Below are 69,135 nucleotides of genomic sequence, written 5' to 3'. Positions count from 1 at the left end.
CGCTATTCAATTGATGAAAATAGTGAAACTAAAGGAATTATTCAATTTTTATCAATCCTAGGAAGTCACCTAGCTCAAAATATAGCAAATAAGCCTTTTTTAATGTAATAATAGAAACAATTCGGACCATGGAAATGTTTTACTATTTTGGGACAAATATTTTCAAACGCTTCTGAGCATTTACTGATGTCGAATTGTGCCCCACAGGCGATATTTAGGGAAAAAACAGCTATACACAGTACGATATATAGGAAAGCGCTAAACATATACGGCGTAATGAGTTTTTATCACATTATCCGATCGACTTCCGTTTCATATGCGACGTCATTTCAACGATCCGATTGCGTCGAGTTCGGGGAACTTCCTTATCTTACAACACAAGTCACTACTACGTAGACTACTTACATTTGTCAGCTGTCCCCAGCCGGTGGTCCAGTGGCTTGGATCCTTCCAGGGATCTTTGGGGTAGGGATCGATCGGTGTCCTATCTCCGTGACGGTACAGCTGCCGCAGACAAAGTGGAAGAAAATCAACTGAAACTTAGTTTTTCATACTATTAAATACCATCTTACCACATGAGCGAAAATAAGTTTTGCATCTTGGAACTCCTGCTGGGAACGAATGCAAAGAGTATGTAGCAATATCACAAAAAACGCCGATAGAATCATGCTGCTGCCACACCGAACTAGCAACCTACAAGCTGCAACTCTGCTGCTGATGCTAATTGCAGTTATACGTTTGACAGTGGATCAGGTGCAACTGAATGAGTTGGGTAGAGCTACAGTTTGAAGAAAATTAAAATATGTTAAGACCGAACGTACAGATTAAAAATACAGATGGAAGCCTCCTATCCAATTTTAGATATAGCATTACTCTGATCTCACGCAGAGAACGAAGCATTCAATGATCTCCTCTGTAACACCATTCATGGTTAGCCGTTTATGTACAAACAACCAAGCATAACGTGGTGACAATCATATAAACCAAAGTAGGGTGCATACATTTTTGGCCTGAAGGACACCAAAACAATTATTATGTAGGCTTGGATTTATTTATGTGATTTCTGTGACAAGCGCAACTAAACTTACATAAATTGAATTGCAATAATATTCGATACCTGTATAGCGTTTCGCAATGGCGACTAGTCACCGAGAGGTCGCATTGTTTTGCCAATACTTTAATGTGACTAAAACAGCATAAAATAGTTGTTATAAAAAGCTGTGATATGCTTCTTGCATGGACTCAATGGTTGTGCTGTGCGAGGTGCTGTGATAAGTGATATCACACACAGCGCACGATATGTTTATGAAATAATTTTATGCAAAAATATATTACTTACCTGCATCAACCTGCAACCGATAACGCGAAATGCATATCGAACATACTGAACTTTACAAATGACAACTGGATAACTGACACTGACACACTGATGAAAGCTCAATAAATTACCATATTTTTTGAATGCAACGTAACTGCAAAATTCCATAACACATTTAATGAAAGCCACCATATTAAGAAATCGTAACACGCATCGGCGCGCAGATGACGCGGCAATCGGCAGTGAGTCCCAGTTAAACCCATTCCGGAACCGGTTCGGATTTCTGAATGGAGTCAGAATTATAGTTACTATATTCATAGCTACGCGGAGACACTGAGCGGAACCAATGGAACATGCCAAATGCCGGAGCCAATCGAGCATGACGTCATATAACATGTTCTTTTTGGATGTATAAGGAATAGGTATTGTGATTATGGTTATAATTATTTTACTTTACTTGTGTTAACGAATGCAGAGAAACGAAAAGAATAAAAAAAAATCTGTAACACCGAGAGATATTCGCGCAAGTATGAAGTCATATCACCATATCTTCGAATTGCTTTTTCTATTCGTACATGTAAAGTTCTTACTCACGACAACAATGAAATTGTTAAGCTAGAGCTTTAACATTTGCATGGGATGCTAGTGTTTTCTTTTTGAAATAAGAGTTGCCAGCTTTTTTGTTCGCCTAACTCTGAATATAGTAACTCCAGTCAGAATGGATTCCAACTCAAATGCAACAACCGATTCCGACTCAATCAGTTTCGGAATCGGTTGTTGCATTTGAGTTGGAATCCATACCGACTGCATTCAGGATTCCGACTCAAATTCTGAATGGTTTGACCGGGGTGTTTTAATTTTTCTAGAACTGTTTTTCAATACATCATATCTAGCATAAACGTCAAACGGTAAATATCGCGTGTAAAGATTTATTTATAACTTTTAAATCTTTTTAATAATTGAAGCACATAGAAGGCTATTAATGCTACACACACAGAAAAAAATATTGGTAAAAGTAAGAATGTTCCGCTCTTAGCAAAAAACAACCAGCGTCTACTATCAGGATGAAAGTAAAACTTTTAAATTAATCAAGAATAATAATCAAAACAGAAGTTTTCCTTTTAAGCTAATGAAGAATAGTAATGAAAATAAAAGTTTTATTTTCAAACTACGAGTATGCGTTGGTTGTTTTTTGCTAAGAGTGAAGAACTATTATTTTTACCAACATTTTTTTCTGTCGATAATATAGAGATAATTGGGTCATTAAATGAGAAAAAAATCGTTTTTTATTACTTACATCGATAAAGCTGATTTTCGTGATTGCAACAATGTTTTTTTCCAGCTCAGGAAACGTGAAAATAATATTAAAATTTAAAATAAAGAAATATGTTGACAGTCTGGATTTGACACTATAGGAAGGATTTGACATATCGAATTTCACGACAAATGATGCCGTCAGAAAAAATTAAGGCGTTTTCTCGGTTTTCCCGCAGGGTTATTTTTATTTGACATAAACACCATCCATTGCGTATAGTTTTTTTTCATTTTGGGTGTTGTCCTGATAGGCCAGATGTAAACAACCGCAGTTTTCCTATGTATGGTTGCCAAGTTTACATTTAAAAAAAACAAAAAAATCGTTTTTACGTATTACAACGAAATTTTTTTTGAAATAATGTTATATTATGTATATTGGACATAAATTTATCGAATGAAACGGAAAACTATATATAGCTTAATGACCCAATTGATAATAATTATTTTATTACATTTTGCCGATCGTTTTTGCTATAACCCTCCTTTACATATTATGTGATCTTGGCAACACCGTTTGTAGATGGCACATTTTACTACAACGTTTTGACAGGCGGGCTTACAGATGTGATTTCCTGCAATCGAGAGTGCAGATATCAGATTTGGCATTTGAAAAAGATGCTTGGTTGGTAAAACATCGCATATACAAAACTTGAGCAAAACTGTGGTATGCTATATGTGACATTTTGACTTAGATTAAATTAACATGTAAAGAGTTATTATCTTTTTCTATCATTTCTCCATGATAAAGAGTCAATCCTTAGCTTGTATTTGCCGTAATAAACTCAGTTTATTTAAATTTGTTAGATAAAACGTTTTGAATAAAAGGTATACATTTTAGTATAGATACAGTCGTGATTCGCTGGTTGGGCCACAGCCTCTGCCCAAGCCACTACATAAACTAGAAACTTTTTTCTAGGCTATCCGCCGTAACTTGCCGTTTACTGTAAACGTAGTGTGAGAACTAACGAATTTGATTCGCTGATTGAACCGACTGACAAATGTAAAAAAACTCTTCAAAGAAGACGTTGATAGTGTAAACAACACTAACGTGTATTGAGAGATTGATTGTCAAAGTAAATTTGACCTTCGCTAGTTGAACATTGTCCAACCAACTAAAAACCAAACGTTATAATATAATAACATAACAATTATCACTATTTATACCTGGTATCAGCTTGATTATCGTATTTTGTATTTGTATTTTATCATTATTGTTGCAATCGTCAAAAATATGAAAAAACAGCCCGTTTTATTTTTTGCTGTACTGTAAGAAAGCAATATCGTAGAATTTAAATTTTCAGTCAATTTGTTGCATTTCGAAGCCTTCATTCGCATGCGTAAATGTTTTTGATTTATTGCGCACTTTCAACCAACCTGGACTCTCAAAACTGCGAGCTGTCAAAACACATGTATTTCAAGTGATAGAGATGGTACTTTCATAGACAGGCCAGTCGAACTAACCAGCCTATGGCAATAGGTTAAAAGGAGAATGGTAAGTGCGCAGTGCGGTTAGAATCCAGTTTTTAGAACAACAAGCAATAGGCTGTCTAACGCAAAACTTTGAATGGCCATGCGCCGCCTGTCTCTCATGGCATGAACCAAGAAAATGGTTTTGATTTTGACATGCACCATACAACTCGCGCACAAAATCAATAGATACGCAGTAAAAACGTAATATTTCCTAACGTAATCTGAAGGCACAGGGAAGAAAGTTGATTTTCTTTAAATTCCAGTCTTATTTTTTGTAAATAAATAACTTTTATCGCATATCTTTAAATTACGATTAAAATTTTTCATTCGGTACAAAAACACTTTTCTAAGCCTTTAACGATTGAATTTGGTTCGCAAATGATTCTTTTAAAGAGAAATTAGCGATTTTTATGACGAAAATTTTATTTTGCTTGTATTTTGACAGTTCCATTAACAAACATGATCATTTTGACTGCAGCGCAGCCCTATGTGTCGTTTTGTCGTTAGACAACGAATACATTTTATAATGGTGATTTCGCTTGAACCTGAAACTCAGTCAGGTCAACCGCTGTCAGTTCATACATTTTGACAGCAGTTGGGGTTAGGAACTGACTCAGTTTCGGCTAAAAAAAACCACATAAGTTCGCTCTTTTCACAAAAAATAACTCACCTTTGCGCCATCTGGACGTCGTCACTTTCGTGGATCTTTCAACACGCCTGTTTCGCTTCCCTCGCGCAGTCAAAGCTCTTAAAGCGAATCAGAGATGTCTGGTGGCTGGTGAGAGAACTATATGTGTTTCTGTCATCACCGCACTGCCTGCGTGAAAACTCGGTAGCGATTTGGAACCTTGGTGTATAGAATTAATTTTCGGTTTTTTCTTGCACAAATTGTGTGGTTTCTGGTTTGAATTGGTTCTGCTGGACACTGGCCGTTTTATGGATTACGATTAAGGTAACTTTTTAACACAGCGGTTTGTGGGTGTGTAAGCATTCAAGTTTCTCCACAAAGTAGATCCGAGTTCGAATGGAAAAAGTTCCACATCAAAACTCTTCCACTGCCAGAAGTATCGTTCATCGGTGTGTGCGAGTGATCCGTGTGTAAGTAGATTCACTGGCAAAGATTGGAATATTTCCATCGGAGCTGTTTTCGAGTCGTGATACTACTGGTGCAATAGCAATGGCTAATTCTGGCAACGAACCGAATGAGACTTTCTGGGACCAAGATCATGGCAATCAGCAGCAACAACAATTTGCTACAGCAGATTGCTCAGTTCCCGCACCATCCAGCAGCTATTATCATCCTACTGCCGATTCTGGTTTGAATTACAATCATCTCCCAGCCGGGGACAACTTTACCGTTCTTGCCGATGGATTTGGTAATTTTATCAAGGTGTACCATCAACCCAGTGAAGATGTTAACCTAAATAATCCCACTGGAAAGTATGAATATGAGCTGTTTTCAAGCAATAACAATTTTATGCGACCGGCACCTGGTTTGGGATATTTTTTCCATCAGCAGCAACCACAACAACAGCAAGGGCCTGCACCGGTAACTACTACAAGTTCTGCTGTAGGTCAGCCTGAAAATGCAGTTAGCAACACTAGTATGCTCATAAATCAACTGGTGGGAAATTGGGCTCCAACCATTTCTGGAACGTATTCGCCATTTGGAGGTGGCGGTCCATCGCTTCTTGCCGAAGGTTTGCCAAGATCCTCTCCGGAAACGTTTGTTCAAGCTCAACAACCTCCGTTTCCTCCGCAACATCAACCGCAGACTTCTTCAATACCACAACAAGTACAACCATCTCCGGTACATCAACCGGCTCAGATGCATCAGCAACTGTCTCCGAAAGCGTTAAATGATATAGTGAATCCCACACAACAGCAGCCAGTTTCGGCTGTTGCAGCCGCTGCTACCACTACTATCAATTATAACCAACTGAATGATGATAATAGTGCCAAGTTGAATCAAAATGTTAACAAGAAACAGCGTATCGTTGCCGAGGTTAAACCAATGCGGATGTCTTATTCTGATGTGTTGAGTAAGAACGTGGTTCCGTCAACAACGCCAATGGTATCAACATCCGCAAATGGTACCACTGGCAGTGGTACGAATGCGAAGCAGGTGGCATCTTTTCCGGGAAATAATGGTCATTCTTCGGCCGGTGGCAAATCGAACAAAGCGGAAAAAAGTGTAGGTAAGAAACCGCAGTCTTTTACTAATTCGGAGGAAAAATTCAACCGCAAGATGGATCGAAACAATGCGACGGGGCAGAAAAAGGTTGGCGTACAATCTGGCGGATCAGTAGGTCTTCAACAATCAACGGAGACGCCTGGCTGTTCGAAATCAACACTGGTAACTAATGGTTCCGATAAGCTGGGTAGAAAGATAGATAAGCCAAACAACAAGAATCTGAAGGGAGGAAACATCTCTGCTGGAAAGAAGAATCGCTTACGCAATTTCAACGATTCGTACACAATTCAGGACGTGCAAAGTGTCCCGAATAAGGAAACGCATACGTCGGGGGAAGCCGAAGAACTAGATGAAGACAACGAAGATCAGGAGGAGGAGGATGATGATGATTCTGAGGAGTACGACGAAGAGTCACACCAGCAGCAGCAACAACAATCTTTCATGTACAATGTCAAGAAAAATAACAACCCAAACGATACTCACATTGAAAAGATTGCCGGCTCTCGTGGTGCGCATAAACGAAGTGGGCGAACTTCGGGGACAGGTCGTATGAAACCGGAGAAGTCTCATCAACAATCACCAAATGGCAAACGTGGACAGCGACCTAGAAAAAATCAGAAATCTGTTATTATTCAGAAGATTGTCAACGCTTGGCTCGAGTACTCGGTGATTGTTCTGCTGTGGTTGTGGTCTTTAGTGAGCGATGTGGTTTATCTTAGTCTGAGACTCGTTTGGGACTATCTGGTAGCAGGATATCAATACTGCGAACAGCACGTCACTAGTTTAAAACAGGAATTGCAGCAGAATCGACCAGGGTCTTGGCTGAAAAGTGTATGGAAATCGTTTGATAATCGCTTCGCGAAGGATTCAGGCTGGGCCTTTTGGCGCGGGAAACCGAAATCGGCTCCGACCGAAGATCAAACGACTCCTGGTGGGAAAAATTACTACAAAGACGGACGGTTGCCATCGACGGCGGACGAGGCCATGTCTTCGCTATTGAATTGTAAGGGTAAGGATGCGTACAGCATTCTCGGTGTAAGTCCCGAGTGTTCACAGGAACAGATTCGAAAGCACTACAAAAAAATTGCCGTCTTGGTTCATCCGGACAAAAATAAGCAGCCGGGTGCGGAGGAGGCTTTCAAGGTGCTGCAGAGATCGTTCGAGTTGATTGGTGAACCGGAAAACCGTAAAGGGTACGATCAAAGTCTTGCCGAAGCGTTGAACGCGGAAAAGGCCTGGTCGGAGATAAATGATCTGTTGACTCAACTACACACGAAAATCTCAGAAGCTGCTAATACTATCAGGTGGGTTGATTAGTTTTGTTTCTAATCGATTGTGGTGTCAATTTACCGTGTTAACCGTTTTAGATGTAGCAGTTGTTGCCTCAGACACCCACGCAAACCAACAGGACGCGCTCATTACGCTGCCAGGGAGTGTAATTCGTGCAAAATTCGACATTCCGCCAGAGAGGTAAGATTTAAAACCTATCGAAGCTGCGAATGTTGTAACCAACCACACATTAATTCTCTTAGGGCGACATCTGGGCCGAAACAAGTTTTTTCGGTATGCGCTGGAAGTACTTGGCCATGATGGAGGGTAACGTGTACGACATTACCGAGTGGGCCAACTGCCAGAAGGGAGCATTGTCCCATTTGCAACCTAACTCGCACATCGTTCAGTACCGGATAGTGCTCGGAGGAAACTCGCAGCAACAGCAGCAGCAACAACAACAGCATGGTCAGCAACAATCCGGTGCGCAAGGACAGCCGAGTGAGAAGGATGCCGCTGGTCGTTCACGAAAGGATGCTCCTTCAAGGTAAGTCAGTCAGCTATGCTTAAATTGGTGCGTGTACGTGTGAAATTTGATTTTTTTATAATTACAGCGAACCGAACCTGGACGATTTTCTGAACAATATTTACGGAGGTCAGAACCAACAGGGACAACAGCAGGCGCAAAGCAGCTCCCGTCGAAGGCACCGTAGGAATTAGGCTGCGAACCACACGTTTTCCTATTGAGTAGTAGTTTGTAGAAGACTAATAGTAGAGATTATTACTATGTATTTTTAGCTAAAGTTTTTGTCGCTAACCGCGATCTACTCTGAGGTCCGCTTTAACTTTAACCTTCAAACGAAAGCAAGTCGGTACAAAATTTAGCGAATTGAGCAATATTGTACGGTTGAATCATTGTGAATGAAGTTGACGTTGAAGCGAGCCCGATAGGGTAAGAAACACAAACACATTAGTAACTCCTATCGTAGCTGTAGTAGTGGACCTTGAGACATAGATCAGCAAATCTCGATAAGTAATTGCTGAATACAGCTGAAGCTATATAATAAATGCTAAATATAGCGATAAATGAATCTTTTTTTTTATCCATAATATGGTTTCATACAAGATTACGTATAAAAATGGTAAAGAGGGAAAAGTCTGTCTTTGCCGTGAGACATGTTGGTAGATTTGAGCGATTCGTAGTAATACTGCGTAAGCTCGACTCTTGCCAGCAGAAGACAAAAAATTAGTCCGTAAGATTGAGCCTGTTTCTAACTACCCATGCACCTTACGCAGATTATCTTGAATCTGCTTTATTTTTGTCAAATCTGCGATTCTTCGCTTTCTTATTGGCGATTCTACGTTGAAACCGCTCGCAGATAGCGCTGGAAGGAAAGTGTTGCTGATTTTATTCTGTTCTGTCATAGTGCATATATTTTCTGTAAACATTGGTAAAAAATGACTTTTAAACACCAAATTACCGATCAATTTGTTGATAATTGTTTATGAAAATGGAGGAAAATCATCATTTTATCAGATGATGAGTAAACATCTTGCGAAAAGAGTGAAAAACATAGTGGTTTCTAATATTATTCGCAGAGCTATATGCGCGCTGTTTCGAAATGTAATTTGTTGAGCACCGTAGCCGCCGCAACAGCATTTCCCGTTCGTCCTAAGTTAAGCTAAACCTTCATGAGATGGTGTAAATTCATGAAACTCTCCAGATCACGCGAGGAAAGAGTATATCCGGCTAATAGGAAAGTGTCAGCTTTGTATCATGCACAGCCGATCCTTCTCTCCGATAGTCTTCACTGAATCTCCTACGTAGTTCAAAATATAAAGGAGTTTAACATTGGTGCTGATTGGGTTTCGGTTTCGAGTTGGAACTTTATTTATGGAACGATTTTTTATAACCACAATAATACCCCGATTACATTTCGAAGAAATGTATGAGTCAAATAGTTGCAAATGGCTGTACTTTCAGAATAATTGCAAATAAAACTAAATTTCTTACTCGTTTCATTCATATTTTGGCAGTGGTTAGCTTTTTCCGAGAAGATAATGAAGATTTTGTTGTAAGCTACGACTCACTTACGGGTGAAAAAAAGCAAATTGTATCACTTTGCCAGTTCATGAGCTGAATCATAGGTGTCGCATGACTAATTTTGGTTTTGCCGCAAATCGCCAATAGCAAGTACTAGTTTTATAATTATCAGTATCATATTATATAACTGTCAAAATCTAGAACTTAAACACTCCTTAATAATTAAAGTTTTGATTCGCTGTGCAACTAACGAAGTTGATTCGTTATAGTTGGACCGTCTGTCAAAGACTCTCCAAAGGAGGCTATGAAAAAAATTATATGATAATAGTATAACCACAACAGGAAGGGTCCAAAAGTTTTCGGATGTAAAAGAGTGTAAAACGTGCATCAAGTATGCAGTTTCATATCCAAATCCACCCATAGCGAGCCACTGCATTCCCGTCTATCTTTACCAATTTGCTTCGATGGATCCCTAATCCGTCTTCAACATATGCAAATATTTTGCTCGTCATGGAAAGTCACATAGGATGACCGCAGCGACAACGCCATACTAATTTTGTCAATATAAAAATGGTTCGATTCGCTGGCGACTGCGATTTTAGTTGGTCACGTCAGCGCCCCAACCTAAGATAGCGAAATAGATAGAGAAAACGGTACTATTAGCGACAATCCCAATTTAGTGTTCTGTATCTTAGTAGTAGATACCGATGTTCTAATCACTACTACTATTTTGGGAAATAGTTAAAACAGCCACCAGATTCAAAGCACATTTAATATAGTTTTTACTCAGTGTATAATTGGTAAATTTCTAAAAATATGTTTGGCATCCCTGGTGGTTAGTTGCAGTCAACAAAAGAGAAATGCAACAATAAAGTGATAAAAATAAAAACGAAGAGTAAAACAAAAGTGTCGAAAGTCTGAAAGTAAAAATCGTCATCGCACAGTATTCGGGATATTTTTTTTAAATTTTTAGTAACAAAAATGGCTGAGGAGGCAATATTTGAGTATCTGCATTCAGAAATTGTGAATTATACGCTGACCAAGGAAAGCAACAAGGTAACGCAAGCTGTCCATTCTTGTGCATCCAGTAATAATTTTCTCTGCATCTGTTCAGGAGAATGACCTCTCGGCCTTGGAGTACATCGGCTACTCAACCGGTTATCGGATCATCGAACGGCTAACCCGCGAGTGGCCCCGATTCAAGGATGAGCTGGACACGATGAAATTTATTTGCACGGACTTCTGGAGCTCTATCTATCGGAAGCAGATCGACAACCTGCGAACCAATCACCAGGGGGTGTACGTACTGCAGGACAATGCCTTTCGTTTTTTGACTCGACTCTCGGCCAACTCGCAGTACCTGGACCATGCTCCGAAGGTAAGTGGGGTTCGGGTTGTGGATTTGGTTGGTATGTAATAGACTTGTTTTTGTTGCTAGTTTGTGGCATTTACCTGTGGACTAGTGCGGGGCAGCTTGGCCAATCTCGGCATCAATAGTACCGTCACGGCCGAGGTACAGAACATGCCGTCATGTAAGTTTCATATTCAAGTTAATCGTGCTTAGATTAAGGTTAGATTAAAAAGAAATTAGATTTATCAATCCATTTTGACGTTTCATTGTTGAGAAAGAACTGTCACAACACAAAATCAGGGTAATCGAAACAAGCGTGTTTACGAGGTGTACTTACACAAACTTGCTTGAAGTAATTTTTATCAAAATGTGTTCTCCTTGGAAGAAATACGTTCTGTGGTTTGCTCAGGAACATGTAGATTTCCGACAAGCGGTGAGTATTGTTTATTCACACGAAGAAATTAAAAATAAACATCATTGTACGAGCAGGAAATAGCATCTCTAGTGCGGTTATGGAACTTAAAGATGCGAACCGCAGCGGATCATGTACCCGAAAATCCGTTCTGGATCGTTGAACTTCCCGACGACGAAGCTGCCCGGAAGTTAGCTTCACGTTCTATGTCCCTACGATGCATTTTCGAGCTGTGGTCCCATTCGAAACTCCTCAGTGCCTTTCACGATCAATTAAAAGCGTTCATTAAGAACAACAGTCCGACACTGAATCCTTTATTTCAGAAAGATCGTAGTTTTAGGGTAACCGTCGAGACATATAACAAGCATTTTTCACAAGCCGAAAAGGTGGCGAAAATGGAAACGATGCATTATTTACCAGCGGAAGGACCGGTTAATCTCAAAACACCGGACATACGATATTTGTACATTGAGTTCTGGGGACTTGATCCCATGAATATCCCCAAACAGCCACTGGATGTTATGTTCGGTAAATGGTTGGTGGATGGAAACCGGGATATGATCAATGAGATTTCGTTGAAGAACCGTAAGTTTATTGGGAACACATCGATGGATCCGCAGCTATCACTGCTGATGGCCAATCAGGGACTGGCGAAGCAAGGTGATTTAATATTCGATCCGTTCGTTGGTTCCGGATCATTGCTGGTGGCTGCCGCTAAGTTTGGAGCGTATGTTCTTGGCTCTGATATTGACTACATGACGGTTCATGGAAAATCCAAGCCGACCAGGGCCAATCAGAAGGTTCGAGCAAGTGACGAAAGTATCTACGCCAATTTGAAGCAGTACGGTTGTGAGGGTTTGTATGTTGATGCTTTGGTGTCGGATTTTTCCAGAAGTGTTTGGAGCGGTAGTTTACAGTTTGACAGTATCATTACGGATCGTAAGTAGCTTTTGGGGTTGTAGTGTTGAACTTCGGAGGTTTGAAATATGTCTTCTTCTAGCACCCTACGGCATACGAGAATCTACCGAACGAATAGAATTCAAGACACAGCGAAGAGCAACCTGCCTGAATGAAGGAGTGGTTCACTATCCGTCCACATCGCCGTATCAGTTCGATCAGTTGTATCGGGATTTGCTGAACTTTTCCGCGCAATATCTTAACATGGGAGGTCGGTTAGTGTGCTGGTTCCCGATATTGAGGTAAGCTAAGGTACTTCGAATGAGGATTTTGTAGTCACGATATTTTTTTAGGAAAGACTTTACTCCGGATATGTTGCCGCGTCACAAATGCTTTGAACTGATAGCCAACTCGGAACAACCACTGTCCGTTTATAGCGCTCGTCGGTTACTGACCTATGAAAAAGTATCGGACCGACAGGAAGATATGCTCTCCTACGAAATGTCGCAGATTATGGTAGAAAACTTCCGTCAACGGTACATGAGTCTAGTTTCGCAGTGTAGTGGTACTCGTAAGGAACGTCGACTGGCACTGCGGAAAGTAGGATGTGAGGAAGCCATCAAACGGGGGAAGAAGCTGGACGTTGATGGAAAGTGGAAGTTTACGCAGCCAGAAAATGGAGAAAATCCTGATCAATAAAAGACGATTTTACGTGAAAAGTAAACTTTGTCGTTCGTTTTTATTTGTTATGGTTGTGTGAAATGGGACCATTTTCGGTTGGGAGAAGTTAATGCATAATGTAAACCTCTTCTTACATTCGAGCAACGGTAATTTTTTGCCGTGGAACTCTGAAATGTAAAGGGATGATGGGGATTTCAAGCATTTACTAAGATGTTTTTTGAGCGGCACCTTATATGAATTACTCGTCTACGATCGCTTGGATGAATTAAATCTAGCTTTTGACTCCACTCGTACTCCTTCCAGTCTTCCTTTCGTTTTTTACGATCGAAATACGATATTATACAGCTGACTGGAATCCAGAACAGGGCTGTCAGCATCACGACTGCCACTAGAACGGGTAAAAACATGTATTAATACAAAAGAAAAGTTTAATCCGGAACGCCCAACACTTACTGACTATGTTATCCCGCAGAAACCGCAACACTTTGTTGATGTTAATTTCCTCTATTATATCCCAGAATCGTTCAACCACGTCCTGAATTGTCTTCTCGCACATCCCCTTATTGCAGAATCCTTGAATGCATGGTGTTCCATCGGGTAACACATCTGGTGGTTCCACCGGAAAGCACGTTTCGTTAATACTTTGCCGACAGCACCGCTTGCAGGCGTCCGCCATCGTATCGCACATACAGCTCTGCAGTCCCTGCGTTTCACAGTACGGAACGCACTTTCCATTCCTACACTGTCCTCGCTCCTGACACATAGTCCCATCGCCCATCGGAGGACTCTTGGGACAATCCGCATGATTTCCGGTACATCTAGCCTCTTGCTCACATGTCGCATACTGAGCTTCCCGACACTTCACCCCAGCCATCATGTACTGACAGTTCTGGCAGCACGGTGAATTCTTATCGCTGCAAACCGCTCCCTGATTCCGCCGCAGTTTACAATTTTTGTCGCAGCACGCATCGTTATCTTCCGTTCCTAGCAAACCCGCATCGCACTGCTCATCACCTTCGACTCGCAGATTGCCACAGAAAGATTCTTCCGGCTCGGAGAAACATCGTCCCGATTTGGCCTGCAGAACTTTGCGGATCGATCGCAACGAGCATGGTGAGAATTTTTTATTATTCACGTCGTATCCGCTGACGGAGTAGGTGTACATCAGGAAGCTACCGCCCTGTGAAGCGCTCGGCGAACATTCCGGAATGTCCGGATCGTGCTCGGAACCCCAGTTGTGGCCGAATTCGTGGGCAGTTACTAGATCCGCTTCGCGGGTGATTACACGTTGGCCGTAGTGGTTGCGCGAACTGCTCAGGCCAGAATTCAGATACAGGGTGTAACCGTTTTTGAAGTATTCTGAGGAAAGGAAATTCGAAGAAACAGAAAAATTGAGAGATTAATGATAATGAAGCTGATTTTTCCTACGACGAAAAGAGCACCTGGTGTGCAAATACCACCGACGGAGTTACGTCGAGGAGACCCGACATAAGCTAGCCCGAGAATACCACCCTCGAATTTAAGATCGGTAAAAAGGTGGGCTAGACAAAAGTCTTTGTGACTGTATTCGCGAGAGAATACCTTCCCAGGCAGCATGTTAAGACAGGATAGATGATCGTTAATTAGGGTAAATGTATAAACTACTAAGATGTTTCTATTCTCAATGAACCAGTTGCCGTTTTTGACCTTGAGAATTGAAATACCTTCGACTAGTTCTCAGTACAAACGCCAAATATTATTTACCTCTAGCAAGTTACGCACATCCCATTTCTCACGAACCATGTTATAGTGCGCTTCCCCTCCCCTCACTCTGGTGGGTTCCGAATGGACAACAATTTTCTTGATAACAAATCCCATTCCTTTGAATCCCTCCTGATCGGAACGGTCTTGCCAGATGGTGTCATTATAAATCTTATGAACTCTATCAATTAGACTTATCTGGAACAATTGAAAAGGTTAACAATCTCAGCACAGATAAAACAACCTTTAAAAATTACCAAATAATTTATGGTAGTTTTAGTGTTGCTTCCTCCCATTTCCTGGAAGAACCTATAATCCGCCACCAGCAGCAGTGGGCACCGTGTCTTCGTTGGTGTATACTCGTACTGATCGGCTTGTCGCTTCCGTCTACTCTTCCTTCCCTCGGTCGGTTCCGTAACCGTCCAAACCGACGGTACCAGCGTATCAAACCCCAACTCTTGCTCTTTTTCCCCATCGGCACTACCATCCTCATTGTCCTCTTCCAGTTCCAGTCCCTCCTTAACGTATCCGCACGTCTTAGGAACCCCACCCATTTCACCACCTACCGCTTCCACGTCGTCCCAACTGAACTTTATATCGGACGACTTGTACGCAATCATGTGCCTATCGCTCAACCGGTCCAGATGCCTCCACGACGGCTCAATGTGGTACGTCTCGTCGGGCAGCACCACCGAAGCTGTCAACAGTCCATTCTCCAGGTGTGCGTTTACCTGAGAATTTGACTCCCCGAACACTCGACCCTTGAAAAAATTGTCCCGATCCAGGTGAATCACCGATTCCGTCCCACTGCCATCGACCGAGTAGGCATGGAAGTTGCTGTGCAGTACTTCTCGGTGTGGGTGCAGTATCAGCCGGAAGTTACGACCCAACACCCGAAACTCCACCTCCTTGATGGTGTTGAACGGATGACTGCTATGTTTCGTTCCTCGTTTTGTGATACGGTGTGTCAGATCGTCCGCGTGCAGCGTTTCGTAGTGTTTGAGATTTTTGTGCAACTGGGCTGAAATGGTTGAAGAAATCGATACGATTGCCTATACACAGGGGTAAAAATTTTCACTTACCATTTGCTGTCTGTATCCAGCATAAAACGGACAGAATTATGCTAAGTGTGATAATATTGACGGCCGGGATTCGATTCCAGCTATTTTCGTTCATTTTTGAGGGTAAATTCCCAGTAAAAATTGTAATTTTTCCTTGAACAGAAGAATTTTTTCACTTAGCCACCATCTTTGTTTTGCTTGCTTTGTCTTGAGTGCGAATATTCGTGGTAATGTCAAAACGGGCAGAAAAACGATGCCGCTGTAATCAAGTTTATTTGATCAGCTGTTCGACTCAGAGATGCCAGATTTGCAGACAAGTCTGCAAATTCGCAGACTTTTAATTTAAGCTGCAGATTTTTTGGATGACGCAGATATTTGCAGATTTTCTAGTTTGGTTGCAGATATTTGCAGATTTTTATGTTTTGTTGCAGATATTTGCAGATTTTTGAATATAAATGCTTTTGGTTACACTAGCTATTCTGACATTTTTTGTACTTCCCAGACTTTTAAAATTATTATTGCAGACATTTGAAAAAAGTACCTGGCATCTCTGGTTCGACTGTCAGAAACAGCTGACCAACGCTTGCCGGTGTTTTTGTGTCCGCTGTAAATCATGTGTTTGCGGGTTTATTTTGTTGTGATGTTGCGTGAGTGGTTGTCAAATACTAATCAATATGTTGGAAAATTTTAAGCTGATTCGGTCATTTTGCAGCAAAAACCGCTCATTTTCGTTTGTGACAACGCCAATATTTTACGTGAATGCTGGTAAGTTTTCGCGAAATACTTGAATTGTTGGAATACATGAAGCAAATGAAAATTAAGGTAACGAGTAGGTTCCTGGAACCAAATACGATATGCTATACCGAATACTTCTTAAGTTTCTAACGATTGACAGTCACATATTAGCCGTTGTTTATAGGTACTTGTAGGTACTTGTTTATTTGTTTATTAAATTTTATTCGATCTTCCGCAGATACCGTACAGATTAATGTGGTTTTTGTTTGAGGCGAAACTGAGTCAGTTCCTAACCCCAACTGCTGTCAAAATGTATGAACTGACAGCAGTTGGGGTTAGAACCTGACTCAGTTTCGGTTCAAGCGAAATCGCCATAAGTGTAAACAACTTCTTGTTATAGTGAATATATTGTGTGCATGTAACCATGTTGCGTAGCTACGCCGAATGATTTTTAGAATCGAAGCAAACTGTCTTCAATTTCAATTTTTTCTACGTCACTTTTTAGCAAACTTTAGTCGAATCAAGGCGTTTGTTATTTCCAAACCTGAAAGTTGACAGGTTGTTGACTCAGAAGATTTTGTGTTGGATGTAAGTCAACGAAGAGAATTTTGAAGAATCACAGGAGCATTTTCAAACCGAATAACAGCAATTCAATAATGAAAGAATTGAAAAGTCCTCTGAAAACGCTTGGCGACTGCAACTATACCGTCTGGAAGTGTCGGATGAAATTGTGTCGTATGCACGTCTGCTGTGTGAACTACAAGGAACGGTGAACGGAACGGAACGGTTGGAAAATTCTGGCGAAATACTAAGGAGTCTTCCAAAAACTATCGACGCTCTTAATGACGCAGTTAATGAAAGAGAAAACTTTTCTCTTTTATTTACTACCAACATTTGGGATTGACGAGCAACGATTTGTCCGGAATTTACACGCATAATACGCATACCCGATTCTGGGTGGAAGCGATTAATACGGCTTGTTATTTCCAGAACCGTTCACCATCAGCTGCAAAAAACGAACACCTTTAGAAATATGGCATGTTAGAAAATCAGTTGTTGAATGTAGTGGTTGTAGAAGCTCAACATTTAAGCAGTCAAGATGACATTTGTCGGCTACTCATCGGAGCATAAAGCCTATCGTATGCTAAATATCCGTACCGGAGAATTCAAAATTAGTCGCGATGTTCGATTGTAGCATTGGCTCACACAAAGCACAACTTCATTCGTCACGTAAAAATAACAACTGCACTACACAAAGCCAGCAAATGCCGCCGACGAAAGGACCGTATAGACGCTAGAAGAATTTTCGAAACCAAGAATTGTTCCGGTAGAAGTGCATGCTGACGACGCCTTTTTCGGTTGGGAAAGTGGAAACAATGACGAGGTTTGTAGACTTCGGAGAAGCTTATACGGGCTGAAACAAGCAGTACGTATTTGGAACAAACGAACAGACGAAGTTATTAAATTGATATGGTTCCGACTCGTGCCTCTACATAACAGAAACAAAAGATACATTCATCTTCCTTTTAATTTACATCAACGATATAATTGCCATTTGCACAACTGAGGGAGAATTTTCAGACTTTGCTGTGGCTTTCAACGGAAATCACTGTTTTGGGAGATCTTTAGTTTTTTTCGGAATTCTAATTCGGCTAGACACCGAACAGTATCGCGGGAACCAAAAAACTTATTTGAATCGGCTACTAGGGGAATTCGGAACGACAGGCCAAAACCTCGAAAGTGCCTGTGGACCCCGGTTATTTCCAACAAAGGAAGGAGGGGAGTAAGAGACTTGAATATGTTGACCAGTATCAGTCTCATTGGTGCTTTATTGTACATAGCGGTGAGTACTCGGCCAGATATTTCTATTTCGATTTTAGAGTGGCGCGTTCAAGCGCTGACTAAAGCCGATTATAACGAGGCCAATTGTCTGAAATATATAATCGATCGGGAACTCTGGATCGATGGTGAGTATTTCGTTTACGCGGATCGGGACAACGATGTGTCCGACCGAAAATCAAATTCTGGATACCTCTTCAAGTTTCACGGAGGTGTTATCGGATGGGGCTGTTCCGTTTAATTCCACTATAATAATTAAAACAGCGGTTTTTTACCATCAAACAACATATTATGAAATTTCGGGCTGATGAAGGAATCCTGCTGCAGCAAACAGCCATATCTAGTCTTATAAAGATGGTTTTAACGTCACGGCGAAAGTCAATCCGAATCTAATGCTCATAATTGTAATAATCTAGCACCTCTAATAAACCCCATCGCAATTCTTTACAGCCCCTCACATCGGTCACCTGTACTCGGCAGTTATCGCGGATGCGATTCACCGATTCAACGGTCTCCTGAACGAGCCTACATCACCTTCCACTACGATATTCAGCACCGGGACGGATGAGCACGGTACAAAGATTCAGCAGGCGGCTGCTAGCCACTCAGTCCCGGTGGCCACATACTGTCAGCAGATCTCCGATCAATACCGTGGTTTGTTTAAAAACTTCAACACAGCTCACACGCGGTTCATTCGCACAACAGATCAGGACCACGCGGTAGCAGTGCAGAGCTTCTGGAAGGCTTTGGATGCGACTGGGAATATTTATTCGACCCAGTACGCCGGCTGGTACTGCATACCGGATGAAACTTTTCTAACCGAGACTCAGCTAAAAGAGAATGACCAAGGAGTGAAAGTATCAGCAGATTCCGGACATCCTGTCGAATGGACAGAAGAAAGGAATTTTATGTTCCGATTGAGTCACTACCAGGATGATGTTCTTCATTGGATTAAAGGTTGCGAAGATCGAGTGGTTCCGACGAAGTTTCAAAAAATTTTACTAGATTTTCTGCAAGAACCGTTGCCGGATATTTCCATATCTCGGCCAAAGGCCAGAGTTTCATGGGGTATTGAAGTTCCTTCGGATCCTTCTCAGTCCGTGTACGTGTGGTTAGATGCACTGGTGAACTACCTCACCGTAGCAGGTTACCCAAATAAAGAATTCCGTCAAAACTGGCCACCGACAGTGCAAGTACTGGGGAAAGATATTCTAAAATTCCACGGTATCTATTGGCCTGCTTTTTTGATCGCAGCGGGACTGGAACCACCTGGACAGCTACTGGTGCATTCCCACTGGACTGTAGATAACCAGAAGATGTCCAAAAGTAAGTTCAACGTCATTGATCCAAATGAAAGGGCCATTCGGTATACTAACGAAGGTATTCGGTACTTTTTACTGCGGGAAGGAGTGGCGCACAGCGACGGAAGTAAGTTCAACTCATTCCTTAAATAATAAGATGGGTTGTATTACGTGTCTTGATTTGTTTTAGATTACAGTGATACGAAAATCGTCAGAATCTTGAATGCGGAATTGGCGGATACGCTCGGCAATCTTCTGTCTCGCTGTTGTGGAAAGGTTCTTAATCCGGGAGCTGTTGTTCCTGCCGTGGATCACGCATCACTCGAAGCATTACTCGCTTTAGAAGTTACGCAAAAAATGTTGGATCTTTTAAATGAATTACCAGGTAGGTTCGAAAGTCTCATACTGTTTATTGTTTTTAACTAAATCTCTAACTGTTTGTAGATAAAGTCCGTCTCCATTATCAGCAGTACAATTTTCATCTGGTGGTAGATTGTGTGGTACATCTGCTTCACGCTACAAACAACTTTTTCGAAACCACGGCTCCATGGAAGTGTAAAGGTCCCGACGGGAAACCACAGCTAGAAACCATCTTGGCCCTAACGATGGAGGTTTTGCGACATACTGGAATCATTCTGCAGCCAATCGTTCCGCTACTCAGCGGTCAACTGCTTGATAAACTGAATGTAGCCGACAGGTGTAGATTGTGGCGTGATTTGGAAGTAAAATTCAACCAGGAGGAGCGCCCTTTGGCGAACCTGAATGCGGTGCTGTTTAGAAGAATAGTGCTACCTAAACCAGAAACCGTTCCAGAACCCAGAACGAAAAAGGTGAAGAGGAAAAATTAGTGCAGTTGAATTATAAAGGCTGGTTTGCGCACAAAATGTTCAACATTTTCTTCTAGAGAAAAATCCCCTTATCAAATATTCAGTAGGAAACTGGAATGGATTGGTAATATTTTAGGTTTTCAATAATATAGCATTGAAAGATTGATTATTAATGCGGATCTCCCCCTAGAAGAACTGACAGAGGTGGTCGAAATGCCTCTTTCAAATACGTACTCGAACGCGACTAGCTGATGGAAAGTGGTACGAACCCAACCCCCACGTCGTGTGGGATATCAAAAAATGCGTGAATGCCTGAGATCCTTCGGGAGCGGTTCGCCCAACCGTTCAGGAGCTGCTGACAGTCCGTTTCAGCTGTTCAACAGTTTTGTATACCGACGGATTGAAATATGACAACGCAATAGGCTCGGGAATGTTTGGAGAACATCTCCAATAATCGATTGGACTTCCACCAAGATGCAGCTTGTTCTCGGTTGAAGCGTTTGCAATAAAACAGCGGTAACTGCATACTGCACATCTAACGATCTACAGATCATGATCGACTCGGCCAGCTGTTTATCGGCAATTGAAGCTGGCACATTCAGGAGATTGAAACCGTGATCCGACATCTTCCAATCAATCTGCTGAATAACAGGTCACGCTGGTTCTTGTCGCCCACACCTTAACCAGCAAGTAGAAATATCAGCAGTTGGTTTCGTTTAGCAAAAAATGAATTTTTAAAATATATTCGAAGTATCTGTGATTGGTTGCGTGATTAGACCAAAGTTTGTTGTTTTTGGTGTTCGAGTTTTGGAAGATCCGCGAAGTGCCGGGCCCGCAAACGCAGTTTTAGTTTGAAGGCTGGAACTGGGTCGTCCGAACTCTCGCCAAATGTCTCAAATGAGAATGCTCAGCAGCATGAATCTTGCCTGGGATGAGCTGCTTGGTTTTGAGTAGCTCCACCACCTTCCATCTAGTTAGTTATATATCCTGGCATGTATGTTTCGGTTTATAGCTGTTCGCACGCGAGGCTAAACGACACTCCACAAAAATGTTCAGTATGAGTTTTGTTCTTCCCATCTCAACGCTGTTGTTGTTGCCGCGTTGGAATAGCTAGAATACATATCAATAGTGAATATTTTTGTAGCTTGTTCTGTCCCCTCGTGGGCATACAAGAAAGCTTTTTTGCATTAAAATATATTGGATATATTTGGGAAATCTTCGAAATGAAACGAGCGTATTTGATTCATTTTTAAGTACACTGATACCTACAAGTATATCTTTATTGTTTATGAGAGTTATTATAAGTCTTGTGTACATTGGTTCTCATATCTCACATTGATATTCAATATGGTATACAGTTGAATAACTTTCTTCTGGCGATTTGTGCCTTTTGCCGATTTATAATCTTTTTTGTGTATATTTGGGCAATAGATCCCTATATTGTTTCAGCAAAAAATAAAGAAATCTAAAGCACTAATAAAGTATCAAATCTGAGCCGCCATGCGATGAATGCTTCTAGTATAAATGCTATCGGTGTAAAAACTAACTAAATTCTAATAAACGAAATGAGAATCGGGAAATGCAATTCCTCAAAAATGCCCTGCGCTTTCTCTTCAGTTGTACACATTCTTCTCGTCCACGATACTAGTCTGCATGTCGGACATTTCCCGGTCATTCTTTCGATCGTGATGACAGCCCACAAAGGCCGCATTGAACAGTATCTGACAACCCCGTTCAACCCAAGCCATCGGACGATTCCGTGATCGTTTACTGCTGTTCCAAACCACGCAGACGTAGTACACTGGTACGCCGGATAGAGTGATTCCGAGACCGATCAGCAGGTTCAGCGGTTCGGTGAATGACGGTAACAGGACCAGTACCAGACAGCACGTTAGGAAGATGATCGGAAGCGCTAGGTTTACGCGAATCGGACGTGGCATGTTGGGTCTGTTGGAGAAACGTTCGAGTTTAGAGAGGGTAAAAAAGGGTTCGGTAATAATATGAGAAACTCACTTGGTCACTCGTAACCACAGTAGGCCGGCTACACAGGCAGCCACGGAGAGCCACAGAATCTGGCTGAAGTAGTTGATGAGAGCAACCACATCGGCACAGAACAGTGTTAGGATTGAAGTGGCGCACTGAAAAAGAGATAATTATAAACTTAATTTGAAAACTTTGGGAATAGGGTAAAAATCAAACTCACGGTGAAAATTAACGCCGGTATCGGGGTCTGACGTCTCACGTGTACCAGCGAGAACCAGGCGGGAAGGTGTCCCTCTTGCGCACCCGTCGAAAACAATCGAGCCGAGGTGAACAGAATACCGTTGACACCACCGAAGCAGCTAAGCGCAACGAAGATCGGTACCAACCAGGCTACGGCACCGAACATTCGGTAGCCAAAGTTTACCGCCACTGCGATCGATGCGAGCATGTCGTGCCGTGGAACGACGGCGAAGTAGGCCATGTTGACGAATACGTAGATGCCGGTAACCATGGGCATTGCGATCCAGATGGCGCGCGGGAGGTTCCTGAAAATTATCATACATTCTCGTTCAACGTTAGTCTGACATGTGTTGCAATAAAACCGACCGACTTCAAAGTATAAGAATGAAAAGACGCATTTCCAAGCAACACTCATCTACCTACAGATACCTACTTGTACGGGTTCTCTAGCTCCTCGGTGACAAAGTTCAGATAGTTCCACCCGCCAAAGGCGAACAGGCCCGAATAGAACGCGTACGCCAGGCTGGACAGGGCATAATCCCCCTCCCAGGCGTTATCAAAATTTTCCGATTTCTCCGTGCTCATGAACCAAATTCCGGCCAGGATGATGGAAATCAGGGCTGTCAGTTTAGCCAGCGTGAACACATCCTGTATCTTCATGGCCCACTTGGTCGAGATGCAGTTGATGCTGGTCAGGAAGCACAGACAAACGGCGGCTAGCAGTCGAACTGCGTTGTCCGGCGGCTCGCAGTCGGGAAAGAACGGCTTCACCGCGTACTGTGCGAAGGTCAACGCTACGATGGCCTGGAAGGAAAAGAAGAAAACAAAACGAAATTGGTTTCCATGGTGAATTGGTACATGTCTGCTGGTGGCTGATAACAATATGTATCAGATTTATGTGATTGTTTAGCTCGATCAATCTGATATGTGTTTATAAATAGCAGAGGGCTCGTTACGAGTGAGTGGACAAGTTAATAAATTGCAGTTAATTAAATCTGCTTCGATTGGATTGGCTGAAGGCGGAGGCGTGGTGCGCAATTACGTGCGAATGTTTTGCGTTTATTGGCGTGGGTGAATTTGCCATGTGGTCTGTTTACTTAGTACATCGTTACCCTGCTACGCATTGAATATACATAGGAATCCTCGGTACAAGTTCAGAACTATTAACCGGTAGAACCTTCAACTGTGGAATATGTTGATTGGTTACATTCTGAGAGTGGTGGCGTCGGTAAACATTCGAGCGTAGTGATGATGGAGGACACAAAACTGACACCGGCTGCCTTCAAGTTGGAATTTGATATTTGCATTTACAATTTGTTTCGTTCCTGATTGCTTGCAAACTATTATAAGTGCAGATTGAATTCGATTTCAATAACAAATTAATTCATAAATGGTGGTCTGCGGTTGATGTTTGTTACATAAGATGTTCTCAAATGGTGGTGGGTTCTGGGCTTGAAAACTGTCTGGAGATCTGTCGTTTTTTTTAAATCTACTGAAAGCATAATATTGACAGTTGTTTTTCCCAGGTCAGTGAGGATGGATTAGGAGAGTCAATGGTGCTAGCTGTGTCATTAGACAGGATTACAAGCTACTAGTGGGTTTTATTTTTCGGACAACAGCACATACGGTTTAATGAAAAAAGAGGAAGTGGAGTTAAATAATATTGAGGATATGGATCTTCGCTTCACACTCGTCCATTTCTGGAGATCGTGAGCAAAATCAATGCCACCGATAGACCTGCTGTTGCTGCAATATACACCGCGACTAGTGAAGTAACACTAGCAAGTTCGACCACATCAACAGCTTCCAGCAACAGTAACCCACAATTCACATGTCCTTTTCTTATCTTTCGTTTTAAAGTTATAATGTCGTTAGCAAAGTTGTTGCATGACATCCAGCGCTTCATTTGATAACTTCATATTATTTTGAAATTCAGTCGTTAGGGAGGCGCTGTTATCAACTTTTTAATGGAACAAGATAGAAAGATGGTGTCTACGACAAAGTTGTATGTTAGGTAATTATAAGTAAATCTTCTGAAGATACTAACTTTGTAGGTCCTACAAGTTGTAAAATATGGCATATTTTTGAAAACATAATCTGTAAAATTTTTAACCAAGACATGCAATATCTCGAAACATACAGGACCTTCAGAAAATAAATTTAAAATGATAGGACTTACAACTTTCTTGAAGACAGCACATTTCTATATAGCTTTATCAAAAAGTTGATAACAGCGCCGCCCTATCCGCTGAATTCCGAACTAGTATGCTTCAACGAAATAAAGCGCTAGGTGCCATACAGTAACTTTTCCAAAGACACCATAACTCTTTAACGAATGACAATTATTTAACTGACGTTTTTTTAAATTTTCTGACCACAATGTACCGTTTTTCTCTTGATCCCTTATTGTTCGGTCAATTTTTAATGTAGAGACATGACACTTTCACTGTAATTTTCGAAAAATTACGTATACATCAGTATATATTCGTGCGAGAAATAGATATTAGATAATAAATCGCCATAAACAGCAAGTATGTGAGCGGTACTCACCTTTACGAACGACTGTTTGGGTCGAAACGTTAACGTACAACGCAATCCAACTAAAATCGAACGAGAAAACTCGAATTTCCATAAGACATAGGTAATGTGGGGTTATTATATGATATACTAAATACGCGTCAATTTCTTGTGCACGCATTCGTGACAAGAAATCAAAAATTTGATTACAACACAGGTATAATAATGAGCGGAGCTTGCCGACAGGAAAATGGCTTCGGAATTTAACGCTACGTCATTCTGAAATGGGTCATTGGAAAATCGGTAGAGCTAACACCTGCTACATCCCTAGAGTAAGTTGTTTTGATGGAGTGATTGTACCATACTTCTTTTCATAATACCACTGCCGGCCCGTGGGATTTAGATGGTTAACACACACATATTTTTTGATCAATATTAATTTCTTTGATTAGATTGCCACCGCTATTATGGAAATCAATTGCTTGAAGGAGAGATTTCGAAACATTTTTAGATTGACTAGTTAGTTGTGGAATTTGGGTTTGGACTTCGTCTCATCAAAATCTGACACTAACTTAGTGACACTATTTGTGTTCCTGAGAAAACCACATTTGGTTTGGCTTAGTCCTGTCACTAAGTTAGTATCGGATTCTGATGAGACGAAGTCCAAACGCAAATTCCATAACTAATTAAGTTATAGGATTTGTGCTCTTCACGCGCAAAGATGGTTTTAAACAATTTTCTCCCTTATGGCGAAAAATAGTTTTTACAAAAAGCGTTCTCTACTAGGGAGAAATATAGCACAGTTGAACTAGTTAATAAAGAAAAATTATATCATTACTTACACTTGTCAATTTATCAGGTGTTTCGATTCACGTTGTGTAATTACCTAGCTACCATTCAGGCACGTAGCCGAAGGGTGCCTGAGGGACCAAAGCACCCCCGAAATGTTTGAAAAAAAAATCAAAGAAAAAAACTAGTTTTTCGGCGACTCTTAACAAATTTGTATCTCGTTTTGTTTGACTAAATTAATGAGAAAATGTTGAGGAATATTACTATTTCGAACCACCAAAGAACCTGCTGAAGGCGAAAATGGAGGTTAGGCTTACGGAAGTTGCATTTATCGAGTACTACCTTGTTAGGCATTTAGTGCTGATAGCGTTCTACAAATTAGTCCAGGCGAAGCCAGTCATTTTGCATAACAACGTGTAAGACGTGGTTGTATGTGACAACACTATAATTAACCGTTGTGTGTCCAACGCGGTACCCGGGTACCTTTTTAAGTTTCAATCAATGAAATTCCTATGTTTTGCCTATAGCTGAAAATTGAAATTTTGTGACATCTTAGAACTTCACTAAGTCAAGCTTTTGTGTTAATAATATTATTGATATAGTAAGGGGGGGAGTGAGGAGGGGCTCCTGATTTTTTTTACTACGTAACAGGCCGACGTGGGTACCCGGGTACCCACAAAACTGAAATGTCAATAACTAAGTCAATTTCCAACCGATTTCGACACTTTTGGGTGTTTTGGATTCAGGAACTCATCCACTTTAAGACTTGGTAAAAATGAATCGGGTTACTTCATACGGTTCCCGGGAATCCGGATTTCCGGAAGCAGGTTCCACTGATGGGATACTATTTGTGAACTTCAATGGAATACTAGCAATATGGGTATCAAAATTCTTGGAATCTCATCAGTAGGCTGTATCTCGTACTTTTGGAACCATTTGGTGATTTGACCCCGGAACGGACATTCCGGAGCAGGTTCCCGTGGGGCCGTGAGTGGCCATTCCATTCCATTTTTTAAATTGCCATAGGGTCCCGTAACAATAAATAACACACTTCCGAGACAATTTGAAGAGTTTTGATACTCATATTGCTAGGACATTATTAAAATTTACAAATCATTCCCTAGTACTGGAACATTGCTCCGGAAAATCCGGATTACCAAGAACCAGATGCATTAATCCAGTTCAATTTTGCAAAATCAAAAAGTGGACGAGTTCCTGAATTCAAAACATCTAAAAGTGTCCAAATCGGTTAAAGGAAGCCATAGTTATAAGCATTTCAATTTGTGGGTACCCGGGTACCCACGTTGGCCTGTTAAAGGTGTTTTTTTTTGTTGGACACATAACTGTTAAGATCCTCATATATACGGACGATGAGAAAATCAATGTTTGGCTATAAGATTGGATGCCGCTTACTTGCACCGTGGTCCTTGAAAGGTTTATGTTACATTTAGAAGAAATGGAATGCATTACACAGAACACATCCTGGAACTACTTCCCGGTATTTCAAATGGTGTTTTTGTGGTGAGAATCCAGGTGGACAGACCCCGCTGCGTCAAGTGCCTCAACATCAAAATCATATTTCATTTTATTCGTACACATGCAATATAACCTAACAATATAAGCTTTTGCTGCCGTGAGGGACGAAGCATGGTACCTCTATTCGAGACTTACTAATAAAACATTATTCATGTCGTGTAACAACGAAATTCCGATAAGGATATTCATAACAATGTATTAGAAGGGAGTCAATTACGGTTCCAAACAGTATTTTTATACTTTTCCTTGTTGTTCATCATACCGAAAAGGAAACAAAATCGTTGCAGAACCACATTGTGGAAAATGAAGCCAATTCAAGCTTTCTAATAGCATGACATTTGTGCAGTGGTGCTATATAATAGCATTAGTACCGCAAAAACGGGCTGTCAATGTCTGCACAGGAATAGCACAATACACTCAGGTTTTTTTGACGCGGTTTTTTGCGCGGTAATTTTTTGCGCGGATTTTGAAATTTGCGCGGTTTTCATTTACGCGGTCTGTATCCCCCACGTAAAAAAAAACCTGAGTGTATTTCGCCTTTTCTGGCATAATACTGGCATTATATTCGAATATATGGCGGTTCTTTAAGACTGCCCTATATGTAGATCCGAAGCAGATATTAGGCTAGATTATAATGCTTATTGGTTACTTTGGTGTTGTAACCCGTCAGGGTAACAATTTAGCACTGGGTGGAAATATACCTATTTGTGCGTACTCTCTCCGTAGAGTGTATTGTTATTGCAACATAACTCACCGCTGCTCATTATGCTCGTTCATGTTTTTGATGTAAATTTCGTTTAAATAATAGTCCATGAACGTTGTTATTAGTCCAGATAGGTGTAGTAATTTTTGTTGTGTATTTGTAAATAAATAGCATAGGGTTTAGTTAGGTTACCGCTCTCCTTTCGCTGCAAAAGTGGTCTGACTATGCTGTGCTATAGCGATGACAGCTATGCGGCGGTGCGTTTTTTTGGTGCTTGTTTGTTGTGGTCGAGTGCGGAAGGCGGCCATCGTAAAAGAGGAGAATGTGACGAACCACGGTGAATAACAGACGTCCACAATAAGTTTTAGTGAGACAGTTTTCCGCCACTAGAAAAACGATTCAGTGCGCGCGTGTGACGGCAAGCTAAGACCGTCGAAAAGTGCCGGCTCGTGGTTCGAGCACCAGTGAAAATTACGGTGTCGGTTCGCCAACAGGGGTAAGCTAACAGATAAGGAGCGTACTCGCTTCCCCGGCTAAACGAAAAGGAACCGTGACATCGACCGTTCTCGCTATAGAGGATAAGTCAAACGAGCCAAGCTCTCCTCTATAGCTAATTGACAAGGAGAACGAAGCAGGGTGGACAAAGGTTCCCCCTGGGAAGTGCACTGCGGTGACTTCCGGGATCGTTTACGGCGAGTAGACGATCCGGTGATTCGTCGCCAACGTCGCTAGGGAGGTTCCAACAAAGGAGCAAAGCTCACCTCCCTGGCTAATTGTTAAGGACCGCTGCCGGAGCAGCCAACGACATAGGAGAACACGGCCGTTGTTGTCCCGGCCGGTCGGACGAAACCGTCGCCTTCCTGCCAACAGCAGCAGTTTGCCGAGCAGCGTGCAGCGCACAGTGCAGCAAAGGAGAATTGGAGGAATAAAAGTTGGTAAATTTAGTTTATTTGTTTACTTTTTTTGTTGTGTTACGAAGATCCGAAATTCAGGTAGGAGCACATAGGCCGCCCTGAAAAGAAGGGTTCGCCGGGCAAACAAGAACCCGAGTAGTGGGCAAACCCCTACTTACAGTGTGAATGCTATTTAAAAGCCGCTTTTGGTGAAATATTCGGTTGCACTACTCTAGTGCCATTAACATGCTTTAATAGTGCACTATACGCTTAGTAGGCGTGCTAAACAAAAAACATGTCAATACTTTTATTGATACTCAATTTCAATTTTATACGGGGAATGCGTGTCGTACTAAAACACTGTGCAAGAAAGACGTGTAAAAGTAAGCAAGGCAAAAAGTGGTACGAGAGCGGTTTTACTAAGATGCGAACCAAATAAATTCCATCGGAGGTGAATTGTCGCCAAATCACATATTAGTCAATCAATCATAATGAACTTAACCCTTTCATGACCAACTTTTTTCTAGTGCATATAGGGTTTCAAAACTATTTTTTCTTGAGAACGGTGAGATCAAGAAACACGAAAAACCTTTTTCATAAAGATAGGTGCTTCCCTTGCACTGCTAGAAGCTTTTTTACCTTCCAATGCTCAATACAATGCTCCTAGAATATTTGCAATATTCCAATTGCTTGTAAAACGTAGCCATAGATAGTCTAAATTGACAAGTTTTATCAGTTTTCAAAAATAATGCATGGTGCAACGAAGATATATGAAATATTCATTTTCCGTCGTCAACGTAAACTGTCCCTGGCAGCACAGCTCCATCGGAATCCAATCAAGCTAATTGCAATAACTTCAGTTCTAGAGCTGATCCTTGTAATTGTTAATGCCCAAATAAAAGGCAATAGTCACATTTATTAGCCTTAATAGTTTTTGTGAGCAAATCTCGCATCAATCAAAAGTAATAACTGTTTAAACATGTTGTTGTCCACAAACAACATGGGCAGGAATGGGTTAATACTACAACCAGCTGCAGCATTTTAGTCGCTTTTAATGGTTGCCAATTGATGTCTATGTAAGTTTGAAAACAACATGAGGATACAGCGAACAGACATGAACAGGCAAACATGGAGCGCGACTAAAAGGTTGTAACTGGTTGAAACTGTATGTCAATAAGCTGGTGGAAAAGGAGAGAAAAGAGAAAAAAACAAAAACAAAATGTTCAATTGAAATAGACTCATATACTTCTATGTTTTGTATACACTCAACTCAATCCTGTCATTTTTGAAAGACCCTTGTGTCTTCGCTAGACTATCCGTAGATCTTTGATGCGTTCTGCAACAGCTTTAATTGAAACTGTTTCCCAAATCGTAGTAAAACAAACCTGTAATCAAACAGATATTTCAGCTTTGTGCAAATAGCCGAACATCTTTATGGTAATTGTGAAGAAATAGGGCGAAATTATTTTTATTCAAAAAACAAATCAATTAGTGTTAACATATTGCATTAAGGTAATGAATTGATTTAGAAAATATAACCGAAACCATCATAGAAAGTTGATCTTTAACCTATTTTACTCTTCGGCAAAGGGAAAATAAGTGCGATGTATTCTCTTCCATGATATATTTTTAATTCGAAAGTACATTGATTTAAAAAGTAGCGGTTTCATAAAAAATTAGGAGCGGTAGAATAATTTGTATATTTAAAGAGTTAAATAAATAGTCTGTTTCACTTGTCTGACAATGTTGCCGAATATATTATGTGAAATCTTTAATGTAAAAAAGCAAAGCAAAGCCTTGATAGAGAACAATAGTAGGGCTAGTGTTGTGATCGAATTGATCACTAAAAATCAATCCTGGATGGGGCCTTAAAGGCTTAGTTCCATTTTTCATTTTCAAGTGGCAAGACGCCAGATCAAGAAAATAGCAGTTAAACCGTTTCTCCGCATCTGCAAATCGCCTACCAGATCAGAAAATTTCGTCCGGGATAACGCATATTTTGACCTCTTGAATATTGTTGTAACTAGAATAAATTGTAACGTGAAATTAAATAATAAAAATCGATAATTTGTCGATGTACTATAGCAGCGGTTCTCAACCTTTTTCATACCGTGGGCCCCTTAGAAATCATCCTAGGTTGCTGCGGACCCCACGGAACAATATCGATTTTGTATGCTATCAATATGTTATTTTCAGTTTATTAGGAAGCAAGACTTGATATTTCAATCTGCACTCGCAAAATATATTTTTCTTCGCGGACCCCCAGCAACGACCTCACGGCCCCCTAGGGGTCCGCGGACCCCAGGTTGAGAATCACTGAAGTACTTTTCTTGTAACAGAGAACATATTTTTAGGATTATCAGTTTCTATTGTCTTAGATATGGAAGAGTTTTCATTAAGTACATTCAAAATTTCATTCAATTTGTAGTGACAATCTTAAGTCATCAGAATTAATGTTCTTATGGAATAACTTGTTAAGCCTTTCCTGAAACAAAATTCTGGCAACGGGCCTGTCCATGATAGCTATCCAACTTAAGTTCAAATTCTCTCGATATAGCCATCAATTTACATTTAAATGATCTAAATCAACAGCAATACTAGCGAAATGCAAATAAACTGTATTCAATGCTCAGCTCTCCATCGCTCAACAGGTGTTTCCAGCTAAACAACAAAAACAAATGACCCAACGTACCGGTATTCCGTATCTCCAAACCAGAAGCAATTCATCTTTTCAGCACAGACTAACAGACATAACAGGGGACGAGCATAGCGTAGTTGGTAAATCGATTGCCTTGTACGCAACTCACCTGGGTCCCACCCCGCACATAGGGTTAGAGATTTATCCAAAAAGAGATTTCTCTAACTCGAGAAGAGGCGAATCACCTTAAGGTTAAAATATCTATAATCAAATTAAAAAAGACATAACACTCGAAAACGGGTCATTTTAAATATTTATTTTTAATTGGGACTGTGGTCGCATATGCGATTAGGGCGCCACTGATATATGCGCAGGTATTCAAGGGATAGACTATTAGTGAAAAATTGTTCTCGGACCTAGTGTTCTAGGGAAAATTGGTGGATCGATATTTTTGGAGGAATTTCCTCATAGTGTTATGTCTATTAGTCTGTGTTTCAACACCGTTCAGACCAGTGGACTTCGGAAAACACGTTAGACAAAGTACTACGTTTCGGTCCACGTCTGATTAGATCGAAACTAAACTTGTATCCGAAGTAACCTGATATCACGGCGCCTGTATGAAGTTGCACCGCAAAACCAGTTCTTTTATTTACACTCACTTAATTCGAACGACGATTGAAAGAAGTAGACAAATTCTCATCATCTAGCGCCTTTAGTAACCGAACTCCTACGTACCGAGGAGCTGCTACAAGTAAATCTATTTCTATATTCGCATTCCGGAAGCTGAGTGGGTGGGATGCTCATCACACGTGTGCCGGACAAATAAATTGACAAACATCGATGGGCGATTGATTTGGTTTGCTGCAGCATCCATTCACATAAGTTAACTTTTCGTTTCGTTAATTTCGTTCCGGGACTGGCAGTTCTCTTGTGTGCGAAGCTCTACAATTGTATTTGATTGTGGAGGCGGAATACGGTTTGTCCTTGGCGGATTTGAATACAATAACAATAGACCTATACCGTAAAAAAATTAGCTTGTTTTCAAAAGATCTCCAATACGGGATATTTTCACAATCATATTGCAAATTTATTGCTAATAGACAGACGGAAGGTGATCGATTTCTGCGATAAAACCTTCATTCCAGCCAGCTTAACCAACCCTATTTCCGTTTTATTCGCATTTCCATTGTAAGCGAAAAAAACTTTGTTTTTCCTTCTTTCATTCACCGCTGTCGCACTGTTTACTCATCGGATGAAGATTGATTGACGAGTGCTCCTCAGTGCCATCCAGTTGGCTGGAAGTCGACGCTGACTTGTTGCTATGGTTGCAGTGGGCGATGGCGTGTAGTTAAACGACTCTATTCAACCTGGCGCTGAAACAAGTGCCGAACAATTTTCCCAGGTTCCGTTTTGCTATGGGACGGTGGTATGGGACAAGCGCTAGCCTAGCCCAGATTTCATCAATGCTGTCAACAAGAAGATTTACAAACAAGATTCAAGTTATTTGCTTCTTTGCATTTTTTTTAGTATTGCGTACAAAAGAGCGTGTCGGAATATGACGGAGAAAAATCAAACTATTTGTCATGGCCTATTAGTCGCTAACTAGGTACCTACAACTCCATTGAAAACGCGACAGGAAAAAGCATTTGCGTACGTTCGTTCTATGCTCGTTACGGGAGCCAGTCCTACGTCGTAGCAGGCCAACTAACGCACATTCAACGTTTAAACGCTGTCAATCATCGTCCAGTCAGTTTGGTATTTTTGGGGGCCAAACACTTGCGGAAGGTGCGAAAATAGATGACTTCGTTCGTGAAAAGTTGCAGGGTGTGTCGTGAGGGTGGTATGTATTTGCACCGGTCAAACGGAGGATGATGTGAATGTTTTAATAAAGAAACTGTGATATCTTCTCTTGTGGGTTCCACGAGCATGTTAATGAATGCTTTCCCGGAGGTGAGGGGAAATGTATCGTATTACTGGATCTGCCTTTTTCCTTGCTAATGAATACACGTGCCCACGCCTGTATGGAGCAGCACGTTTGGTCTACTTTTTTATGCTGAAACGATTCGAATTTTCACCTCTCAACGATATTGCATGAGGGAGATGGTGGTTTGTTGATGTTGGGATTTGTTTGCCTTGTAGAACGGAGGTGCATTCGTCTATTCCATAACCATGGGATTCCAGACATGCGTGCAAGCCTTCGGATGTGGTCAGTTTCGAGAATTTGATCCTTTGGGAAATTCGATATCACGTTTGATTTTTTTACGATAAGGTACGGGATCCAATTTTTGGTGCTTGGTTAACGTCACTTTTTGGAGTACATACTTTCATGCGATAGTTTTCACAGAAAAAATACGTTGTGGAGCTACGTTACGTCGTACGCTTGACGGGGAATGTCTCGCAATCAATCTTACATCAAAACCGGCTTTATGGAATGAGTCGGTACTTTAAAGTTGTGACCAAAATATGCTACAGTACCCTGTATCGGTACATTGTAGTCAATTAGAATGTGATCAATGATTGAGAAGTGTGTTTACGGTTTGCTCGCCTGCTGCGGTTGCGCTATTTATTTTACATGTTTATATGAAGTCAAGTAACTAGCAGACTGAAACCTAGACGATGCGAATTGAGTAAGGAAAAGTATCAACACATGGATGAATCTGGTTACTGCAATTAGCACTTGATTTTAAACTCGGCCAAAGATTTTAAACTCGGTTTGCGAGGATACAAACATCGAAAAAATGTTAGCACCATAATTTAGTATTTATAATCAATTCACTGATCCTTCAGCGTGGATATTTATTTTTTACTTATTTACAAATGTACAAGTTGAGAATATAGTGCAGAATGTTGCAAAATAAAAATAAATATTCGATGTTTCTCATAATTGAAAGATGTTAGATTAGTTTTATTAAACTCTATAAAACTTCAACATAACCAAAATTGTTACTTGGGAGTTTTAGTTTCATTCAATCGGTTGTATGAATAAGCAGAGGAACTGTCTAGTTCTAGTAGCAATCAGCAACAATGCGACGATTTACAGCGAAACGAGTGTTTTCGAAGGACATTTCACCGAATGAGGCGTCTTGCTTTTTTTTTAAAAGAAAATAAAGACGTAGTCCTACGTCAAAACAATAACAATGTATAGCAAATATCCAGATTTCCTAGATATTTCAAACATTTAAATAAAATTGTTAGTGAAATAAATGTATGGTAATCCCGGTACAGCGCTCAATGCGGGTCATCTGCTCCTTTTGACACGAGTTCTCGTTCTCGTTCCATGCTATCGGGATAGTGAAACATATCATGGATAATTAATCTGGTGACAAAAAGTCAACAGTCATCATCCGACTAGGGGATACGGATCCAGCCACTGTAACTCGCCGAATAGTTGGAGTTGAAGCGTGAACACAAAGTTTTATGAAACTCATTGCGATGTGATGGCGGTAGTGTAACCGCACCACCCGATAGGACAATTAATTATGTTTTCTGTTTGATACGATCGGAAGGATTTTGATGGATGCTTGTATGTACGTGGGCACGCAGGATGCTGGGGTATGTGGGTTATTGAATTTTCTGGTACTGATTATTATTGTGAGCGGATATCTCAGTTTTTCCTTTCTAAGAGCGGAACTGTTTAACATATTTTTTTCATGTTAGCGGAATAATCCAAACCCATGACTAAAAGGTTGCCTCATATGCTGTAAACTTGTAATTGCAAGCAGATAGCGGATAGCAAAAATTACAGACCATGCTATGATGTGCAGATATCATATTTCCCGGTTAATGACAGGGCGAACGAACGTGTTAGCACATACGCAATGTAATCAACCACGTGTCAATTTGCAAGCTGTAATTAATTTTAGTTTTGTAACTTAAATTAGCTAGAGATTACTATGTAGGGAAAGTTATGAAAATTAGAGCCATAGTACTCAAGTAAGAGCAAGGATGTGAAATATACAGAATATAAAGTAGAAGTGGCAGGGTCATTAGAAACAGGCTTGAAGGCTACAGACTAATCTTTTGTCTTCTGCTGGCAGGAGTCGAGCTTAGGCAGCATAATTATGAATCACTCAAGCCTACCACCATGTCTCCCGGAAAAGACGTAGGATAACCACTGAAAACTTGGCGACGATTAACATTATTAATGAAAATGTTCCTGTTATCTCTGTATACCTTTCAAATGCTGGAGATTTTTATTAGACTATTGCCTTCAGAAAGTAAGAGTGGTGGTTGCGTTTTAGCGCTGCGATAATTTCTTATTCGAGTTTGGTATTTCTGAACAGAACCAGCCTAGATGGGATGTTCTAGTAAGAAAAGACGCCTCGTAATATTCGTTTACGTAAAAATGGCAATAAGTAATCTCATCACCAAACCCGATATGCGCCCGTTGCTCGAGAGATTTAAATTTGAAGGTAGAATTTTCTTGGCTGGAGATGAAACTTCCACACTCAATTCATCTTGCCTATTGCCGAACAGACATGTAGTTAACAAATTTAGAAAATGATATCTCAATAAAGTGACATTCAGTGAAATATTTTCCGAGTCTCAGCTATCAACCTTTATTAAGATCTCAACTGTTCCGATCTCGTCAAAAAGCAGGTAGACACAATTAAGTGTAAATGTGGCACTTATGAGACAAAAAGATAGGTAATTCTATGGCGGCATTATGGTTCTGCCAAAAAAATCAAAACCTCAATTTCGATTAAAAAAAAACTACAAGGGACAGCCCTATGGGGTTGTACGAATTGTAGACGTAGGACTGCAATATGTGAAATATTGAATTTCTTATTACATTTGGATTAATAATTAATCAAACATTTCTTTCTACAGCTCACTTCATGAATCAAACCATCTTGCTCATCAGGTCACTTTATTTACAATGAGCGATCGAATCCGATTAAAGAAAGCAGACAGAAAACTGCGATGGAAAACCGAACTAATATCTGGAACTGCTTTAAAATTTTAAAAAGTTTTCTATTGTATGCTGTAAACAACCAGACCGATGCCTAAAAATCATGTTTTAGACAATACAGTCACAGTTCTTGTATAGGACAAGCTTTATAGTTTTATTTTGCCGTTATTGTAATTTTCCTAAAGTACACATAAATGTACCGAATGCAGTGGTCTTAATCATATATCGAAGCAAAACATATACAAGAATCGAAAATAGTTTTATGGATGGACTTAGATGCATTTTTTGCAGCGATTTTTTGAGTAACAATGCATCCATTCATAAATAGGCTTTGTAGTACCTATGTATTGGTAGAATCAAAGTGGGATAGGTTGAGTGGAAATGAATCTCGTGGAATCAATAAATTGATGAAACGTAAATAATAAGCCTTCGTTGCACTTTCTTCTATCCATTCGCGTGAATTTGTTGCTATGAAAGTTTTCGTCTCCTTAGCCTGTCATGGAGACGACAATGCAAAGAAAACCCGAAGGTTTTCGCTTCGCGCAACGAAAGCTCAGATTTCTATCATACACGCAACACTTGGATATACCTACACAAGCGAACGGTTTACCGTGCTTGAATCAAAAAGCTGTGCCAGTACATCGTGTCCGTACACGAATGGAAGATACGCACCAAGCAAAATGAGTCAACGCTGGTGATGATGGGTGGTGCGAAAGAGACAACTAGTACCATGACGCTAGCCTCTGCTACACTGGCGGTGGGAGAATGCAGCGCTGTGCTCTGCTCTGCCTGCTGTCCAAGAGGCAACTGAGCTTGCCCTACCAAATATGCTCTTTAAATAGTCGATGATGACGTCATTCATAGAAGCGTTGCGCGTTAGGTACATAAATCTGTCGTGCCAGACTAGGGAAGCGCAGCCTTCTGTGTGCAAATGCGTGGTATTTTAACTATGTTGAACATTATTTAAAATTTTAATGCCATGAGATCAAAAATCTTTGGTTTTATCTATTGGAATCTATTCTTAGAAGTATTTCTGAGCGATATGCGAAAAAAATTTGAAAATTTACCGTAAGATGGCTGAATTATAAGCGTTTAAAATTGGACCACTTTTCGTTACATACCATTTTTGTTGAATTTGCAACGTGCACCCCCATATCGAAAACAAAGACGTAGTCCTACGTCAAAAACATTTCGACTGGTTCCCATTATTCACTGTGTGCCAACGTAATTATTTTGCGACCTAAGTCACATCGGTTTCCTGTCGAATCTTTATCTATGCAAGAACGAACACCGACGTTCCAGCTAAATTTGGTAGATGCATGAACTTCCTCGAAAGGAGCGATTTGTAATTTGCTTTGTTGGTGAGACACTAGTCAACAAAACGCCATGGTATACTGGAAATTAAGGGGCAATGGTGGGCATAGTAGTGGTTCAAACAAACCTCATTAAACGAGCAATCAATTTATAGCAAAATGACAATGGCGAGAGTAAATGCGAGCAATTCGCTCTATTATTTACTGTTGAAAATAGTGTTTCTCGCTGTCGCTCCACCTCAAAATAAAGGAAAATGCCATATTAAACAAAAGATAGGGGATTCCAAAGCAATTAAAAACAATAAATATGAACAAAACAGGTATAAAACATACAAGGGTTGACAAATAAAATCATCGTCTTGAACATTCAATTGTACAATTAATCAAGTTTTTGGTTTTGTGTAGGTGCCAATACCTTATTAATTGTGTTTCCACATCAGCCGACAGCTTTTTCTCTTAACCCAAATAATAATCATATTATTAAATTTAATGGTTTGAATTTAACATGGTCAGATCAAGCTAAATACTTGGGTTGAAGGCTAGAAATATGATTTGCATTTGTCTTAATAGCATTCGTATAATTGAATGCGCAGCTAGTAGTATACTGACATAATTAACAATAACTTGACCTTCTTAGGCACATTACGTTGTTTGATGATGAGGAGTTTCTTGTTCAAGAAGTAGGAATAACGGAGTAGGGAAGATTTACCGTAAATTTATCATTCGAACTCCCTTGTCCAGATCAGCAAAGAATTCGTCGTAGATTTAAGGCTGTTTTTAAACAATGCGCTTGGCTATGTATAGCTGCGAAAATATTACAACATCTATTATTTATACTGTTATATGTAAATAGATACCAATGCTCATTGATAGATGGACGAACATTACTAGTTTAGAAGTCTATCGCTAAAGTACAGTTCATAATTGTCCATTTTGATTTTGTTTGTTCATACTATCATCAGATTGAGTTGGTCCATATTCTGCAAATTATGTGAAATTTCTTTGTATAGTTTGGTAAATTTGGTGAGAATTCTTTTCAAAAATTAACATAACCGGGAAATTTAGTCAAGCAAGCGTAACAAAATTCAGCTTGCTTGTCGTAAGAATTTGAAATTGCCACAACGTAAACTTAGCAGTGAATGTCACGGTTTCAAGAGTGCCGCCAGAGATAAAATTCTAAATTGGGCAGAATTTTTTGGTCTGGCAAGCAATCTGCAGTTGCGGCAAACGAAGCCAGATTTATTTCACAGCCGCATTTATGGGCAGGGCAGGGAACTTACAACAAAGTGTGCTATCAAAAACGACGACTACCTCTTTTAGACCAAACTGTGGTTCTTCGGTGTTTTGGACTCATTCGACATCGTGCCGGCATGCAATAATAGTTCTAGAGTTGTATAGAGTCATCAAGATAAATTTTGTGCCCAAAGACTGTAGTAATAAGTAAGTCAAAAGATACTAGGCAATTATGAAGCAGCATCTAAAAATGAGATGTCGCTAAAACTGAAATGGAAATGCAATGAAAAATAAAAATAGTAGAAGTATTTGTCGCTGTGACTCTTTAATTGATCTTTCGTTTAACATTAATCCTGTTTAACCAAAATTGGAATCGGTAGCTCAAGAATGTTCTACTTGTGATCGGTATAATAATCCAAGAATCCTCGAAGCAAATAAAGATTGGGCCGCTCATTTCTTTTGGAGTTTTTATGGAGCCAGCAATGCAGACAGCTAGTATGTTTTCGATTTGTATCAAAGACTCGATAAGCAAAAATGACAGCATAATGTACCCTGATTGAATCCCATCGAACCATTCGAATAACGTATGATTCAAGCATAACAATAAATAATCTTAAGCTTCAAATTAGAAAGGATGCGTCGCAAACTCCTATCTTTCAGTCTCTCCCCAATAAGTAAATCCTTTAATGCCATCAGCTCCATCGTATATTTACCACCAGCTGTAAATTTATAGCTAGCGGCGGCCTGTACATAATACTCCATCACCGCGTTTGGCCTAATTCGAAAAGTTTCAAAGCTGTCGGGAAAACATCGCTTTGCGCGCATTATAAAGCAATCCATGGGTAGATTTTGACGCTCCATCAGTGACAGAACATTCTGTTTTGGTGTAAACTCTGGTACGCAAGCAACAAGTTGTCCTTTCGCTTTTGACGTTATGCCGTTTCGATGCTTTCAAATCAGGCAGGCAGGCAGTCTCTGATGGAAGGGGAAAGGGGATAAAGAAGCAAATGGTGTGCAAAGTTTTCTGCAGATTGTAGAATCCTTTTGGGATGGTACAACCCCCGCTAATAAGGGTAATGGGTACTAGTTTGGACCCGAGGTAACAAAAAGCGTTTGTATAGGCGGATATTCGCAGAAAACAAGCAAATTTGTAATATTCGTGAATTTAGAAAACAGTTGTGGTGAATATTTCATTCAAAAAGTAAATTGTAGCTTACAATAGGGAACCGTACCGTAGCTCATATCAATACAACCTAACTGACAATGGTTTTACTGCGCACATCCCACGGGCATGGACGTCACCGTCGGTTAAATGTAGTTGGTATGGCAAGAGGGGGTTAGAACGGGTGGATGCGGGTAGCATAAGTTATCCGTTCTGCAATGAAACAAGCACGGAATTGTCCACTCTGAAAAAAACTTCAAGACCGATTGGTAAAAAAAATATATTGGTGGATTTCGCTCGCCTTATAAAATTTAGTTATAACTATCCTCGTGAATAGTCGAGTAAATAAAAGAGGATTACCCGTACAGATCACGTCAAAAGTTGAGAAGTGCTACAAGATATCACGTAATGTTTGCGTTATATTCTGTTTTTCTCAGGTTCTCTCGTTTCGCGAAAGTGACAAAGTCTTAAACGCACAAATTGAACCTCATTATAATGCAGGTCAAACGAATCATTTAAGCTCGATTCAGACGGTATATCAGCTTCTGTTAACGGAAAACACCTTCAACGTCACGTCACCGTTCCGTCTCATTGACACGTTCCGCGTGTCAAAACGTGCCGTGCCGTTGATGTTGTGTGCGAACGTCTCCATTCAATTGCATGTAACTAATTTTGACGTTCCGTTGACGTGCTGTACCAGTGACGGAAGCTTGACGTATCGTATAAATCGTACTTTACGTGATATTCCAGGTCAAATGGATGTGAAGATTTTCCTATGTGTCGAAAAATGGGCAAAGACATTTACAACTTCAATCTCACGCCCAGATAGTATAGAATAGTGGAATTGGAATGATAGGACCTTTCGATTGCGATATTGTATGCGGAGGCGAACCGGCATCGAAGTGTGATTCTGGAGCGTAGCATGAATAAACATATTTTCCCTGCTTTTGTTGAGTGACGAAAAGGTCCTTCGCCGGCAGAGTGAGAGAAGCGGGTAGACTGCGATGCTAAGTGTGGTATAATAAGAAATGAACGTAATTTCCTGTCCAGATTTGTATACGAACCTGGGTGGTGGGCCGGATGATGAGCAGTGCCATCCAGAGCCGCAGAAAGCCAACAAGTGGTCCGAAGGCAACAAGTAGATATGCGTAGTCGCCCCCGGATCGGGTGATGCAGGTACCGAGCTCGGCATAGCACAGGGCTCCCACCGTCGACAGGATTCCGCTCAGTGTCCAGATAACCAGCGATGCTCCGACGGATCTGGTAGGGAAAATGAAAGAAAGAAGCGTGAGGGTAGTAGTTGGTAATAAGATTGAAAAAACTTTTCTCGATGCTCCGTGATGCTACGGACGGAAGATATTAGTTTCGAATGCAATTGTGGGTATGTACATGTGTGTATGTGGAACATGTGAACTCGATCAAACTGGTCTAACCAGTTTGAAATGAAGCCGGCTGATGCGTAAGTGCATTTTATGGACAGTAACGTAGGACGAAAGGAAGAAAGGGATAAACAACAGGGATGGTTTGATTTATGCAATGTATGTACGTCTTCCATTCTTGTGAGAGCACTTTAGAATATTGTACGATTCTACGTTAATTTTTTTTTGGAACTGGTACAACGAAACGAAGAGCAAATGCAAAATTTCGAATTTATTGCCCGACTCTCGTACAGTCGTAATTTTTTCTTAGTTTCTTGATTCAATACGTTGTGAAATGCAATTGTAAATCTTTAATTTAGTCTCATTATTAATATTCATTCATACGTTGTGGGGGTTCTTATTGTTTTGAAGCCTCAACCATATTTTTCTTCTGAATTATTTCCAGCTTACCAACTGACAAGTTGTTTGCAAAGTGTGTATTTCTCAACCCGTTCGATAGCTTTTTTGTTACCAGGATGTATGATATCTTCACTCACATAACATGATATGGCACTTTCGCAATCCGCTGTTTGCAATTCTATGTCCCATTTGTAATCTATAAGAGATTTGATGAGGCGATCTTATAGCCGTTTCAGTTACATGAATTTCAGAAATGTTATTGTCCTTAAATAAAATCATATTTTTTCAATAGTTCTGCTCTTAGAAGCAAAAAATATAGATATATTAACTCACAATATTAAGCCCGTAAAAATTCTATTGCTCTATTGGAAGATTTGTAAAAACATCAGCTCTCAACCCTCATGCCAAATACCTGCGGATCTATCCCATTAGCGTATCATTTAATTTTTGCTTCCATTTATTGCACATAGGCCTTGTGGACATGGGGAGCTTAAAGTAGCAACCAGTAGCAACATTTTAGTCGCTCTCTATGATAGCAAATTGATGTCCATGCGGGTATACACTAGGTAACCGGTGTTATACGAGTGAAAAAAAAAATGAAGTGGGAGGGAAGGAAAACAAGCGATAAAAAATCGGTTGAAGCCATTCCGCGTTAGTTCGATACAGACCAGACGGTTTATAAATAGTGGAGCTAGTGTTCTGGGGACATTAACGGATCGCTATTTTTGGAGGCATTTCCTCATAGTGTTTTGTCTGTTAATTTCTGGTTTTGATATACCGTACCTCTTCTTAAAAGTAACTCCTCTCTTTTTCTCATATTCCCAGAAACCCTTTACCCCGGTATGTTTCAGTTGTTTGTTTCTTCATTCATTCGGTACTGGTATGGATGTTTTAAAACGTCGTTTTCGTGCTCATAATTATTAGCGTCTAAACCGTAAACTTCAGGAGTAAAGTTTGTTCGGAGAAGTTCTTGCCTTCATGATTGCGCATATACAGGAATATATTCCAAATGGGAAAATTTTGGACAATACCATTTTTTTGTGCATAAGGGCACAATACCTTACGTAAAGTATGGTTTTTGTTTTATTGTTTCGGATTCTCCTCGTCAGTAACTAGCACCAACTGGGTGTCTAGTTAGACGACGTTTGGTATTGCCCAAAATTTTCCCATTTGGTATAATTCCAGGCGTTTGGGTCTTCAAACCATAAGACAGTTTCGGTTCATATCCCTCGTCGGCAAACAGAACTTCTGTGCTTACTATCAAGACATCACTCGGTTTAAGCCAGTTGTTTAGTGTTCACGCAAGACGTGTGACTTTTTGGATTTTAGTGTCTAACTAGTGCTAATTTGGGTACTAGTTTAGATGCACCGTCTAACTAGACAGCCAGTTGGTGCTAGTTACTAACGAGATTAAATCGAAACACAAAAAAATCAAACTTAATTTAAGTTAGGTTTTGCGCAAATCGGTTTAATCAAATTTTTCCACTCATGGGAAATAATGTTGCATAATTCCAGAAGAATTTGTTACATTTTCTTTTGATCGCTTCGTGATATCTGTTATTCTCTAAGCTCCCATTCTGGTTCGAGTATACGGAGAATTTCGAACACACCTCACACATTCGTTAGTTGTACGGGTTTGCTGCGTTATTAGCAACCGTAAGTTGTACCCCATTGAATTTTTTTAAAAGAAGAGAAAAATGCGCGCTTTCGTCGCTACGTCTCTTGGGTAAACCCCGTATGCCACTGTGTTTCAACTTATAAATGATAATATTGAGAATGCCCAGAACTTTGGCAGTTCAGGTAACAAATTGAAGAGATTTTGAGTTGATAGATTACTTAAGTAGCACAAATCAGAATATACTCAATGCAGACAATCCTCCAACATTTGCGCTATCTGGAAGGAATAAGGTGTTCGATCTAAGTCTGCTTTGACAGTATTACTCTAACGAGCTCAAACATTCCCACCTAAACTGAGTGCATCATTTGAAAGAAAAAAAAAATAGATAAAACTTACTTGGTGTACAGGAAAACACCGGCAGGTGAAACGAAGATCCCCGATCCAATGATCGTCCCGACGATGATCGTTATCCCATTGATCAGAGTAATCTTCCGTTTCAGAACAATCTTGTTCCCACCGCCAGTTTCGGTAGCCGCATCTCCGTCCGCATCCTTCTCAGCGAGTTGATTTTCCGCCTCACTAACCATAGCCCCTACACCGATGATTGCAGCGTGATTTTTCTCCAATAAATTTTCACACCAGACTTCTGTTATTACTTTCACGTGAGATTAGTCTAATAACTTCAGCGGCACGTCTTGACCGGGTCACACTTCCGCTCGCACGTTATTCTGTCTCTTCTTTTTCACACACCACCTTACCACCTCGTTCTACGACCAGTTAACTCCCTCTGATGACCAAATTGGAATGCAAAAACGACCAGCTATAAATACAAAAAATCACAATAACAATCACCTCTAATTTTCAATGTACACAAAATGCGGGTTCGAAACAGTGCGAACTGGTGAGAGTGCTACTTCCAAAACGCGACCGATCGTGACGACGTTACACTTATCACTGCGAGAGCTGCATCCGATGCTACGTACGCGATCCTGTTGGGCTGCGTGTAGGTGGGTGAAAATCAACCGATTTCCACGGTTTCGACATACTTACTGGGGGGCACACTTCTACAACTACTAACACAGCTGGACATACGTGTACAGCAAGAGTGAATATTCATCTAGTACTGGAACTCACCGCCCGCGGTCGCACATTTATGCCGAGCCAAAAGTATGACGAAAGATGTTTGCTTGGCTGCCTCAGCTTGGAATTACGTTGCATAGTTGCAAAAATGGCCCATGTATCCAATGTCCGGTTTTTGCTTGACTCCGAAACTAGACCCCAACTGCTGTCAGTTCATAAATTTTGACAGCAGTCGGGGTTAGAAGCTGAATCAGATTTATGGCGTTTTGCCTCCAGCAAAAATCACATGAATAAAGTCAACGCTGCCTGCTATTCAAGCCGTGTTTCATTTCCTACTACAAGTGTGATTCGCTGGTTGACAAAAGTTACGGCATTTTCGTTTTTGACAGTGCACTACACCGGTGTAGTCGGTGCTACACTCATTCAAACTTGGGTGTAATCAGTCTACCTCTTTCTTTGCACTACACCGGTGTAACATCAAGAAAAAAAACGAAAACGCTATTAGAGATGTGAACAGATGCATTTAAACTATTGACATGATTATTATCCGCTTTCATCAGTTTTTGACATCTTTCAGTTGTTCCAACTAGCTAGTGAATCACGACTGTAAACAGCTGGTGTTGTTTACATTAATCATCCTTTAATCTTATTATGTACACAAATTTTGAGGCGCAAATTAATTGTAAACATTGTAAAAAGAAAATTCCATATTAAATTTACAAAAGGGCGAATAAGATTTGTAAACAAACTTTCATTTTGATGGTTTCTCTTAATTTACTATAATTTCAACGCAGAAAACAATTGAAATTACTTCTACGAAGGGTAAAAATTTACATTAACGCATATTTTTCATGAAATTCCACTCTGTAGCAGACTAATGAGCGAAACAAATTTGTTTACAAAAAACAGTTTCGCCCTTTTGACGAATTAATATTGAATTATCGTTGAAAGAAGTTTTAATTAAGTAACCACAAATTGAAGCTCGGAAATTATTAATAATGAAATCAGATTGGTTATCTTATGATGTTATCATAAAAACATGAATCGTAATCACATCAGTCCATCTAGCGATTAGCAAATGCACCACGCTCACTCACACTATAGTTTGCAAAAAATCGTAGCCACGAATAACGTAAACACTTTTCTCTTTCAACGAAAGTTAACAAAAAACAATAGATGACCACTTCTTCTGCCAAAAGTTGTTCAATGAAACGAACAATCTTACGCACTTTCTCTCACTTAAAACGATAACGCATTGACCACTTCCCGGCGTTCTTGCGAAGAATGAGACATGCACACATACACTACTGACGCCGATCGAAAACGTGCGCTTATCGATCCCCAGAACTGCAGAACGAGTCACGCTTCTGAACCGACGATACCGACTGAAGAAGACTGCTGCCGCAGCAGAGTTGCTATCTTCTTCAAAGGCACACACCGACCGGCTAGGGCCACGCTGCTACGCAGAGGAGTGTGAGTGTGATGAACCAAAAAACGATAATACACTCGATTCTCTTCATGCGCCGTATAATATCCAATTAAACGGAAGTTATCGCGAGAAACCGCGACAGAAAAATATAACTAAAATTTCAATAAAAAATTCAAGAGAGTCATGCCTACTATGTTACGTTAATTAGTGACAAAGCTCTGAACTACGTTGAACGGCGTTTGTTAAATTTCATTGTTTGATACGGTTATTTTTGCACTTTTTTGTAAGACACGCGTAATCCGCACATTAGAAGAATCTAGTGTACGCACATTTAGCATTTCTTTCACTATCTTTTTAGTTCATAACTGTTGATATTAGGCACTTACGGAGAGGTAAATGTTTTAACACTAACACCAACCACGTATGAGAAAGTACGATATAAGAGAAAAATAGTCGTGCAGGTAATGTTTTGGAGATGATCAAAAATAATAAAAGTTAAAATGAGTAATATTTTGAAATTTTTTCTCGTTTTGTTATATGCATCGATAACGAATTTCCTCACGAGGGCACGCATTGTTTGTGTAATCTTTATTTTTCTCATTGTTGAATTAGAAAAAAATAAATTCAACTTACAAACTGACAAGCAGTTACAAAGTGCGTTCCGGATAACATGTTTGTTCGCCTTTTTCTTAACCGGGAAATATAATATCTTTAGCAACAATGCAACATTTGGTACTAAACCGCTATCTAATTACAATCGCAGTGCAGACTATGTACAGTACTCTACTAGGAGATCGAATGTAGTAGTCTGGGGAGAAGGAAAAACGGCACGTATGAAAATTGATAGCAACACTAAATTATATATACAAAAAAATCATCATTTAAGGTATGATTTTCAATCATCTGGAAACAGCACCAAGCCTCACTTAACGAATTTCAATTTATAAATTCTTTGTAAAACATGCGTTAATTAAGTCGTATCAGGTGTAAAAAATAGAAAATCGATTTGTTTAGCCCAATCGTGACACATTTCTAGATGTAAACCACCCAGAATTACTTATCTCCATGCAATTTTTAAAAATCCTCGCAGTCGCTCAGTTCTATGCTTGCCGCTCGGGCAGCGCTGAATGGAGCTCTGAAACGATTAGGGGAGACCGGGGCTAGTTGGCGGTGTTTTCAATTTTTATCGCTTTGATGTAGGTAGATCTTGCAAAATAGAACAGAATTTCAATACCCCGGCATTTTGACTTTGACGCGTACTCCCTATTCAAAAGCAAATTTTCGAAATTCTTCATGCAATTGGCCGGAATAAATGTCTCCTACATTGGCGAGATACACAAGAAAAAGATTTTCTTACTTTGAAGTGAATTGCAGAAATAAAATTTTTTGATGACTTTTTTGCTTTCTTAATAGTACCGCCAACTTGCCCCGCGGCACAGTGGCACGACTTAGAACAAAAGGTGGACTAAAGTCCAAACTTTGCCGTATCGGTTCAAATAGGACGATTTTATGTAATTTTGGTACGCTGAATTCGTTTTTAATATTAAAACATTTCAAAAATAAGCGTTTACTAATCACTAGGATGTCGAATCCTAGTCAGAAGAAAGTATCCTAGATGTCGAAATCGTTCTTAAAATTTGTATATATTAATTTTCGTGTGCTAAATCGTTTTTGATATTAACACATGCAAAAAAAATCATACGTTAGGGTGGCTCAAAAAAATATTTTGTTGCGAAGGTTCAAAAATTTGTTTAAAGAAGTTTTTGTGCGCTGAATTTCTATTTTAATTATAAAAATAGCAATTAACTTTACTACTTATTAGAGTGGCTCAAAAGTAAATATTTTGTCTTTATAATAATTTTTTTCAATAGTTATTTTGGAATTTATTTTCCATATTGAAACGAATTAATGGACATCTCATTATGGGGCTTCAGAAATGACTATTTTGTTTTTACGGATCAAATAAGATGTGTTCGACTAATTTTGGAACATTTAATTCATTAGTGGGTTACTTGATATGAAAGCTACATTTTCTATCATTTTCAAAACAAACATTTTGAGCGTCTTAGTGGAATGTTTTATTGCATTCACTAATCAACAAGATGGTCAACGATTTTTTTCGTAGGTGTGTTTTAAGTTACTTAGCTTATTTCATATCTTAAATGAAAATAAATTCAAAACCCTTTTTTCGAGTATATGGTTCATTTAAAAATGGTGTTATTTTATTTGGATAATATCGCATACCCTTAAGCTGTATCAGTGCTATACACGGATCAAAATACTCTCACCAAACGACTAGAGCTCAACTGTATTCACTCTATTTGACAGTTATTGCGCAAGTTAACAAGAAATAGTTCCAGAAACATTTAATAACCTATTTCAGATGGTTGAAAATTTTTACTGATTTTCAAACATTTTTATTGCCTCTACCATTTTAAAAACATACTTCCCACTCGGCTCCTTATTCTTGATCACTAGTAAAACCCTTGTTCATCATGCTCTCAATACTATTTGACAGTTGTGCATGTATTCGTGTCATTATTCTAGCTTATTCAAATTCAATATCAGTAATAACCATGCGTCTCCATTCACAGTTTTTTAAAATTTTGACTGATTATCGTAAGTTTTCGCAATACTAGCATATACTTATTTTAAAGAGAAAATTAAAAGCTTTCGAATGAGTATAGTGTGATCGCGGGCATTCACGGGCGTCGTTGTTGTTATCGCATTAGAAGTTCGAATTCAATAAAAATTTATGACAAACAGTTATCTAAACACTAACTAAACCTTGACTTATTTTTGGCGATTTTATGATGTAATTTTATCACACGGATAATTTTGGTGAAGTAATGCAATGCATAAAATCAACCATTTCTTTAAAAAACGAAATTAACCGGATGTAGTTCCTATGGTCAACTTATACAAAAAACACCTGAAATACGCCCTTAAAAAAGCTGCCAAAAATTCATTTTACGTTCAAATCACTTAAAATCTCGCAAAAATGTCTCTGATGGCTCAGCTGATAGGAGAAAAATACTAGCGAGAATATCGCATAACATTTATATATGGACTTAAGTCCTGGCTCGTCCCACTGTGGCGTTAGCAGCGTCGCCAACTTACCCCAACCGCATATTTTATTAAAAACTATTTCAAAAATAACTTTTGTTTGTGGATAGATGTTTTATCTATACGGATACTGTAAGCACTTTTCACTCTCTATCGAAAAATATAATCATTCGGGAAATAGATTGAAAATCACCCTAAATAACGCTAAGTATTTAAATCGTACCTGGTCAACGTGGACGGTGCAGCCTATCACCGCAGTTTAGTTCACCTGAAGCACCAAACACCCTCAACCGACCGTTTTCAACCCGGTCCATCATCCACTCTCGTTCGTTCGACAAACACGACTAAACCAACCGCTGATTTTGGAGATGAGAATTCAAATGATACTCCAACAAAAAAAATGAATTCGCCACAGTTAAGACTCGAGATGGACAGGTGTCCACATTTTATTTTCTTTTTGCGGTATGTGCGTGTGGCTGTCACTTTGTTCGAGCGAACATGAATATATGAAGGAGAAAACAAAAGCACGTGGTGCCTTGCTGCCTTCTAATTGGTTGAGGGGTTCTATACAAAGTTGTGTCGAAAAAGTGAGCTAAGTTCGTGTTTTTTTTAAAGTGTTTAACCTTCAAAAAGGCACGCTGGTCTTCCAGGCCCGGCGGTTATCGATTTCGTAGTTACAAACCGTTATGCATGCAGTAAGAGCTTAAGCATGGAAATTTCATTAACTGGAGCTAAAATTCATTGAAAAAGTAAGATATTACGGAAATGTCACATATGGTGTGCTTCATAGATTCGATTCGTATAAACTTTTTACATGCACAAAAAGACAAGGGGGCCTAGCAGGCCCGCTAGGTATTTCGACATCAACTGTGCATAATAGTGATGCAAATAATATTCCTGGCACGTATGTTTGTATCCAAAAATCAATTTTAATGGATTTATTTCAGTTTTTACAAATATTACCTAAGCTTTGACGAACTTATCTTTGATTAAGTTAAAACACACATTTACCATTTATTTGTGTCATGTAATTTTTCTCACGTAAACGCTTTTTAATGCACCCAGAACTGTGCACGCATACTAGACCTTGTTTGAACTTTTTTGGAACACTGCAAATTAAGTGTTAATTAGCTCTTCAAACCATATGTCACTTATGACCTTTTTTTGTAGCTCAAGTTCACTCACAAAAGTTTTGAAGTTTCTATGGTGAAATAAATGGAAAATCGAAAACAAATCAAAATTCAATAAAAATTCTCACAGTTACTCTGCATACCTCAAAAGTTCAGGTAGTGTAGCTTTTTTAATAACGACCAACTTTTTTAAAAGTTGCATAATGATTGGAGGTTCCCGAACAAAGTCATTTAACTTCGAAGATCAAAAGAATTTTTGCAAATGTCCTATTCTAAGTATGTGCGAGATAGAGAGGCAGCATATAACATTGTATTAGAATATCTTTTTACCACAAAGTCGGATCAATTTGCAGTCTTCTGCAATGTTATATTTTCATCCTAAGCTATACATCTGAGGATTTTAGGATACATAAGATGATGCTGGCATTTTTAACTGAATTTATTTTTTTCATTGACGATATTTCATATATTTTTACATGCAAACTTGATAAGTGTTGTGACTCCAGAAGCATCTAAACAAGCTTGTATTTGGAATGGGACTTCTGGAGCCAAATACCATTCGATTGAGTAGTGTTCCAAAAAAAAAAGTCAATTTTTGTGCCGGTATACTATCCAGGGTAACAGTGCCCTTATTCATCTTAGCATCTCTATTTATCCCTACCATTTGAACACATTAGCTAGAGCAGAGTCTGTTATCGCTATTCAACACATTCGCTTAAATAGTAGGATGATTAAGGGTGCGTTGTACTCGACTTTTCACTTCGCACAAACGAGAGTATTTTACATATTCCAGTGACAGTTATCCGGATTCTCAACGAAATAGTGATACCATGACTAATGAGATGAATAAGGGCTCGTCTACCTCATATATAGTAAGAAAAGACAACACTTCACAGCAATTATACTGAGCGCGGGTTAGAAGCCATTTTGTTTATTCGTTAACTTGAACTCGTTCCGAAGGGTTGTGTTTCTACAGATTTTCTATATATTTCTGCCCACATTCGGGTGAATGGCTTCCGGGTGAACGCCATTCGTTCAAACAAAATAGATCCACTTCACAAATATCGATATAGTTTTGCATCTAGTTTAAAATGTACTGATATGGTGCTCTTGATGTCAATGCTAGTGTTTTAACGTCCACGAGATTACTCAAATATTTGGTGCTTATTTATTCGGACATGGAAACTTTTCTGTATAAAGTAATGGTTATGTAATTTGTAAATATTGAAAATTTCGAAAATCTTTTGCAAAATATACCACATTCATCGTAAAATATTAGTTTCACCATATTCACCACAATCTCGTGAAGCGATTGAGTAGCCCATTCGACACCTATTCTTTATCACTTCCATGCTGCCCCTCGTACGATCGTGAAGCGCATGCGCGCCGCACAGACAAACGCTTGAAGCTGCAACAAGCTTCATGACCGACGAAAGCTCATCCCGAAACCGTACCATAAATAATGCATTAAAAACTAAGACGCAACACATAGGAGATCAAAGCAATAACAAAACATTCCACAGAGCACGTATTTTGTTGCCAAATTCGCCATCGTCTAAGTATAATCAGTGTAAATAAGGACTCATTTAACCGGTAATAAATGTAAACTACTTTCCAGTGTAACATATTTCGGAAAGCAATGCCCTCCGCGGAACCACCGGGAAAGGATGGGGACCAACAGCAGCAACAGCAATCCTCATCTCGCCAAGACAATCAACAGCAGGATCGAAATGGTCACGTCGAAGCAACGAATGGAACCCAGGCCTTGCTGGTGTCAAATCAGACGGCAGCAGGTGATCCAGACCGTCAGCTAATACCCGCCGATCGTATCCTCCATGTGGACGACTGTCCGGGAGCCCCGCTGGACCTGCCGACCGTGCGTGAGTTTACGCAGAACGACAAGATCAACAAGTTTCTGCTGAACTCCTTTCTGCAGCGAATCAATGAAACTGATCTGGGAGAGATCCGTCGGAACGACGCTAGCGGAGACGGTGAGCTGGAGCAGGATTTTGAGGTGTGAGAAGGGCGGACGATGCTCCATCGAAGGGGGTGGGTTTTTGGGTTGTGTTTGTATGTTAAGAACATTTTTTTGGCCTCACAAGCAGCTTTTTTGGTGCTGGTATTGAGTGAGACGAATTAATAAAATCACGGAAGGTCTGAACGTTGATGATTGAATATTTTTGTTTATATTTGGAGGTACGTTTCCAAACTTCCAGTATTTCTTTACGGGTAATGTCCTAAAAGCAGAACTTCTAATAGTGAGAAATATTTAAATGATAAAAATACCTTCAGACACTAGATGTTTTATGTCTTAAATAATGGAATTGGTTATAAAAAGCCTAGCGCTTGAATTTATTTTCCACTCTTTATGGCATTGTGAATATGATTTAATAAGAAGACGCGTGCTAACATCGGTTTATAACTTATATAATAGCTCAGTTGATCACATTGACAGATCTATAAAATTACCGATTAAAAAATGCATACACCTCATTCAACACAGCAATTTACTTGACACAGTCGTCACCATGGCTGCAGACTGATATTGCTTTGCTCGTTTTCGTGTAGGTATTCGTTTGTGTGTTGTATACATTTGTGCTTTCAATTTACATTCCATCTCAGTTTTAATCAGAGAAGCATTGCAAGCAGACAGAAGCAACGCGAAGCGAAGAGATTTATTTATTTATCGTCTGCCTTTATCAGTGCGCCACCGTTGTCCTCGTTCTGCGAAGACGTCTCAATCGTAAGTAAACGCTGTTCAGTAGTGTTTTGGTACCTAACAAAGTAGGTTGTGATATTTGAACGTTTGCGCCTATCCCGTCGCCTACTCAGATTAACATGGAAATGAAAATGATCCCCCCGAAGAAGCGCCTCTCGGTGGAGGCATTCGCACCTTCGATAGACGATAGTAATGGCCGCACGGGCTCAGGTGAAAGTGATGCGGTGACACTTAAGCCAGGTTCGAAAATACGACCCATCGTAACCGAGGAAGATGTTCGAAAGCTCGCGGAACGACTGTACGGCATCATCATACTGGAGATGTGCGAGCTGGATTCGTATGACGATAAGAACTATTTGATCCAGGCGGACAGGTAGGTCAAACATCGACAGCAAAGATGGGTGGGGTGTTTAATTCTAACCGTTCGAATGTGTGTTGGTTTGATCAAGGTCGTCAGGTTGGCGAGTATTGATTTGAGTTTCTGATTTGCAGATAAAAACATTGCAAAAAAGGCCGGCGCTAGACTGAATGGTGGTATGTTTATTGTACCTGGATGATAAAATGTGACATCGATATAAAACCACGTGATACTGTTTGCGGATAGGTAGTTGTGAGCCGCCTGCAACGCAAAATGACACCGTAGTAAACTATGTTGTGTACGCGCTTCACGAATTTCGCAATTTGTTGATGGTGTTCGTTAACAGCTTAGAAAGGTTTTTTATCGGGATTAATTCGAGGAAGATTATTTCGAAAGAAAATTGGTGTCTATTTGAAACATTTCGTTGGAATGACAGCCAGCTTAAATCTTAGTAGCATTTTTTATTCATGCTCATTTTCCATCGGCCTCTGTTCGTACTGAGTGCCTATCACCGACGCCAGAGGGCCAATATACCATTTGAACCCTACATATCGGCTCATCAATACATGGACCAGGACCAAGGCCTACTTAGCTAATCATAATTCCACCAAAACCATTGCGTTCTCAAATAGTCGCAGATTTTATTGATCTGAAACTTTTGCTGTATCCAAATTATCTAAGTTCGGTGTAATCTTGTCATTCTCACTAAATGTTGGGTTAAGTTTAGAGTGATTTCCCCATTGCCATTAGGGACTCAACCCTACAGCCAAACCTGCTTGATTAATCCATCAACCTCTTTCTTTCAGACTCATAAAAAACCCCATCCTCAAGACGGTCAGCCCGAACGGATACGTTCTGAAGATTGCCAATTCACTGGACTCTCAGAATGAGCTGTTCTTCGAGGGACAAACGGAGGTCATGCATCGGCTGGTCAGTCATCAGATCCGCTGCCCATTGCCGATCCGAAACATCTTCGGCAAGTTTCATTCCCTGGAAAAGTTAGGCCAAAGCAAACACGTAGTACGGCTGCTCGAGTACATACCGGGGAAGGTTTTCCACGGAGTGCCCCATCCGGAGCGTTTGTTCTACCAGGCGGGAATGTTTATCGCTCGAGTTGATGCGGCTCTGAAGGTAGGTTCCGTCGATGGCTTATGCATTTCGATTTCTCATCGACAAAATCTGTTTTTAGGGCATCAAACATGAAGGCGTTTTGCAGCGCGAATCGGTCTGGAAGCTGGATAACTTCCTCAAGTTGGAGGAGTTTCTATATGTTATTAAGGATGAGCATCGTAAGGATATAGTTGAGCAAGTTTTGGTGGCCTTCCAGAAGCGAATCGTGGCCAACAGCGAAGAATTAGAGCGCGGTGTAATATATGGAGACTTCAACGAACATAACATCATCGTTAACCGCATGGATGATAACCCGAAGGAGTACGACATAGCTGGGATCATTGATTTCGGTGATATCTGCTACTCATACTATGTGTTTGAGCTGGCCATCGCAATGACCTACATGATGCTGGAGTCAAATGATTTGGACACCGGAGGTCTAATCATGGCTGGGTACGGCATGTTGAGATTGATTCCACCGCACGAAAAAGCCATACTGAAGGTGGCGATTGCTGCTAGATTGTGCCAAAGTTTGGTGTTAGGGCTTTACACATCGACCGTGGACGAGAACAATCAGTACATTCTATCAACGCAGACCCGGGGATGGGGTTTGCTCGAAGCGTTGTGGGCTGAGAAGGAAAAAGATCTTTTGGAACGCTGGGAGAAGGTGGCGGTTCAGTTTCTGACTCGAAGTCCGAAATGATGTCAGTAGGAGCGAAGATTGGTGTGAGATGCCTTGATAAACGAAGCAATCGTTTGATACTGTAACCTGATTTCAGTAGAATACCGAGAGCAATTTTATTGTTGCCTTATTGCACATGAAAGTTTAGGTAGCTAAGAACAAATCACGTTGATATTCTTGTTGTGTTTTTATAACTTCATTGCGACCAGCTGAAGCTTTTATTACTGTACGTATGTAGCATTAGTAAATAAATATGTTATTTCAGAAATTGTTTTCAAGAGTCCACTTTTATGCATTATTGGAAAATAATGGAAGTAAATTAAGTGCGTACAAGAAGCTGCATATGGAAATACTTGATACTTGAAGTCGTTGATAGTACTTGCAACACATAGAGTTCAGCTACATTTTAGCATAGTATTCTAGCTTCTTTCAGTTTGCTCATTCAAGACAATGAGACTAGTAATAGTACTTCTACAACCCTCTATTGCTAGTTTATATTCGTTTGCGAGCGTGTCGGTTTTACGGAAGGTGTTACTGCATACCTAAGCGTCGGCCACGTGGATGAAATATTGATAGCGATGCTGCACAGTTAAATGAGTAACAGGGTTCCTTATTTTCGGGTATATTTGAATAAGTGTGTGTTTATCAAGCGTTTCTTTGCGATATGAGAAAACGGTTTGAATCTTTGGTTATGGTACCGCTGTAAGCAAACTACATTTATCCATTCGAAATAACGCACGTAAACAGTTGATGAATTTAGCAAATTTAGCCACTGAGAACTGACATCCAAGTCAAGTTTTCAATGAGTGTAAGAAATAAAATTGTTACTTTGAAATGCTACCGGCGAGTAACAATTTGTCACTAAGCGGCGCTACGATCGCCAAGCAACCGCTATACGGACCTTACATGCAAACTTGGATAAAATAGTGATTCACGCCGAGGGTCTGGCCCAAAGGGAAGAAGAGTGTGTCAGGATAAGAATAAGAAGAGTGACAGATTTGACAAACGCAAAACAGATTCAAGATAATTTTCATAAGGTGTATGCATGTGTGTACAATAATATTATTGGTGGCAAACGCCTTGAGAACCTCATAAAGGCTGAAAGCACTAGTTTCTATATTCAAAATAATGTTTTAATTAATTTCGATTTTAATAACCTCTTTTTTATGGGAAGTAAAGCAGTATTTACGCAATGTAGATGTTGCCAATTGTAAGAACAAAACTCTCGCTTTACGTATGCCTATACCTTATCTGGTATCATCTTGGGTTTTTTCGTCATTTGCAGTTTTACAAGGCCAAAATTTGACAAGACCATAATTTGATGTTGGAATGGTCTATAGAATACTTGACAATCTGTAATTGTATTAGTGTGTTCAACGATTTGTTTTCCTCCACCTGTCATAATTTCTGATAGGTGAAGGAAAACAAATCGAAAATAACTTTTCGGTCAGATTATTTACATTGTAGATTCATATCAGCCGGTATTGTACGTCTCCGAAATAAGTTTCAACGTGATAAAACACTATCATAAATACTTTTGGCCAGCGATTTCAATCGTTTAAATTGACTGACAGTTTTACATATGACAGCTGGAGGAAAACAAACCCCCAAGTGGTGTGAGTGAAATCATTTGCATAGAACTCTATCCCTGAGAATCATCATAGGAAAGGCAATCCCTCGATTCACGCATGCAAACCTGTGTGCGATGCTGATTTTCAACGTATTTTCACTCAAATATTTACACGGGTTTTTCGGAAAAGTTTGTTCTAGCTTATATGTCTGTTCTCTGTGACATAGTTTATTTAAGCGCCGTTGTGAACTGTTTCGGTTCACTATGTGAATGAGGCGAATTAGAAGATATTCGACGTCAACATTTCATAAGGCATTATATACAATATGCTCATGTTGAGAAAATGGCGTCTGAAAAATTACCTCGTTCTTTATATTCCCATTTATAAACAGGAGCTTGATTTAAAGATCAAACAACTCAATGCCGTGTTAAATTAACTATTTTTTCCGAACAATATACCAGATTTATTAAAAAATTGTATTTTGAACGATTTTTGCCGATAAATGTTTTGGTCCCTTTTGAAACATCGCACTGGTTTTGTGCCCTCTCCCATAATCCCTTTTCGGCGAGATGTTAGCTTATAGTGCGTGCGGGTGAGCCCTTTTGTTTACAGCAAATGATTATGCGACGTTTATTTTGATTACTTTCTTGGTGTTGCGATGTTTTTGTTCCCTTTTCAAGTATAGTCTTTTTCATTAAGAAAAGGGCCAATAAACAAATTTTTCCGTTTTGTTATTTGGTGTATATGAACCGTTAATTTTTGAGGGGAAGTGAAAGGGAACATAAGCAAAACAAGTTATTTTGCTTATGTGCCTTTTCGATAATCCATTATTTCGCCAACAGCCAGGCTTCAGAATCGGCTTATTTAAGGTATGTATAAAGCTTTGTTAGTGTCCATTTGAAGTAAGTATTAACCGGAATTGTTTACGTTTTGTATATCGGCCCATTTGAAATGTTCTCGTCGAATTTCAAGAAGGTGATTTTATTTTAACCCTCCGGCACTCGCGCGAATGGTTCCCCGAATGAGCAGCCGCTGGTGCTAGAAGATTTCGCTAGAATTTCGGAAGGTGTTGTACAAAATACAACGGCGCGAGTGCTGGATGGTTAATTAAAAGAGAGGTTTAAAGAAGAGTTTTAAATTTAAGGTGAAGATATGTGGAACGCTTGTTGCTAGGCACCGACGCGCCTGTTTACATTGAGAAAAATTGGAATTCGAAGTGAAAATTTAAACGCACAAATGAGAGTTTTCGGACATTTTCCTTCGGTCATCTGCACATTGGTAGAAAATTTGAAGTTTTGTCAGTAAACGATTAAAGTTTCGCGGGTGTTTTTTGCAGTGGTGTGTGATTAAGGTGCATTTTAAAAAGTTCACTGAAAATGAGAAGAAGAAAATACATAAGTGTTTCGAAAAGAAACCCCAAATGAAGAGGGGTGATATTTTCGCACAAAATAAGAGCTATTGATGGAATTCCGTCAAAAACTCGGGTTGATTGCATAGGAAAATGTTCTAGCTTCCTCAAGTTTCGTGGTACACCGTCAAGGTTAGTGTATTGAAAAACGTATTTTGAAATTTGGTCATGTCAGATACATGGTTAGGCAGGGGAGACGCTTGTATAATGTCCTTAAATGTGCACAACAAATACAGCATATAACAGGAGCTTCTTTTTGAACACGTAGTTCGAAACCAAGAGGTGCGAAATAGGGTTTCAATAGGCTCTACTGCCATAATCGGCGCATTACCCTAGATGCTTTGTGGCAGACACAAAAATTGTTTCACTACATCATATTGAATTAGGAACCAACTAGTCTATCATGACAAAAGTTAAACCAACTTTAGTTCTTCAATTGTCCAATAATCGTGTATAGAAGGAATAGGGGCCGTACACAAATGATGAGCTTTTTTCGGCGATTTTTGACCCCTCCCTCCCCCTCGTAGCATTTGGTCACAAAATTCTAACCTCCCCCTCGTAAATAACGTAGCATTTACCTACCCCCTACCCCTTGTCCCATGCAAAGCGATCGGGTTGATGAAAAAAAAATTACAAATGGTTTTTGAATTATTTTAAATACATGTCCTTTCAAAATGTTTGTCAACTTTTTGATAAAAGTTTTTCATTATAACAGCAAACGCGTGCAAAATAAGCCCATTTCATGACAAATATAGTGTTGATAGTTTTGTTTATGTCAAGGGGAGCATGAAGAGAAGTTTTCTCAGTTCACAATCCTGCGGCTGCCAATGATTCTAAGAAACATACGTTCATCCAAATTACTAAATTTTGTTTGGTTGAATCCGAAGTGAAAATTTAATGCAGCTTCTAAACTAAGTCTACTAGTTAGAAACATTAGCTAACTAATGTAGCAAGTTAAATCCGCATACAAAATCTTTTCGTATTTTTGCGATCTTGTAATTCCGCGAATCGTAAAATTTATCTCATGAAAAACCGCATCAAAAGTAACGTGTTTGAATTTAAATTTATTTCTCTTGAAAAAGAAGATCATTAATTTGTTTTCTCTAAACAATGGGTTTTAAACTTAATGCTACGTCGCACAACTTCTGACCCTACCCTCCCACTCGTCACACTTCGTCACAAATTTGGTATACCCTCCCTACCCCCCAAAATGCTACGTCATTTATGCATGGCCCCATAAAGAAACGAGAAAATTTGAAAAGAGTATTCGTTATTGTACCACCGACAAACCGACATTCCAGCTGTAAGGATCATTGGCAAATAAATATGACAATATGTAGTTCCAACCCTTAAATCCTCGGAACAATTTAAAAATATTTTTCTACAAAAATATAAACTGATCCTTGTTCATCTCTATAGTCCTTGTTTGACAATGGTTTCTGCCACAAGGGTTAGCACCTTTGAAGGTTAACCCAGCCAAAGGATATGGGTCAAAGTGATTGAATGAAACTCTTTTTTGCCTTGCTAATTTAGTTTCATGAAATAATTTGATCTTTTTGTGTATAAAAAACTCAAGTTCGACATCAGCTGTAACAGAAGTGAACACATTGTTTAATGGCCAAATTAGCTCAATTGATGTGGCAGAACGCAGAACCCATGTTATTCGGATATTTGCACTATGGTCACAAATATTAGATGTTGATGAGTTGATAGTAAATTAGTTTGCCATTTGTGTAACTCGGTGTAAATTAGGTGCCCCATTAATCGTTCGAATATATCGAAAATCAACCCATCAACTAGTATAACTATCATTAATCTAATATTTGGTGCCAGCTTTTGTGGTTTGTTTGTTTTAGGAAAAACAATTTTCATTATCGAAAATTGTTCAAGTTCATGCAGATGCTGCTTTTGATCTATCGACACCAAAAGGTATGCGAGGGTGATACTGATTTGTGGTTGTTTCCCGCTTCATATGAGCCTGTTTGTGCGGCTACTGATTATCCAGTCAAAGTGTTTGCTTTGTGTTCAAAATATTCCCTTTCCTGTTCAAATACAGTATAGTTCGCCCAATTATCTCGTTTGACTGAATGGCTTTACTAATCGGATTCGCCAGCAAATCCCCAAAGCAGCTTAAAAATTTTCCAAACTATAGTGGCTCTATTCAGGTTTGGTGATGCAGTACAGTTATTATTTTTGATATCCTGATGGAGCTGCCAGTCCCACCAGTGGCAGTACCTTACTGGTTCAGTACGAGGTGTAGGATATAAAACTGCAATTTCAGTTTTATTGTTTTCGGTTGCGTTAAATGGATTTTCTGGATTGCATTCGTACAATCGGTGCAGTTTAGTATGGGTACTTTACGACAGCCCCACGCATGGCATCGGAATAATGTGGTTGGAGTAACTCAACGTAAACTATGAAGTTTTGGAAGCGTAAATTTATTTAAGTCAATCAGGCCAAGTCGGAAAATACAGCATATTCAAAACATTTGTCGAAAAAACGGGAAAGTTTAGTGATGTCTGTTTTTTGCAAATAATCGAGTAAATTTAGAGAGTTTGATTATATTGATTCGATTAATCAATGTGGTTCTGTGGTTGTTATAATTAGCGTTAGCACATACCATTCATGATATATAGTGTCGATTAATTGATTTCAGCTAATCGATTTACTTGATCATACCGAAAGCTTCTAATCGATTATAAATTTTTCGATTATTTAAGAAATTATTCGATAATTTGCATTAATCGAGTAAAAAAATACATCACTAGGAAAGTTGGTAAAGCATAGTTACATTGTTATGTTGGAGTTTATTTCGCAGCTTGATACAACACATCATATCGTAGTGCTGCACCTCATTACACAGATTGCATTTTAAAATCCTGATTGAAACTTGTAATTAACTTACAATTGCAAACAATTACATGTTAAACTGAACTTAACCGACTTGCCATTTCCATAATTGAAATACTCCGTTTACCAGAGGTGACAATGTTAGTATCTTCTAGGTGTCCAAACAATACATGTGATAGAGAAGATAGTTTCCCACGCGCCTAGTTGTAATCGATCATTTTCTAAGAAAAAAATTACCGAATATTATGTTTGTTGCTTCAACCGATATTTATAATGTTATTCTGCAATCGTTTTCAGATAGGTAATTATATACCAAAATAGGTTTCTTCAGTTACATTGAAGAATGTAACTAAAACTTGCTGTTCCGTGTTAGCGTTGCCTGTCGTGTTTGGAGCTCGTTTCAAACAATAGGCAACACCATTGAATGTTTAATTGAACGTTTTCAATTACCACCGGTGCACTTATCCGTTTAGTAAGGACAAAACGACTTTGATATCGAGAAGGACTGCTACTCCAGTGCCGTCGTCGGTACATACATAGAATCATGGCACAATCATGCCTAACGAAGGGGAACGAACAGCAGTTCAGTTTCATGTCCTGCTAGATGTCGTCAACTTTGCGTAATGCCGCATTTTCTCTGGAATGTGATTCCCTGTATTATCGTTCCTAATAACTAGATGATTTGCTTGGATTGTTATGGTTTGCGAATAATCGGAATGGTGTGACTGCTCAGCGGTCAAGTGGTAGCCGACTATTAGCTTAATAGCGTGTTGAGCTTTTAAAAAATCAGCTTTAATATAATTGGAAAACGGTAACAATATCTGTCCAACGAGAGATCACAGACTAACCGACATAACACTATGAGGAAATTCCCTAAAAAAATATCGATCCGACAATTTTCCCACAACACTAGCTCCACCTTTTATTCACGGTCCCAAATACTCATTTGCTGGTGGGTTACCCCTCAGATTTGGGAACAATTTTTCACTAGTGATTTATCCCGCATATGCTTGTTCATGTCAGTGGCGCCATAATTGCAAATGTGGCCACAGTCCCAACTACTAATATATTTAAAATTACCGTTAAAGCGGGTGAAACATTGTTTTCGAGTGTTTTGTCTGTTAGTGGAGTTAATTTGGGACACTGCCAAATCACTTTCCAAACAGGAACCGACAGAGCATTTTGTCACTAGCAAGGTCTCTCACATTTCCAAATGCCCCTATAAACATAAGTTTTAATTTCAACACTCCGTCCTCCATCGCACGATGTATGAAAGGATATGTGATCCAATTCCATTTCCACGATTTAGCTCATTAGCTCTACTATAAAATGAGTGTTACGTTTAAAGTGGATGAAAGATAAATATAAATAAGTGCAATAATGATGTGTTAGCACAGAGAACAGACATAATTATAAGCTGGAACAAACTTTCCCGAAAAGTCTGTGTAAACATTTAAATGAAAATACGTTGAAAATCACCATCGCATACAGGTTCGCATACGTGAGTCACCATTGTATCCAAGTTAGCTGGCCGATCGAGGCGCCGACCAGTGGCAAGTTGCTACTTGCTGTTGTCATTTCAATGCGACAGTTTTATTTCTTATACAAGTTGAAAACTTTACTTGTATGTCAGTTTTCAGTGACTATGTTTCATGGACCGGCAATTACCGCCACAAATCTCGTTATTCCGTCAGAAATATGTTAAAAATTGCTCTGATACATACCTTTATTCTAGCAGGTGAATCCGTTTCTTATTAATTCACTACAAAAGCACTCGTTGGGCGCTAGTATAGGCCTAGTGTTAAAATACGAGATTCAGAAATACGGTGGTACACATTATCGCCATGTTTTTTTCAAATACACTATCACAATCAAAACAAACCTTTTGAATTTGTCACATAGGAAGGAATTGCCAGTGCGGCCAAACTGAAACATGAACTTCAAAATCTATTGTAATCAAATTTCAGGCATAAATATTCAATTATTTCAAGTTTCAATTATTTCAATTCAACTGATTGCTGATTGCAGAGATTTTATTTTCATCTAAACATAAAACTGGGGTTGGGACAATGCAATGTTTGATGTCAAACTAGTCATCACCAGTCAACTTCGCTTGAATATTTCTTCCGAGTACAATACTGGGCACTCTTCTTCTAACTGCTGATGAGGTTCGTTCGTGTGCAGTAGCAGTTTGTTTTGATCGGCTGAAAAAAGTAGAATAATTTACAAATCATGCGTTGGCCGTCCATGATCTGGATAAGTAGTCAGAATCGATGCAAACAGAATATAAGACATTGCGTTTCAACCAAATCGTTTTTCGATGAGGTGAAAATTGGCACGCCCAGGAGGCGATAATTGAATCGTAGAGGTGAGAATAGATTCACAGAATAGGACATCTATTTTCATTCATGCTGAAAATAGAGATATTTCTGATAAATAAGCATTATATTGGTGTTTAAAAAACAGTACAAGTATACTTTATTCTGAGGAAGGTTATAGATAATGTTGCTTTATTTTGAAGTTGTTCAAAAAATAATGTGAGCCTCTCTCTAATAGTGCCAAAATAGGCTGATTTTTCCCATGGAAAGTTATCAATCGCCTAAAGGAATTCAGTCCTTCCTCGTTAAGGGCTTTAAGGCTGTTCAAACTAGAATATGTACATGAATTGCGATGGTGCAGCTGAATATATTTTCTGCATAGTTAACAATTTTCAGTGACAGTGTGCAAGCCACGTGCTTTGACGAAGAAGTACATTTCGAAGAGAATGCCACTTCGCGCCATCTGAAGAGCCCTCGTAGCTGTTTACCCCGCTATAATGGAGGCTAATTGCTAATTGAATCAATTTGCGATGTAAATCCGTCGTAAATCGTTTGATGTCCAGCTCAGCAAAGTGTCTTCCCTACAGGAGACGTGTGATTGTGACATAATTACATTATCAGTTGAGATTGCGAAGATTAACGAAGATTCGATTGGCAATCGTGTTCGGTGAGCATGAGTGGTTGATTTGTAAACTTTCTACAATTTAAGTATCATCTATGGCTTTTCAGTACGTGCTTGAAGATAATATGTTTGACTTTCCTCGATTGCCATGCGATATAAGAATGCCAACTGTAACTTCTCGAATCCTCGGCGGCTTCAAAAATTTTGATTCCAAACAACATTCCTCTGGATAGTCAGAAGGGTGTCAAATAAAGTTGGATCAACCTCTATGATCGCTATTTAGCTATTCTCCTATTTCTTATTTTTATACCACATTGATTTTGTAAGCATAGAACATGTCTTCTTTTAGTTTAGGTTGCCGTTCCCTACATTCAACGCAAATTAGGTTATGTTGCTGTTATTTGCTCAAAATGTGCAGTTTTTTCGGGTGTTTTCATCCACGAACACCGAATCAATACCTAAAGTACATAGAAATTGTTTTCCAAAATCAGAAAGTACATCCATCAGGATTGAGCTTCTTGCATGTATTTGCAGCATCCATGGAAGCAATGGTGATGTAGATCTAACACGGATCAGGAAAATAAAAAAAAATCGGATATGTGACTGTGAAACTGAAAACCCCTGTTCCTATGCTATACTGGATTCATCAGCACCACCAAGTCAAACCAGCAATGCCACTGGATTGCAGCACCGTTGAAGCTAGGAAGAGACTGTTTCATTGCTCACATTTCGCTTTCAATTTCCCTTTTTTTCAACGGAAAAGTTGGTGTGTGTTTGAACAGAACTTGTGAAAAAAAGTCCCACAGCAAAAGAGCAATTCCATCATGCAGGTTTCCTGATCGATTCGAAATCAGCAACGCTGTAGTAGAGGTACCTATAGATGTGGATATCAATCGATCCGACTTCTGCTGGCGCACATATTCGTTAATCCGAAAGGAAAACTACACAGCCAGCTGCTGAAAGGATTAAACCCCAGCCAGTTGATTTTTCTCTTGAATCGAATTGCACCATTTAGTTTGTAGCTATCCATTGAATAGCAGTTGACTAGATATTTTGCGGGATGCTTTGCGGTGTTTTAGTCTTTTAGAAAAGTATTGGTAAAATGAGGAATGCCAAGTAGTTGATCTTAGTCCTTCGTAGCTTATCAGCACTTAATGTAAATGATTATTGAACTAGAAAAGTGCAATGCACCTTTTTGATCTATTACGTATAATGTTGACTTATCCTATACCGAAGGCTGGAATCAATAGGATTTGAATTGGGTCATTAAGCCATACGCTGTTTTTTCCGATGCAAGTGACGTGAAAGATACGTAATCGAACTTTTGTTTTCAGTTTTTTGTGCGCAAAATTACAAAAAAAAACTACAAGGGGCAGCCCTATGGGGTTGCACGAACTGTAGACGTAGGACTATACTACTTAATGTAAAATATTTATTTTCTTAGTACTTAGTGTGTGGGAAAAACACCCGGACCGGTGAAGAAAAATCAAATTTTAGACAATATAATCACATCTCATGTATAGATCAAGCTTTCTAGTTGCTCTCAAACAGATCCTAAAAGTTCAAACACCCTTGGATAACCCTAAGTTTGTAGATGTGTTTCGATGCCACAGGATTGTAAAATGGTTAATATTACGTCATGAAAATTCAATTCTTCCGTGACATTTTTGTTTGCCTGCAAAATGCTCTGTGTGTATGCAAAGCTCGTGATTTGTTGGGATATTAGCATTGATCGGAAAAGTGCTTTCTAACGCTGCGCATTGCATACATACAGGACATTTTGCAAGTCACCAGAAGCTGTTCATTTTATTTTATTTTTTTTTTTTTTATTTTTTTTTTTATTTTTTTTTTTTTGCACCGCCACATGTTCAATTTACTCACTCGCTATAAACATATCTCATTTTTGGACATGGTTAGAAATCAAGAATCATGTTTGAAAAAATGTGTTTATGACGAAGTATTTTTACCAGATATGTACAAAACATGTCTAACAAGAAACATATAAGGTGATTGTAATATCTCATTCACTTATTAGTTAGAAAATAATGGCTTTGCTTAACGTGTTCATTTTACCGCCAGTTCCCCTACCTACCAACACATTCGCCACAAACATTGAACCCAAGCGCACAATGCAAAATGAGTCAACGCTGATGATGATGGGTAGAGCGAAAGAGACAACTAGTACCACCACGACACTATTAGTGCATTTCACCAAAAATTGACATTCCCGATTGAAAGGAACGGCCGCGCTTAGCCCATCTGTCATAATATCGTGATTTTGCATAGCGAAGGGCTGAATGATAACACATTTTGTTCCAAGAACAGCCCTGCGTTATGCAACACTTTGTGCAGGTTGATTATACCAGTTGCAAGTGGGGCCAAATTCACCAAGTTCCGAAAAAGCTAAACTGGATGAGCTAAACTAATTAATCAAATCCTGTTTTAAAAACTGTCCTTGCGATTAATCCAAAATGGGAAGCTTATTACTACCACTACATTACTTAGTTTCAAGCGCAAATAGCAAATACATGTGCTAGTTAAACCAAAAATTTACTGGCAACATTACAGCGGCATTTAGGAAGCAGTTGGAGCGGTCGCCTGTTGGACGACACAGTGTAGCGTCCCTCCACAGCCAGTGTAACGGACTTCTAACTCAGCTACACTGGCTGTAAAAAACACAGCGCAGTGATCTGCTTCGCCAGCCGTTCAACAGGGAACTGAGCGTGTCTGGCCAAGTCCGTTCTTTAAATAGTCGATGATGGCGTCATTCATAGAAGCGTAGCGCGCTAAGTACACCAATCTGTCGTACAGGGCTTGGGAAGCGCTATCTTCTGTGAGTTAATGCGCGATATTTTGACAAGGTTGTATATTATTTAATTTTTTAATGCTATGATATCAAAAATCTTTGGGATTATCTGTTGGAATCTATTCTTAGAAGTATTTCGGGGCGATTTGTGCAAAAAAATGAAAATTTATCGTGAGATGGCTGAATTATATGCGTTTAAAATTGGACCACTTTTCGTTACATACCATTTTTGTAGAATTTGCAGAGTGCACCCCCATATCGAAAACAAAGACGTAGTCCTACGTCAAAAATCATGATTAAATTATCACGATCACACCTACGATTGAACTACCTGGATCTCTATCCTTTTGCTGTCAAAAATGCTAACCTATGTAGCTAAATTCACTGTCAAGGAAGATCGATAGTGTCAAACGAGGACGTGTTTACATTTTTTTAGAAATTCAATTAAAAATCATTCTGAAGTTTTAAAGGTTCAACTATACATTATTATATTTAGAAAGATGAGCTCTACCGGTTTATGTAATAAAAGGAGAATTTTATAGTTCATTTAATGATTCAATTAGGAATAAAATTCTCCCCCTTAATCACATTATAGCAGGAGCGCCCATTGTTGTTCTATTTCGCATCTTGACCAAATCCAGCTTTTAGTTTTAATGAAATTTTCCTCTTGAAATATTTGCTTCCTCACTTCATTCGAATAGTGAACTGGAATAAGTTACAAGTCCAGTAAAGTTCAACCGGAATGCTGACTGGTTCCAGGCCATATTCTAACCGGTACCAGCCAGAATTCCTGTTCATTTCCGGCTGAACTTTACTAGGAGAGTGCTGAGTGAATCTGAGCGGCACTTTCTTGTGCATTATCTCATTACAGCACCGCACATATAACAGACATTACACTGACACATACCCTTGTTTGAAACGAAGAATCTATTCACGATGATTATTTCACAATTTAATTACTCAATAAACATTATGCAGACTCTCTGCTCTTCGTAAGAATTCGATTACCGCGCACTTCTTCGGATTTACACACACGAAGGACCGGCGAGGAGTCTTTAGCTTCAAGTACACGTTATTGAAGTAAAACTGAAACATTGACGGTCCCAAGTAGCTTCCCTGGGCTATTCCTGATGTCAAAGTGTATATTGGTGCCTTGCAATCTCCAATTAATCATTAGATATCTACGGTCGAAACAACTTCAAAAGCCACCGTTGATTCCACATGTTTTCATTTTAGCGATTATGATATCGTGGTTCATTTTATCAAAAGTGGCAGATAGGTAGGTGCAAATATCAGTTTGAGTGTGACGTTTCAGGATTTCAGGCGACTGTTATAAAGGATGTTACATACGGCAGTTTAGTCGCTGTTTAACGTCCCGATGGGAAGCCATGTTGATCGTCGATTGGGTACAGCTTATATTAACATATTCGTAGAGTACCAACAAGATGGAAAAATGCTTTTGGCAAGAGATGCTCGTAAAATGTGAAGAAGCGGAGTCACCAAAACGACCAATTGCCCTTTCAGCATCACCAATGGAATCCGTTGGAACCTGGGTTAAAAGGTGTGTTTTTAAATCTTTGAAATTTGACATTGGCTCGTAAACGTAAACATGATGAAATTCAAACAAAGAAAACTGAAGGTGAATCCGTGCGTCGAATCTACCCGTCATAACTAGCAGAAATTCAGCAACGAGTTTGAGTTCCACGACACAATAATTCCGAATCCGTATTAAAAATTTTAAAATAGCTCATTTTCTCAGTTTCATAGAAACACAAGTGGCACAGATATGTGGCCATAGCAGTTAAGTAGGCCACCTTCTTAAAACTGTAGTAAAGATTGTTGAGTAAGCTAGCCATGCCGTACCGTAAGAATTGAGGTCTCTTCGGGAGGAGTTCCACAATATCCCGGTCCATGCCCAGTCACTTCTGCACAAAAGTAAATATCACGTTGAAATGTCACATGAGATTTTTGGTGTTCCTAGAAGCGCTGCAAACTCCGTGCTTGATCTCAAATTTCGAAGACCAGTAGCTGTTTGCTTCGGTTTTGTGTCCGAGTTTCCTCGAGCTGGTATATTTGGCGGCCTTCACGAGAAAAAATTAAGCCTTCAGAAGGAATAAAGGGCGAACACGAGATTATCGCGACACATTCAACAGGGCATAACTTTTTTACCATTGGGTAAAAATCAACCAAATTTTGCACACTTTCTCATTGATGTGTA

The 69,135-nt window shown here is 39.6% G+C and overlaps 8 protein-coding genes across 13 annotated transcripts in view; 5 read left to right on the top strand and 3 right to left on the bottom strand.

Moving 5' to 3' along the window:
- Positions 1 to 1,429, bottom strand: part of LOC131676980 (prostatic acid phosphatase) — a 3,039-nt gene extending 1,610 nt beyond the window's left edge. The window contains exons 1-4 of one of the 3 annotated variants that reach the window (XM_058956443.1): positions 1,340 to 1,400; positions 1,118 to 1,186; positions 573 to 778; positions 406 to 504 (exon numbers count right to left, since the gene is read on the bottom strand). In XM_058956443.1, coding sequence (XP_058812426.1) covers positions 406 to 504; positions 573 to 668 — 195 coding nt within the window. In that variant the 5' untranslated portion in view covers positions 669 to 778; positions 1,118 to 1,186; positions 1,340 to 1,400. Of the gene's footprint in view, positions 1 to 405; positions 505 to 572; positions 779 to 1,088; positions 1,187 to 1,339 lie in introns of all 3 variants that reach the window. The other 2 variants (XM_058956445.1, XM_058956444.1) reach the window with 2 other exon arrangements.
- A 3,467-nt stretch (positions 1,430 to 4,896) lies between these two features.
- On the top strand, positions 4,897 to 8,656 carry LOC131676979 (uncharacterized). 2 transcript variants are annotated; one of them, XM_058956441.1, is made up of 5 exons: positions 4,897 to 5,054; positions 5,115 to 7,600; positions 7,664 to 7,766; positions 7,829 to 8,112; positions 8,180 to 8,656. In XM_058956441.1, exons 2-5 carry the CDS (start codon positions 5,280 to 5,282, stop codon positions 8,283 to 8,285), a joined length of 2,814 nt encoding a protein of 937 aa, XP_058812424.1. In that variant the 5' UTR covers positions 4,897 to 5,054; positions 5,115 to 5,279; the 3' UTR covers positions 8,286 to 8,656. The 2 variants fall into 2 exon arrangements, with proteins under 2 accessions (XP_058812424.1, XP_058812425.1); XM_058956442.1 differs by having other exon boundaries at positions 5,112 to 7,600.
- A 1,793-nt stretch (positions 8,657 to 10,449) lies between these two features.
- LOC131676978 (trafficking protein particle complex subunit 6b) lies at positions 10,450 to 11,213 on the top strand. The gene is made up of 3 exons (XM_058956440.1): positions 10,450 to 10,665; positions 10,724 to 10,987; positions 11,048 to 11,213. Exons 1-3 carry the CDS (start codon positions 10,591 to 10,593, stop codon positions 11,171 to 11,173), a joined length of 465 nt encoding a protein of 154 aa, XP_058812423.1. The 5' UTR covers positions 10,450 to 10,590; the 3' UTR covers positions 11,174 to 11,213.
- Positions 11,214 to 11,236: 23 nt separating this feature from the next.
- On the top strand, positions 11,237 to 12,968 carry LOC131676977 (tRNA (guanine(10)-N2)-methyltransferase homolog). Its single transcript, XM_058956438.1, has 4 exons — positions 11,237 to 11,393; positions 11,450 to 12,311; positions 12,373 to 12,571; positions 12,623 to 12,968. The coding sequence occupies exons 1-4, from the start codon at positions 11,328 to 11,330 to the stop codon at positions 12,966 to 12,968; spliced, it is 1,473 nt and encodes a 490-aa protein (XP_058812421.1). The 5' UTR covers positions 11,237 to 11,327.
- Positions 12,967 to 15,970, bottom strand: LOC131676976 (ADAM 17-like protease). The gene is made up of 7 exons (XM_058956437.1): positions 15,773 to 15,970; positions 14,948 to 15,711; positions 14,694 to 14,888; positions 14,393 to 14,531; positions 13,404 to 14,309; positions 13,179 to 13,338; positions 12,967 to 13,117 (listed from the first exon to the last, which is right to left on the bottom strand). The coding sequence occupies exons 1-7, from the start codon at positions 15,864 to 15,866 to the stop codon at positions 13,081 to 13,083; spliced, it is 2,295 nt and encodes a 764-aa protein (XP_058812420.1). The 5' UTR covers positions 15,867 to 15,970; the 3' UTR covers positions 12,967 to 13,080.
- Positions 15,971 to 16,362: 392 nt separating this feature from the next.
- On the top strand, positions 16,363 to 20,510 carry LOC131676975 (methionine--tRNA ligase, mitochondrial). The gene is made up of 4 exons (XM_058956436.1): positions 16,363 to 16,516; positions 18,776 to 19,753; positions 19,817 to 20,011; positions 20,071 to 20,510. The coding sequence occupies exons 1-4, from the start codon at positions 16,426 to 16,428 to the stop codon at positions 20,472 to 20,474; spliced, it is 1,668 nt and encodes a 555-aa protein (XP_058812419.1). The 5' UTR covers positions 16,363 to 16,425; the 3' UTR covers positions 20,475 to 20,510.
- Positions 20,511 to 21,690: 1,180 nt separating this feature from the next.
- On the bottom strand, positions 21,691 to 46,222 carry LOC131676974 (Y+L amino acid transporter 2). Of its 2 annotated transcripts, none has more exons than XM_058956434.1 (7): positions 46,078 to 46,222; positions 44,165 to 44,588; positions 41,437 to 41,632; positions 23,110 to 23,480; positions 22,657 to 22,981; positions 22,467 to 22,591; positions 21,691 to 22,400 (listed from the first exon to the last, which is right to left on the bottom strand). In XM_058956434.1, the coding sequence occupies exons 2-7, from the start codon at positions 44,353 to 44,355 to the stop codon at positions 22,067 to 22,069; spliced, it is 1,542 nt and encodes a 513-aa protein (XP_058812417.1). In that variant the 5' UTR covers positions 44,356 to 44,588; positions 46,078 to 46,222; the 3' UTR covers positions 21,691 to 22,066. The 2 variants fall into 2 exon arrangements, with proteins under 2 accessions (XP_058812417.1, XP_058812418.1); XM_058956435.1 differs by lacking the exon at positions 46,078 to 46,222 and adding an exon at positions 45,946 to 45,964.
- Positions 46,223 to 51,885: 5,663 nt separating this feature from the next.
- Positions 51,886 to 55,610, top strand: LOC131676973 (hydroxylysine kinase). 2 transcript variants are annotated; one of them, XM_058956433.1, is made up of 6 exons: positions 51,886 to 52,032; positions 52,092 to 53,037; positions 53,096 to 53,216; positions 53,306 to 53,565; positions 54,357 to 54,681; positions 54,740 to 55,610. In XM_058956433.1, exons 4-6 carry the CDS (start codon positions 53,312 to 53,314, stop codon positions 55,361 to 55,363), a joined length of 1,203 nt encoding a protein of 400 aa, XP_058812416.1. In that variant the 5' UTR covers positions 51,886 to 52,032; positions 52,092 to 53,037; positions 53,096 to 53,216; positions 53,306 to 53,311; the 3' UTR covers positions 55,364 to 55,610. The 2 variants fall into 2 exon arrangements, with proteins under 2 accessions (XP_058812416.1, XP_058812415.1); XM_058956432.1 differs by having other exon boundaries at positions 53,096 to 53,565.
- Positions 55,611 to 69,135: the final 13,525 nt, after the last annotated feature.

This window comes from Topomyia yanbarensis, chromosome 1 (assembly GCF_030247195.1).
Source record: "Topomyia yanbarensis strain Yona2022 chromosome 1, ASM3024719v1, whole genome shotgun sequence".
In the NCBI taxonomy this organism is placed as follows: Eukaryota; Metazoa; Arthropoda; class Insecta; order Diptera; family Culicidae; genus Topomyia; species Topomyia yanbarensis.
Note: the sequence above shows the minus strand (reverse complement) of the source record. Positions and strands in the feature narration are given on the sequence as shown.

Excerpts from the sequence above, each read along its gene's own strand:
- LOC131676978 (XM_058956440.1), top strand. The coding sequence starts at position 10,591 with ATGGCTGAGGAGGCAATATTTGAGTATCTGCATTCAGAAATTGTGAAT. Across the intron at positions 10,666-10,723 it reads TGACCAAGGAAAGCAACAAG|GAGAATGACCTCTCGGCCTT; the intron begins GTAACGCAAGCT and ends GCATCTGTTCAG. Across the intron at positions 10,988-11,047 it reads ACCTGGACCATGCTCCGAAG|TTTGTGGCATTTACCTGTGG; the intron begins GTAAGTGGGGTT and ends TTTTGTTGCTAG.
- LOC131676979 (XM_058956441.1), top strand. The coding sequence starts at position 5,280 with ATGGCTAATTCTGGCAACGAACCGAATGAGACTTTCTGGGACCAAGAT. Across the intron at positions 7,601-7,663 it reads GAAGCTGCTAATACTATCAG|ATGTAGCAGTTGTTGCCTCA; the intron begins GTGGGTTGATTA and ends TAACCGTTTTAG. Across the intron at positions 8,113-8,179 it reads CGAAAGGATGCTCCTTCAAG|CGAACCGAACCTGGACGATT; the intron begins GTAAGTCAGTCA and ends TTATAATTACAG.
- LOC131676976 (XM_058956437.1), bottom strand. The coding sequence starts at position 15,866 with ATGAACGAAAATAGCTGGAATCGAATCCCGGCCGTCAATATTATCACA. Across the intron at positions 15,712-15,772 it reads CTGGATACAGACAGCAAATG|CCCAGTTGCACAAAAATCTC; the intron begins GTAAGTGAAAAT and ends CAACCATTTCAG. Across the intron at positions 14,532-14,693 it reads ATGTGCGTAACTTGCTAGAG|GTATTCTCTCGCGAATACAG; the intron begins GTAAATAATATT and ends CTGCCTGGGAAG.
- LOC131676974 (XM_058956434.1), bottom strand. The coding sequence starts at position 44,355 with ATGGTTAGTGAGGCGGAAAATCAACTCGCTGAGAAGGATGCGGACGGA. Across the intron at positions 22,982-23,109 it reads GAGCTAGAGAACCCGTACAA|GAACCTCCCGCGCGCCATCT; the intron begins GTAGGTATCTGT and ends GATAATTTTCAG. Across the intron at positions 22,592-22,656 it reads TACCGGCGTTAATTTTCACC|TGCGCCACTTCAATCCTAAC; the intron begins GTGAGTTTGATT and ends TCTCTTTTTCAG.
- LOC131676975 (XM_058956436.1), top strand. The coding sequence starts at position 16,426 with ATGTTGGAAAATTTTAAGCTGATTCGGTCATTTTGCAGCAAAAACCGC. Across the intron at positions 16,517-18,775 it reads AATATTTTACGTGAATGCTG|CCCCTCACATCGGTCACCTG; the intron begins GTAAGTTTTCGC and ends AATTCTTTACAG. Across the intron at positions 20,012-20,070 it reads TCTTTTAAATGAATTACCAG|ATAAAGTCCGTCTCCATTAT; the intron begins GTAGGTTCGAAA and ends AACTGTTTGTAG.
- LOC131676973 (XM_058956433.1), top strand. The coding sequence starts at position 53,312 with ATGGAAATGAAAATGATCCCCCCGAAGAAGCGCCTCTCGGTGGAGGCA. Across the intron at positions 53,566-54,356 it reads TATTTGATCCAGGCGGACAG|ACTCATAAAAAACCCCATCC; the intron begins GTAGGTCAAACA and ends TCTTTCTTTCAG. Across the intron at positions 54,682-54,739 it reads GAGTTGATGCGGCTCTGAAG|GGCATCAAACATGAAGGCGT; the intron begins GTAGGTTCCGTC and ends ATCTGTTTTTAG.
- LOC131676977 (XM_058956438.1), top strand. The coding sequence starts at position 11,328 with ATGTGTTCTCCTTGGAAGAAATACGTTCTGTGGTTTGCTCAGGAACAT. Across the intron at positions 11,394-11,449 it reads ATGTAGATTTCCGACAAGCG|GAAATAGCATCTCTAGTGCG; the intron begins GTGAGTATTGTT and ends TTGTACGAGCAG. Across the intron at positions 12,572-12,622 it reads TGCTGGTTCCCGATATTGAG|GAAAGACTTTACTCCGGATA; the intron begins GTAAGCTAAGGT and ends ATATTTTTTTAG.